At 39.6% G+C, this 72,089-nt stretch overlaps 1 pseudogene; it reads right to left on the bottom strand.

Annotated features, from left to right (window-relative positions):
- Positions 1–30,432: 30,432 nt before the first annotated feature.
- LOC108697195 lies at positions 30,433–56,242 on the bottom strand (annotated as a pseudogene).
- Positions 56,243–72,089: the final 15,847 nt, after the last annotated feature.

Genomic DNA, 72,089 nt, shown 5'->3' with positions numbered 1-72,089 from the left:
TCTGCTGTCAAAAACAAAAAAACTGTGACAAATACATTGTAACAAAAAATATCAAACAGAGAAGTAGCCAAAAAGCAAAGGCTGATCAGAAGCAAAATTAAAACAAGGTAGTAATTAGCTGCTTTACCCTGTCATCTCGTGGAGAGGAATCTGTGGTTTATTCAAAATCAATATTCTTCTCTGTAATTCAAAAGAGATACATGTAAAGGAAAGTATTACAATATGAAAACATACATAATTTACAGATAGCAGGACAGGTTAAATGAGGGACCCTAGTTTGAAGAGTCCAATTCCAGTAAGACCCACCCTGTAGTAATTATTTTTTCTTGTCCTGGCCAATTTTCATTTTTCCTTTTGCTAGTATCTGCCATCTTACTTTGGACACCCCATGGCTATTTTTTTGCCACGGTTGTTTCTTTTCATTTTTTTTATAATTACCGTCCACCCCTTGGTTCTTATTTAAAATCTCTTCCACTTGAGGTGGCTGATAAATGCGGAGGGTGGATTTATGTTCATTAAGCTGTGTCTTTATAGGCCAACTTGTTTGTCTAACGTACACCAACCCACATGGACACTTTATGCAATATATAACATCTGTGTTACAGTGTCACTTGTAACACACTCCTTACCAGTAGTTTGGACCCTTTCAAAGGGTGTGTTACATATTCTCTATGAATGATCCCGTTGGAGTGGGGGATTTGTTCCTACCAATTTGCCAGTGTGTCCGTCGAGTATTATCATTATTGTCTTTCCTTAAATTACTCATCGTTTTTGCTCTCCTGTAGGAATACAGGGGTAGTTAGAACTTACCATATTTGGGATCGGACTTAAGTAAACCCCAGTATTTTACAATAGTATTCCTAACCAATCTTGAATTAACATCATACACTGACACAAACTGAATTGTGTTCCTTTACTACTGGTATTAATGTTATGCCTCAATAGTTGTTCCGTTGGAACCTGCTTAGCCTCATCGATCGTACGATTAAATCCTTCGAACGATTCGAAGGTTTTCAATCCATAGATTGAACGATTTTTCTTCGACCAAAAAATTGTTAGGAAGCCTATGGGGACCTTCCCCATTGCACTTCAGTAGGTTTTAGGTGGCGAAGTAGGGGGGTCGAAGTTTTTTTTAAAGAGACAGTACTTCGACTATCGAATGGTCGAATAGTCGAACGATTTTTAGTTCGAATCATTCGATTCGAAGTCAAAGTCGTAGTCGAAGATCGAAGTAGCCAATTCGATGTTCGAAGTAGCCAAAAAAATCATTGAAATTCAAAATTTTTTATTCTATTCCTTCACTCGAGCTAAGTAAATGGGCCCCTAGATGTTTTATTCCTTGAAGACGTTTCACCAGTCATCCAACTGGCTTTCTCAATTCAGAACTCAGCCGTGTACCTACATCTAAAAGAAGAAGGACACACGTTTGAAGACTGCCAAGTCCAGATTCTAGACCAGGAGAGCGACTGGTTCAAAAGAAGTGTGAAAGAAGCCATATATATATATGTAAAAACTGAAAAACCAAGTTTGACTAGAGGCGGGGGGTGCAACAGCTATTGTCTGCCACATACAATGTTGTTTTGACATCTTTCCCTGGAAGGTTTAATAACACATCAAAACTCCAATCATGCTAATATAATCAACATCTAACTTCATGACATTCTTGCTGATTATGATAAACCGATTATGCTGATTGGAGCAACATTCCAAAGGATATATACCTGAAGGAAGATCCTATTTGCAAGTTATTCTGAACTGAGTAAGCCAGTTGGATGACTGGTGAAACGTCTTCAAAGAAAAAACACAGCAAGTCCAGTTGATTTGACTTATTTCTACAGACATACAATGTGTTTTCAACTTGAATTTAAAGGGCATGTAAAGGCAAAAAAATAACATCCCATTTTTACATTCTTTAATGAAAAAGAAACTTATTTCCAATATACTTTAATTAAAAAATGTGTACCGTTTTTATAAGAAACCTGACTGTATGCAGTGAAATTCTCCCTTCATTTACTGCTGTGGATAGGAATTGTCAGACGGTCCCTAACTGCTGAGCACGGAAACAATCATACTTATGAACAGCAGGGGGAGCCCCCGCCTTACTTCTCAGCCATGCAGACCTCAAGCAGCTTTGTTTATGATGATCCCTAAGCAGCCCAGACCACACTGAGCATGTGCACAGTCTTAGTCTTGCAAAGATGTTTAACAAAGTTACAAGATGGTGACCCCCTGTGGCCAACTTTGAAAGCATAAATTATTTGTTTGATTAGGCTTGTGGTGCAGTAAGTTCATGTTTATATTTAGTATACAAAATACAGCATTTCTAGCCTTATTCGATTTTAGACTTTACATGCACTTTAATAGTGGGATGTACGCCATTAAGGTAACTCAAAAATACTTTTCTTGCAACTTAGTGCTTATTCCTGTCCACAGGAAAAAAGTATCATCCACATAGCGCATCTATGCCTGGATGAAACACTCATATTCCCTATTTGAAAAAACGTGGGTAGATTTAAACCAAGGGAGTCAGAAAAGAAATTACCCTAGCACACCCTGGCCTTCCCAATCAAATCGAATCCCAGGTGCTCAGTGAAGGAGGCGTTTGGCTACCTCAAGATCCACATGAAAAGTAAGAAAACACTGGCACAGCATGGGTTGCTTCTAGCAGGGAAATCCCTTGCTCATTTATTGCGGATGCAACGTTTCGGGGCATAACCCCTTTGTCAAGCAATAAATGAGCAAGGGATTTCCCTGCTAGAAGCAACCCATGCTCTGCCAGTGTTTTCTTACTTTTCATGTAGATTTAAACCAATCCATAAACACATTGGCATATGCCGAAGCCATGTCTGCACCCATGGAGCAGCCTTGGAGTTGTAAATAAAATTCAATCTTATGACAGAAATAATTGTTGACCAACACAAATTCAAACAAACTGCAAACAAAGTGGATTTGATTGTTGGGTAAGTTAATGCGTGCTAAATACATAAATATGCAGTTAATTCCCTCCACATGGGGTATGGAAGTATACAAATCCTTAACATCTGAGCAAAGTAAAAATTCTCCACTAGGAGGTACTATTTTAGCCAATCTGTTTAAAAAGTTGGTGGTATTGTTCAGACAAAGCTGTAAACCCTGCAACAATTCTTGTAGGCCGGGCTGGTGGATTTTGTGAGGCTCTTATGAATCTTGCACAAAAAGTAAATATAAGGTGCCCTTGGGAGTTTACAAAATAATATATTGTATAGTTCTTCTGTAATCATCCCTTCCATGATTGCAGCATTTAGCATAATATTGATTTCAGCCTTTAATTGTTGAATCACTGTCCAATTTTTTATAATGCATTGAGTTAGAAAATTGTCTTATAGCCTCCATCTCACAGTCATTTTTATTTAACAGAACTGTTTCACCTCCGCCGCCTGTGTAATGATGATGGAAAAGTTTGCCTTTAAAGATTTTAGAGCCATTTTGTTCAGGGTAAGAAATATTATCCAATTTCAATGTTTGTTTGTTATTACTGAGCACACTTCTTTCCAAATCCATTGTTACAGATGCTTCAAAAACATCAATGGAAGAGAAATTACCGGAGGGAATAAAATAACTTTTAATTTTAAGTTTCTGTTTCAATGGAACAACCACCTTATCGACGGCCTTCGTGGAACCAGTACCCAAAAAATAAGCTTTCAGTTTTAGGAATCTGGTAAACTTGAATACATCAATAGTAAGATTAAATAAAAAAATACTTTGCACTGGTACAAAGGTAAGTCCCTTGTTTAAAATTGAAGGTTCTGCAGTTGTAGGTGAATAGGAGGACGGGTTAAAGGGAAATTAAAGTCTAAATTAGAATAAGGCTAGAAATGCTGTATTTTATATACTAAACATAAAAATGAACTTACTGCACCACAAGCCTAATCAAACAAATGATTTATGCTTTCAAAGTTGGCCACAGGGGGTCACCATCTTGTAACTTTGTTAAACGTCTTTGCAAGACCAAGGGGCAAATTCACTAAGCGCCGAAGTGCGTAACGCTAGCGTGAATTCGCTAGCGTTGGGCATTTTCGTTACTTCGCAGATTCACTAACGGCGATTGCGTAACTTCGCTAGTGTTACTTCGCACCCTTACGCCTGGCGAATTTGCGCAACGGACGTAACTACGCAAATTCACTAACGCGCGCATTGTTCGGAACGCTACCTTTTATGCCAAACTTCCTTCGCCACCTCAGACCAAGCGAAGCGCAATAGAGTAAATAGGGATTGCTTAAAAAAAAGTTCAAAATTTTTCTAAGTCCCAAAAAACGCTGGCGCTTTTTCTTTATTATGGGTGATAGGCTGAAAAAGATCGAAACATTTTTTGGGGCTCCCCTCCTTCCCCCCTACATTTCCTAACTCATGGCAACTTAACTATACAGTGGGCACATGTGTAGGGCAAAATAAAAATTTTATTTGCGGTTTTGAAGGTTTCCCAGGCTTTTGTAGTGCTGCTACGAATACTTCCATTGAAATTTGAATTTGGCGCCATATGCAAATTAACCATCGATAGAGTAACTTCGCTTTCGAATTTGCGTAACGCTGGCAAAACTACGCCTGGCGAAGTGCGGCGAAGCGCAACTATGAATCTTAGTGAATGTCCCACCAAGACACATGCTCAGTGTGGTCTGGGCTGCTTAGGGACTGTCATAAATTATCAAAACAGCACAAGTCAAAACAGAAGCGGATACAGCAAGACTGATTAATAATAAGAATATGCAGACTGCACTGGGTCCTGTGTTGTCATGTAATCTAATGTGGATTTTATAGTTTTTGTATTGTTTAATACAAACTTTCTCCAACTCTGCAGAACCAGTGGCTGCAGCAAAATAATCCTCCAACTAGAACCCAGTTTATCTGTTTAAATCTGGTTCCATGATCTTTGTCCCTGCAGCTGGAGTTGGAAACAGTAAAGGGGATGTAAAGGCAAAAATAAAATCCAATACAAATTTCTACACAGTCACCGACTGCTCTACAGGGAAACAAACAAAGCTGCTTGAGTTCTGCATGGCTGGGAAGTAAGGCAGGGGCAGAAGAATTTCACTGCATACAGTCAGGTTTTTTTATAAAAATGGTACACATTTCTTAATCACAATGCACACTTTCTTATGACAGAGCCAGTGGCCCAACTGAGCAAAGGGTTCCTCCAATCAGTATCAAGCCAGTTTCTTTGTTTCATATAAACATTTTTGAAGGCATTAAACACGTTTCTTTTCTGAACTCCCAAACAGCACTGTATCCACTTTTATATTAGTGTAATGTTAGTAAGCACAAGGAGAGTTGTATGGAATATTTATAGTCTCAGCAAAGGGGAAGTTCACTTTCAAACATTACAACATATCATTTAGCATGATCTCGACAGTGTTATTCTAAGCTAATTTGCAATCTGCCATTTTCGTGTATATTTTAAATTATTTATATTTTTGTCATGCAGCTGTTAGACTTGGAATTTTAGCTGCTATCTGTTTGCTAGGGCTTAATTACCCTAGTCTCTGAGCAGCAGTTTGGAAGTGAGAATGGAAGATGAATATTGGAAGAGTTCAGATGAAATACGAGCAAAAAAAAAATAAGAATAATGGTAACATTGAAACTTTAGCACAAAAAAATAGTGTATTATGGTAATTGCTCTAAACCACAAAAAATGTATTTATTAGGTGTAGTAAACACACAAAAAACTCTTACAAAACGTCACCATCTAAAAGCTGGAGAGATTGTGTAGAAGTCAATTGGAGCTGCCCTTTTAAAATTGTAACATCTTTTGTTGCCTTCAGCTTTTAGAGGTTTTGAGGAGTTTTCTTTTTGTAATTGCACAAAAACTCTTACAAAAAAGAGAATTTCAAGGTTTTTGTATCCTTATTTGGATGTGTTCTGTGTTTATATACATTTGTGCTTTTAATATATGGATTTTTAAATAATTTTAAGTTGACATTTGTATTTTAAATGTGAGTTTAATTTTAATGCAGATATGGGATTTCTTATCCAGAATGCTCAGATAATGGATCTTTCCATAATTTGGATCTTTATATCTTAAGTTTACTAGAAAATCATGTAAACATTATATAAACTCAATAAGCTGGTTTTGCTTCCAATAAGGATTAATTAAATCTTTGTTTGGATCAAGTACAAGCTACTGTTTTATCATTACAGAGAAAATGTGGATTATAGAAAATAATTTGGATTATTTGATTATAAATGAGCCTATGGAAGATATCCTTTCAATTCTGAGATTTCTGGATAACAGGTTTCCGGATAACGGATCGCATCCCATAACAAAAATTTGGCTTACTAGGAGTGACTTTTTTTCTATCCCTGGTAACTACTGGGGCACTGCTGCCTGAGGCGAGTTTCTTCTCTGGATAAGGGATCAAATACCTGCTTTTTGAAATACAAAATCAGGATGGCACAAAAAAAAGAAGTGACACTGACATTTCCTTGTACAGGAAATGCTACACAATATAAAAGTGTAGGTCTTCAAATACAAAAGCAAAGTTTGGGGTGGAAAATTGAGCTCTGCTATATAGGTCAATGTACAACTGCCATTATCTGGAAACCCATTATGCAGAAAACTCCAAATTACAGAAAGGTCATCTCCTATAGACTCCATTGTATCTAAATAATGAAAAATTTTGAAAAATGATTTTTTTGTGTAATAATAAAACAGTACCTTGTACTTGATCCAAACTAAGATATAATTAATCCTTATTGGAAGTAAAACTAGCCTATTGGTTATATTTAATATTTACATGATTTTCTAATTTAAGTTATGAGTATTTAAATTTACAGAATTATCTGTTATCTGGAAACCCCCAGGTCCCAAGCATTCTGGATAACAGGTCCCATACATGTATTGTGTTAGAACAAAGATTTATAAAAGGCAAACATGAGCCAGCCTTAAACCACTACATGATGGTGTATTGACAAGACAGTGCACAACATATGTATAATATATGGTATAGTTATATTATATTAACAATAAATTGATGATAATTAAAAGTTGCCCTAGGGATTCAAGCCATAATAAACACAAAGCCGTTGTGCCTTTCTCTATATCTAAGGGGAATTCTAATAAGCTTTATATATTTCAGTAATGAGTGGCATAGCAGTTAGTCAGTTAGAGTCAGTGATGGTAAAACTGTGTATAAAGCTTGTACTTTGTATAGTTATTCTGCTGCACTACCAAAACACATTAAGTGGCCATTGATAAAACGGATTGTGCGGTGCATTTGTGTGCTTCCCCATTCTCTTTAGTTATTATGTTCCAGGCAACACCTTACTCTCTCCTTCTCCTCCAGTGTCCTGCGCGGGTCCATTTTTTGGAACACATACCCGATCCGTACCTGCAACCTGCAATCGCAACCCGGACCCGCAACCTGCATTCTTACCTGCTTGGACCCGCTACCCAACCCGACCTGCAAGTACCATATCCGCAACCCGGACCCGGGACCCGCTGCCCATCAAGAATCAGGAAGTGCTGTCATTGTAAACCGGAAATGACATCATCGGAAATAGACGTGATCCGAAAAAAGGAGTAAATATCGCTATTGAGAAGACCCGCGGCCCGACCTGCAGAACCACCGACCCGCATCTATACCCGCACCTGGAACTTTTACCTGCAAACCGCAGCGTACTGCAGGTTTTTTGCGGGTAACATGCGTGTACCGACCCGCTGTAGGACTCTAGCACAGAGGGTAAGGAGTGCTCACTAAAATCTGCCATGGCAATACATTTATGCAGTATTATTAAAGAAAATCTCTTCCCCAAACAAATATACGTATTTAATTAACATATATTTAATGATGTTGATTTGATGTTGCTGTCAACACTTTGTTATATGCTTCTGCATGGATATGATAAACATATGACTTAGAATATTATGGTAGTAGAAAGGAAACACACAGAATATACAAGAACTGGTGACTTTACTGAGCACAGTTTCCCAGTTTCAAGGTCAGTGAAATAGTCAAACTACAACTATTACTCTTAGTGGATACATATGCCTGAAGAAAGACACAGTGTGCAGAGATGCTTGTATCCCAGCAGGCAATTAGGAACACAGCAATAAAGGAAGTTCTGAAGGGTTTTAGTGTAAAAACATAATAAAATGATGATTTTTTGCAAGCTGCTGTGTACTTTATATATTTATAGTAACTGAGAGTTCTAAGAACTAAGTAAAGTTAGTTCTGATAATGTACTTAAAGGGAAACTGTGGTTACCATAAGACTGTGTATTAATGATATAAGTGATCTATTATTACAATATACAGCAGCAATGTACTACAGGTACGGCATCCGTTATCCGCAAACCCAGAAAGATCTGAATTCAGGAAAGCCCATCTACCGTAGACTCCATTTTATTTAAATAATACACATTTTTAAAAATGATTTCCTTTTTCTCTGTAATAATAAAACAGTAGCTTGTACTTGATCCCAACTAAGATATAATTAATCCTTATTGGAAGCAAAACCAGGCTATTGGGTTTATTTAATGTTTAAATAATTTTCTGGTAGATTTAAAGATTACGGAAAGATCCATAATCCGGAAAGCCCCAGGTCCCAAGCATTCTGTATAACTCCGATACCTGAAGTTAAAGGAGATATAAATCCAACAAAAATAAACTTGATCAGAGTGCTCTATCGCAAAGACATTTTATTATCCTTCTATCTCAGCTAGATGCTGCTAGTTGGAGTTCTGTAACAAGTGTTACTTAAAATAATATCTTTTAACTACTCGCCTTGTACAAGAAAATACATGTAGGGAGTCAGTGTGTGGACCTGAGGATATTAGTGAGAATTTGTGACTCATCTGGAAAAGATCCAAGTTCAAAATAGTTTATATTTATATTTTTTTTCAAATTTTTTCTGTGGCTAACATGCCTTTAATACATTTGAAACAACATAAAATGACTAAATATTTAGCCTATCTTGCATAAAACTCCCCGGTTGCATCTCATAGTTAGCTCAGGTCTGATCTGAGAATATTATTCCACAGTTCTATAGCTAGAACCTAATGTAGGGGGATTACAGTACAGTTTTGGAGTCAGACCTTTGATAACCACAGTTTCCCTTTAAGTACATTATCAGAACTAAGTTTACTTACTTCTATGTTTAATGCCTTTGGCTCTAACTGATGGGTAGGGTTGCCACCTTTCAAAAAGATTTCCACCGGCCGTGGTGGGGGCGGGAAGAAAGGGGGCGTGCCGTGACGTCAAAGGTGGCGGAGCCATGACAAGCGATTGGACAGACGCCGGAAAAAAAGGTGAGTTTTCAGCAGATTGGGGGCAGGCCACGGGCTTTTGATAGGGGTATTACAGATTTACCGGCAGCTACATTGACGGTAAATTTAAAATACCGGCCCCGGCCTTGGCAGGTGCTTTACCGGCTAGGCCGGTAAACTACCGGCCGGGTGGCAACCCTATGTGGAAACCCTACTGATGGGTCAAATACAAAAGAGCTGAATGAATACTGAGCAGGCAGAACTCCACTTGGAGGATTCACTTGCAATGTCATGGGAAAAAATCAGGTAATAGTGCTACTCCAGCAGAATTCTGCACTGAAATCCGTTTCTCAAAAAAGCAAACAGATTTTTTTACATTTAATTTTGAAATCTGACATGGGGCTAGACATATTCAGTGGCGTAACTACCAGGGGTGCAGCATGTGCGATCGCACCTGGGCCCGCACCCAGCTGGGGCCCGCCGGAGCAGCGATAAATCTTATCGCAGCTGGCACAGCAGGTGGACTTTATGGCACGCAAGCTCGCAGCTCGCTAGTCGCTGATGCATACATTTGGAGAGGGGAGCCCGGGTGCACATCCTGCTGCAGCTGCCAGTGGCGTAACTACCAGGTGGGGCCCGCCGCCCTTGTCCTCATCCAAGGGTACAGCTGTAGTAGTTGTTGTTACCGCACCGGCATTACATAAATGAGTTCAGAGCCCTGCCGTCTATAGGACAGCGTGAGCCTCCCTCGCTCATGACCTACTGCGATCCCCGCCCACTCGTAGGCGGAAGCGGAAGAGTTGCTGTAAAGTGCCGTCTGAGACTGTAGGACAGCGCCGTCAGTCTCCCTCTCTCCTCACCTACTGCGATCCCCGCCCACTCGTAGGCGGAAGCATTGCAGTTGCAGCATGGCAGACCCTTTGCCCCCAGTACTGCAGCAGTTCAGATCTCACTCTGCAGCATCACTGAGGACTGGCCAGGAGCATGAGAAGAGGGACCCAGTGGTGACATATTACTGTGAATGCTCCTTATCTACTGTGACGCCTAGGTTACACAAAACACTCACACACCTCCTGTACCTCTTATTCACCTTCTGTACCCCTCTCTCACCTCCTATACCTGTCACTATCCTCCTGTACATTTCTCTTACCTCCTGTAGTTCTCACCCACCTCCTGTCACTCTCACTCGCCCGCCTGTCCCTCTCATTCACCTTCTGTACCCCTCTCTCACCTAGTGTACCTTTTACTATTCTCCTGTACATTTCTCTTACTCCCTGTACCACTCATCCACCCCCTGTAGCTCTTAATCTCCTCCTGTACCTTTCTCTCTCCTCCTGTAACTCTCATTCACCTCCTCACTCTCCCCCTGTCCCTCTAACTCGCCTCCTGTCCCTTTCACCTGAAAATTGTAATTTTAGTTGTACAGCACTTTGCCCTTAAAAAGTGTACCAGTTTCAGTAATTAAAATAACTTTTTAAATTCAGTTCTAGGACATTAGGTCAGTAAATGTTGGTAACTGCCCACAACATGGGCTGTTTAAAATTTTCGCACCAGGGCCCCTAGGTGTCTAGTTACGCCACTGGACATATTGTCAGTTTGCCAGCTACCCCCAGTCATGTGACTTCTGCTATGATAAACTTCAGTCACTCTTTACTGCTGTACTGCAAGTTGGAGTGATATCACCCTCCTCCCCCCCAGCAGCCTAACAACAGAACAATGGGAAGGTAACCAGATAACAGCTCCCTAACACAAGATAGCAGCTCCCTGGTAGATCTAAGAACAACACGCAATAGTCAAATCCAATAGTCAAAGCACATGACCAGGCAAAATGACCTGAGAGGACGCCTACACACCAATATTACAACTAAAAAAATACACTTGTTGTTTCAGGAATGAAATTTTATATTGTAGAGTGAATTAATTTAGAAATAAAAACTACATCATAAAAATCATAACAGAATCCCTTTAAAGGACTACAGCTCCTACATTGCTTTAACCCTTATAGTAATATATTGAAGTATACTGGAACTTGTGGTCTAGAACCATATTCCCTCCAAGCCATGTGCTTGTGTACCTGAACACAAGTTTTGAGGCCACTGCACAACAAATTGTGGTGCACACACAAAATTTGCTGGACCGGAAACATTTCAGTAAGACACATACAGACATAGTCAATATTTATATCTGTCACCTTGGGTTTACAGCTCCTTTACACTTGTATGGTAAAAAAAGTATGAAGAAACCGCTTGTATTATTATTGATACTACACGGGGACAGGGAATAGTTATTGATCATTTCATGTGTGCTTGCATATATTATCCTGGCAGAATTGGTGTTGTGCCGCTGGTGTGATTCCGGTGAGAAGAGAAATCAAGCTGAGAGGGTGCATTTTGTGCACTTTGATCACAAGGCATCAAAGAGAAGCAGAGAGAGTGGAGAGCGACGTGTTCTTGCTGGAGACTTTGTTTTGCACATGATAGATCCAAATGTCGGGGAATCAGTTATATGTCGGCATTGAAATGAAGTTTTGTAACACTTTCAAAGGATGCAGAGACTCTCCTCCCAGCCTGTGTATCTCCTCTCATCTTGTAGGTCACTTGCTATTTTGTAATGTTCTTTCATCTCTGACTTTAAGGATAAATCACTGTTAGATCGACATAAATCATGCTGAACAGCTCTCCCTGAAAATGCACAATTGTGCTTTTTTTTCCCCATTTTCCCCTTTTTTCCCATTGAATTTTTAGGACGATATCCTTCACTTGGAATGAATTTTTTGAATATTTACTGCATTGTTGTGCATGAATAATAAAAGAATTGTGCTCGGTTTACTGGCTGCAGAATCTTTCTATGGAAGACTAAGTTCTAGGAAAGGTGTAATTTTGCTCGATAGAAACAAAAGACTTTTCACATAATGGCAAATTCTTAGGGCTACTGTAAACTTCCCTGTGTCCTGCAGGCTTGTGCCAATAAGGTTATGGCAACCTCCTCACAAGGACAAATTATATTTCTTGCACAGCTTGCAGTCCAAATAGGTATTCTAGCCCTTGTTACCCTCACGCAGCACTGGAACATCCTTAAGAACCCTCTGGGAAAGAATAGAAATCACTACCATGGATGATATAAATGCTCCCTCTTACTTTCTTCCAGAACACAGCAACATAGAAGTAGACCAGTAGGACCTGAAACCACGTGCAATGGCAGATCAGCAGGTCCTGAATCACTTAATGCCCAAGGCCTGGGCCCATATTCCAACATATACAAAATTACCTCTTCACCTTTCCTCATGCTTCTTCATAGCAAATCCTTCCCTGTATTGGTGGACCTGCAAATGTTGTCAGGAAATTAGCTTTTCTTAAAACTGCCACCTTTTCTTCTTAGAGATACAAGGTTATGAGACAAGGACACAATAGAAAAATATAACGTGCTTCGTTGAGTGCTGCCTTTTACATAAGGGTACTATTCAAGGCCCCCAGCTTGAACCATGTTCCCCTTATGAAAATCCAGTCTCTTAAGACACAAAGCCTTATTTTCATCTCTCATTTTTGGTCTATTTGGTCACAAAACTCTCCATCCCTCTAATAGTGATGGGCGAATAAATTCACCAGGTGCGAATTTGCATCGAATTTCCACGTTTCAAAAATTCGCTGCCGTCAAAAACTTTTGGGTGTGCGTCAGAGAAGTCGCTTGTGTCAACACTATTCGGACACCCATTGACTTTAATGCCGGAGTCAAAAAAGGACACAGGCGTCAATTTTTGTGTTTCGCACATCTTTCGACGTTTTGCGAATTTCACAGGAAATTCATGAATTTTTCAGCAAAAACTTTGCCCATCACTACATGAAGCAGCAGTCAGTGTCAACCTGAGATGTGCCTGGACCTGTGCAAGTCATTACTTGCAGAATAAAAAGTAATATTGGTGACAAGGTCATTGACACTGTATCAGTAACAATAATTCTCTCTGGAAAATTCTCTTGCATCTCTAATTAAATTTAGGATGTCAACTTTAAAGCGCTAAGAGGCACAAGGGAGTTATTTTACAGTTTACATCCTTTTCCACTAAGTCTGGAATTATCCTGAAAGCAACATGTATTTTACTTTAACTTAGAGCTTTCTCTGCACATGTTCTGTTTTCATTTTTCTTGTCTAGAACTGGGTCTGTTTAGATCAGTGATCCCCAACCAGTAGCTCGTGAGCAACATGTTTCTTTCCAAACCCTTGGAGGTTGCTCTCAGGGTCCTCAAAGCTGGTGCTTATTTTTGAATTCCAGGCTTGGAGGCAAGTTTTAATTGCATAAATACTAAGTATAGTGGCAAGTAGAGCCTCCTGTAGGCTATGAGTCCACATAGGGGCTACCAAATAGCCAATCACAGCCCTTATTTGGCACCCTCAGGGACTTTTTCATGTTGCTCCCCAACTCTTTTTACATTTGAATGTGGCTCACAGATAAAAAAAAAAGGTTGGGGACCCCTGGTTTAGAGCATAGGGCTCAGGGTTACAACAAATCTCCTAGGATATTGCTGTGTCACTGGGAAAACAATTCACCCTGATTTGGAGTGCTGCTTATATTAGATATAGATGTGACAGTAGGGCACCTCTTGTAAATTGAAAGGGATTGTTCATCTTTAAATTACATTTTACTATGATGTAGAGATTGATATTCTGAGACAACTTGAAATTGGTTTCCATTTTTTATTTGTGTTTTTTTAGTTATTTAGCTTTTTATTCAATAGCTCTCCCATTTGCAATTTTAGCAATCTGGTTACTAGGGTCCAAGTTAATAGGTATGCTGCAGTTGGGGGGGGGCATCTGGAAGGTTGCCTTGGGGTGGCGCAGGGCTCAGAATTACTCCCAAATACCCAGTTTCTGCCAATATGACCCATGCAACCATGAAATGGTAGGTTAATCCCAGGCCAGCTGCTAAGCAACAAGGGTGTGTATAATTACAGGCGGTGAAACCAAGCAGTTTAGTTTAGTCGTTGCGAATGAGAAAACATTTAAAGAAGGGGGGGGGCAGATCTACAGTATCAAGGAAAGCTATGTACTGCATATAAAATTTGAGTAAAACTTTCAAAAAAAAAAAAAAAGCCTGTGCTTATTTCTCTCTCTTGCCCACACAATTTAAAAGCCAAGTATAAATAACTACAAATATATTCACAAAGTTTTGCTCCATATTTGTGTGCGTATTTTCTAATAGCATTATTAATTCATTTTCTTCTATAGAAAGGTCAGTCCAAGTTAGTGATTCTTATGCCCACTTTCTTCCTTACGCCATAGAGTCCTTTACATGTACATGATCAGTGTCGGACTGGGACACCAGGGGCCCACCAAAAAACCTTAGACCAGGGGCCACTTTCAGTATGTAGGGGACATGAGAAATCCTTCCCCTGTTTGTCTGCCTGTGACATCATCCAGCCCAGTTGCATGCTGGATAGCGACCCGATTGGCTGGGAACCCCAGTGCATCCTTGGGAGAAAGGGTGTGCCTGACTTTGGAGCCAAAAGTACAGGGTCTCCCAGAGAGAGAGAAGAGAGAGCTACCGTGAGTAGCTGTAAGACTGTAAGGTATAGAGAAGAAGCTGCTGAATCTGGGGAGATTGAGCCCAGCCTGTCCCCTGCCAAGTTGCTGCAAACTCAGAAGGAGAAAGGTGCCACTAGTGAGATTGATCCTGCTGCAGAGCTGTGTGTGACCTCCAGTGTGAATTCCTCTGAGAGCACCCCGGTGAGTGAGCCAAGGGAGGATACTGGCACAGATACAAGCGTGGGGCCCCATACTGAAGACAGCTTTTAACCATTTACCTGCTACGAGAGAGCTGCTGCCAACTTCAAAAGGGAGAGGTACTTTTGGGGAATAAGGTAGCGCTACCTGGGGTATAAGAGCTCTGGGGAAGGGACAATCATTTGAACTGTGTGGTTATTAACCCCTTCTGGAGGATTGGACTGTGATATTTACCAAGGACTGTGTAAAAGCAACAGTTAAGCACCTAATAGTGGTTTAGGTAGTGTTCCACGTGTCCCCAGTGTAGGAGTGAAGTCTGTATTAGTTTGCCCTAGTGTTAAACTGTTTATATAAAATTTATATTTGTTCATTTGCCAATTGTGTGTTTTATTATTCCTAGTGGAACCCCCTGAGGTGTTTTCCTCAGTGTTCACTAGGTGGAGGCACTGCGCAGTAATTCCCAGTTCCCAGTACTTTTCATATGCAAAAGGGACTCAGGGCCCCTGGATTGCCAAGGGTAAATTGCTATTTAAAAAGACAGTAACCAAATTAGTGTTATAAGTACTATTTTTCTTCCTCTCCTCACTCAATGTCTATTCTCCTAGTTTTTTTTTCTTTACATACTATAATCTATTATTCCATCTATTTAGCCTCTTTGTTCTCATAGAAATAGGGAATGGCCATGCAATAGACCAAATGTAAAGCAGCATGAGGGCCCACTCAGGGCCGGATTTACATAGCGGGCACCCATAGGCCCGCTAACGTTCATCCCCCGTCCCCTCCCTTTTATTTGCACAAATTTTTATCATCAGGACCGGAGCAATGCGGATTGGAGTACGGGAAATTTAAAAAACAATTGTATCTCCTGCGCATCCCCAGTGTTTCTGAACCAATGTGGGTGTGGTTGGGCAGCCCATGATTAAGTGCCCTGGGTGGGTGTGAAACGCGTAGGGTGGATGGAGATGCAGATATACATTTTTAACTTTGTATAAATAAAGTTATTTTTTAACTAATCTTTCCTGGTCCTATGGATCCGTTTGAGTGCTGGTCGGCCCTGCTTTTTCTACATATCCTTTGTGGTTGGGCAGCATGCCTTCCCCTAAAATTCTGTTGCCCTGCACCCAGGCCTTGGTGGCCTTTCTACAAATATGGGCCTGGGCCCACTGACACCTCGGCCTACTTGGAGTTTTCGTGGTATCCCAGTGGGCCAGTCCGACACTGAACATGCTGTACCCAGAGTACCTGTCACTAATGCTACAAACACAATGGACTACATGAACCTGTAACAAGAAGATAAAAAGGTGAATTATTTGCTGGAATTCAGACCAAAGAAACTCAACTTGATGCAAAATTTTAAGCCCACTTAACATTTTATTTGAGAACCAAAAACTGCACCTAATAAATACATTTAAATGTGCAACTCAAAGGAATTATTCTCACTCTTTTTTATTTGTCCAACAAACTGAAGTGCACTATAATGCGTGAGCCTGATTCAATTCTGTGCGGATCAATTATTTGGCCTTCTTTGATGTCACGGGTGAATGAGATATAAGCAAAGCAATTTAGCAACTTGTTTGCTCATCTGAATACCGATAACTCGCCGAACAAATCTGAGGGCCTCGTGTTAGTCTAAAGGAGTAAATCAGGAGTTGTTTGTATTCAGAGAACACATCCTTGCTCCCCATTAGCAAAACATACTATACAACTGTGTTTTTAAAAATTTCATTAACTTTCTCATTTGTTTAGCTTAATTTTCTACATGCACCAGGCATTCTACTCTATGAGGTCCTGCTTCATCTTAAGTTTCATTCATGTGAAACCAGTTCCAATCTCATATACTGGATATTGCATTCCTGCAACATTTGGGTATATCAATGCTATGGGGGTCATTTATTACAATCCAAAGATGTTTTACTATTTTCCTTCAAACCACTTCAACCAAACTCTCTTGCACATTTTTACCATATTTATCAATAAATGAACCCATGGCAAAATCTGCATCGCACAATTTTTCTGATTTCATGCCCGAAAACAAAAAAGTTGAAAATGCTTTGTTTCACTGTGGCGATGGTGTTTTTGGGGTGATGGGATGTGTTGGGTTTGCACCAGATGTAGCATTTTCCTTTGTGGCCGAAAAGTTTAATTTTAGTCTCATTTGACCAGAGCTCCTTCCTCCTTCCTCCATACATTTGGGGAGTCGACCACATGCCTTTTGGCAAACTCAAAACGTGCCTTCTTATTTTTTACTTTAAGTAATGGCTTTTTTTCTGGCCACTAGTCCATAAAGCCCAGCTCTATGGAGTGTACGGCTTATTGTGGTCCTATGGAAAGATACTCCAGTCTCTGCTGTGGAACTCTGCAACTCCTTCAGGGTTACCTTTGGTCTCTGTGCTGCCTCGCAGATTAATGCCTTCCTTGCCCGGTCTGAGAGTTTTGGTGGACGGCCCTCTCTTGGCAGGTTTGTTGTGGTACCATTGTTGGGTGCTATGCCAAAAAAGGTGTGATACTGACAGATCATGTGACACTTAGATTGCACACAGGTGGACTCCATTTCACTAATTATGTGACTTTTCAAGGTAATTGGTCTCGCCAGGATTTTTTAGGGACTTCATGGCAAAGGGGGCGAATACATATGCACATTTATTTGTTTTTTTAATTCTTGTTTTCATATATTCATATTAATTCACTTGACCAACGTAGACTATTTTGTGCAGATCCATCACATAAAATATGATTAAAAAACATTTAAATTACAGGTTGTAACAAAATAGGTAAAAAGCCAAGGGGGGTGAATACTTTTGCAAGGCACTATATATATATATATATATATATATATATATATATATATATATATATATATATATATATATATATATATATATATATATATATATACACACACATACAGTATATACTTGTCTACTCATCTATTATCTATCCACATATTAATCTCATATTTCATAAACCTATTTTTGATTTAAAATCTGATTTTTATTCTTGCCTGTCACTATAAATCACAGGCTAATATTGTGCTTTATTAACCTTTTCTTCCATAACTGCTAATTCTTGTCAAAAACATATTTCAGAAAATAACAAGATAAAAATGAAATAACACACGCTGTCATTCTAGGCAGCTTCTTGTTTATCTCCCACCCTCTTTTTTTCCTCTTCAAAAGCTGTGATAAGATTCAGGAAGACATATTATTTATAGGTATTATGATTTACCCTGTATGAATAAGATACAAAATTGGTTGCCTTTTCCATGCCTTGTAAACATTATTGTTAATTAGAAAATATACCACTGCCATCTTCTGGGCATTTTATGTAGTGCACTTATTAAGTGTTATGGTTCTCTGAAATTCAGATTAGCAATTTTTTTAGTGCTATTTGTTTGGTTTGTGAATATGGTCAAATAATGTGGACAAAAGACATTGTGACTGCTGAGAGCCCAGTAATACAGAGCATCAAGTGAGGGGCTAGACAGATGGGTATGTTTTACGGAAGGGCAGCATAATTATGGGAGAGCGGTAATAGGGTCGCATGTTTTACTGAGCCCCATTCTTTGGGGCTCTGCTGCCCCTGTAATTCTACCTCTGGTTTAGGGTTTATTTTATATTCATCTCCAGAATTTCTATGTAGGGCAGAAGATAAAGAACGTAGTCCACCACCCAATTACATTTCCAAATATTTAATGCATTGAACGTACTGTTTTTTCTAGCAATGTAAACATAGACAGCAGCACCTTCCCCCTCCTTTTATTTGAATAAAGTACAACAGCGGCAAGCTAAAATTACATGGCATTCTCCATATGTTAGATAACAACAAAAGACTGATGTAGTGCCTGTAGACAGGATTATCAATGGAGAACACTGATCTGCAGTTTTGTTTAGCAGCTCACAAGACTTAAAGGAACAGTAACACCAAAATATCAAAGTGTTTTAAAGGAATGCCATTATAATGTAGTGTTGCTCTGCACTGGTAAAACTGGTGTGTGTTTCAGAAACACAACTATGGTTTATATAAACAAGCTGGTGTGTAGCCATGGGGGCAGCCATTCATTCACAGGATACAAAGTAGATAACTGATACGTTCTGAAGAATCCCATTGTATACTACGGAGCCCCCATGGCTACACAGCAGCTTATTTTTATAAACTAGAGTAGAGTTTCTAAAGCAAATACACCAGTTTTACCAACACAGGGCAATAGTACATTACATTTTCATTCCTTTAAGACACTTTAATTTTTGGTGTTACTGTTTCTTTGAAGGGGACTGAAAATTACCATTGCAATTTTACAGTAAAAACTAGTAAAAAAAAAAAAAATTGCAAAGTGAAGTGCTCTTCTGAGAAGAGCACTTATTGATCCCCAGTAGGGCCGCTCCGGCCATGAGGCAAGGTGAGAATCTTACCTCAGGCAGCACGGAGCGGCCAGTTACCAAGGGCGGCAAAAAGCCGCCTCTGGTAAATTCAAGAGACAAATTTCTGTTTTTTAATAGCACTCACTGCACTAGAGATGCGGCCCCTCCTCCACCCGCTCCGACGCTGGAAGTTAGGGGCGGCATTGGGGCACTGAAACGTGCCTGATCCCCAGTCCATATCTACTGTATATCTATCTATCTATCTATCTATCTATCTATCTGTGTGTGTATATTTGCAGTGAAGCTGGGTCTAATATTACAGATTCATGCCGTCTGCTGTATTTCAGCTGCTTGCAAATCGATTATTCTTATTTTGTGTTTTTGGAATGTGTCTATTGGACAGCTTCCATTTAGATTCACATTTTCAGCACCTGATAAATATGCGATGAATTTCTATGTACCAATTTAGTAAATTTGCCCCAGTGAGGAATTGCCATTCGTCACACAATAATATCTCCAAATGAACGAGGCGCATTGGCATCAGGAACTGCAAATTTGCCTTTCTGTGTTTCCGTGCTGTTTAAACAATTCTCCAGAAATGGTAACTAAAGAGGATTATAAGCGGTTTAAAAGTGTCTTATGTTGTGCATTTAAAGAACATCTTGTACTTTCACTTTCGCATCCTGCTTTACTGCAACATTTCCAATTTATTTGCTTTAACAACATCTTTTACATTGTCCTACCCCGAAAGATTTTCTAACAGCTGAACTAGATGTCATTTTCTGCTATGAAAATGTTTCCCCTCTTAATATGTATCATTCTCAGCTTTACCTAATAAAATACATGTACTGAGTAGATTAAACACAATAATGAGATAAATGAAATATTATATTTTTTATGTAAAGGCTAGATGTATATTTGTGCTAAACACATGGTAAGTTGGATAGTTAATATAATCAAGTAAAGGACCTTAGAAAATGTCAAAACAGGGATGTCTAAACTGTAGCACATTTACAGAAAGTCAGATTCTGTAAAATAACAATACTTTTTGTGTAGAATCTGCACAGCTGCATAATCATGCTGTATCCAGTGTCAGGGTAGAACTAAAAGGGCAATTTTCGGTGCATGTCCAGCTGTTCTGCCACGACGCGAGGAAGCGCAGTAGTCACGTCAGATGCGCCAAATCTAATGTAAGTTATACAAATGTTGCTCATACAAGCTGATTGCATCCGACACGAATTGACTGTGAACGCTGCTTGTTGCGTCTTCATCCGACAGTTGTGTCTGTGTAGTTCTCCCCTCAGGCTAGCCCACCAGGGTACCCAGGGCAGATTTCCCTCTACGGCGACCCTAGGCCGCATGGTCCTATCGCCCACCAGTTTGCCGTCACGTGCTCCTCACCCCCACACACACAAGCACACGCAACTTTAGAAATTGCAGATAAGCTCAGAGGAATTGGAGAGGAAATTAAAGACAACAATTTAGCAGCTCTCCTTCTATGCAGCCTTCCTGAATCATATAGCCCTCTGATAAATGCCATTGAAGTTGAATATATGAATATAATCGCAGACAAAAGAGCTGTAAAACAGACTATAGCACAAGAAACAGCTTTTAAAGCTGAAAAATTGTGAAAACAGGAGCTCAGAGCAGAGTGTGTTTTCGATGTAGAAAGCCAGGATTCATGATGATTTGTTACTGAGAACATTCACCATTTATTGACCCTTCTGCCACTGTTTGGCTAAAAAGTTACAATGAAAAAACCAGCAGACGATTTCACTGGAAAGTTCAGAAAACTTATTGCAAAAAAGCAGACTGATCTGAAGAGTTTGCAATCAAATATTTATTAAGAATGAGCTCTACTACAGATTGGAAAAGAATGGGATACCTGATGTGCTGTTAAATGCATTACAGGGCTCCAAATGCTTTATGCAGCAGGGCCAATCTCTGCCCAAAGGATCAAGCCAAATGTTCTAGTGCCTCTTGTTGCCAAAGTGTCAGTCTGCACAGTTCACTGCCCAGAATCAGGAAATGGTTTCCACTTAATTAATCACTGTTTACATGTTTTTGCTAATTAGGCCCTCAACGGCAGAATACAAATTAGTTTACCTGATGTGCAACACGTATAAGTATCACCGGGAAATAATCTTGCAGATTAACAAATATGCAGCTAAAATCAATATGTTTCCAGAGTTTATCACACTAAATTGTATGTTAAAAAAAACTGTATGTAATCCACTTTGCTTCTGGATAGAATTGTATACACACCATGGAAACAAAATGGATTTTGGAACTTCAGATAGTTTGTTTATGCACATTAAAGCTTGTTTTATGAACACAAAAAAAAAAAATTATGTTTTTTACTCATAGTGCAAATCATACCCATAAATTTAGTACCTGCATCTTAGGCAGAAATTATGCTTTGATAAATCATGTCTATGTTGTTGTGAAAGTTCAGAAGTGAAGGTGTGACTTTCAGCAGGGTGATATGATAACTATGTATAAATATATAAGGGGGTCATATAATAATGCTTTATCTACAAGTAGGTCCTTCCAGCTGACATGTGGGTACCCATTCCAATTTTTAAAACTTATTATCTTACTACTTAAAGCAGTCCCCAGGAACAGGAACTGGCCACAGGAGTTTAGAGCAGGTCCAAGGAGCTTTGGGGAGAGAAGTGCCCAGTGCAGGCTCCCAGAAGCCTTAGGTAGAAAATCCAGCAGCCAAGACTCTTGCTTTGCATCAGGGGAAGCTCCTTTCTTGAAGTTCCGTGGTAGAGGAAACAGTCGCAGATTCCCAAGGCTGGGTCCCAGGAGTCTTGGGAGGCCAGGTTCCCAGGAGCCTTGGGGAGAAAAGCCATCACCCCAGACTCAGCCAGGGTCTACGCCGCCCCCCCTGCATGGGACTCCAATGCTATGGCTTTCATGCAAATGTGGGCAGAAGAGAGAAGTGCTCAGGGAAGATTGGTAGAGTCCTTACGGAGAGAAGCCAGTAGCCTGGACTATCACTTTGCATGAGGGGAAGGTCATCTCTTGAAGACCCCAGGGGAAAGGAATCAGACATGGAAGCCAAGGGTTGGGTCCCATGAGTCTTGGTGCGAGAAGTGCCGAGGGCAGGGTTGCAGGAGCCATGCCCTCGGCAGGATGGGTTAGAAGGGCATGGTAAGAGCAAGTTAAGGTAAGAAATTATTTGCATTGTCAGACCCAGTTGCAGTTCCAGGAACTTGAATATTAGCCTTGCCTCCCCACCCCACAGGTCTTGGAGCAGGAGACCAACAGCAAATTGTCTGTCTCAACTCTTTGGAAATCCCCAAGCACAAGATCTAGCCATGGGAGGCCAGGGCAGATTGCCAGGGCCCTCAGGGAGAGAAATGCACAGGGCAGGTTCCTGGAAGCCTTAGTGAAGAAAAGGCAACCGGCCAGAAGTCTCCAGGGGTAGGAACTAGCCAAAGAAGACCAGGGCAGGGTCACAAGAGTCATCAGAAGAGAATCCCAGGAGCCTTGGGTAGAGAAGCTCCCAGAAGTCTTGAGGAGAGAGGTGCCATGGGCAGGGTCTCGGGAGCCTTTGGCCATCAACCCAGACTCAGCCAGGGTCTATGCCTCCCCTGTACAGGACTCCCATACTATGGCTTTCATCAGTGTTGGACTGGGACACCAGGGGCCCACCCAAAAACCTTTGACCAGGGGCACACTCTAACTGCTATTATTCTTCCTCTTCTCACTTAACCTCTATTCTCCTAGTCTCTTTTCTTTACATACTAACCATACTGACCAAATATCTAGCAGCATGAAGGCCCACTGACACCTGGGCCCACCGGGACTTTTCGTGGTATCCTGGTGGGCCAGTCCGACACTGGCTTTCATGAATTTGAGGGCAGAGGCCCAGGGTGCCCCTTCTACCTGGGGCAAATAAGGGGATATAAGCCACCCAGGTTCCCCACCCCACTGCATGGGCCTTGAAATAGAAGACCAGCAGCAAATCAGTCACAACTTATACACTGCATTTAGGACAGGTGGTTGTGGGGATGTATTTCTCCAGCAGTCCCTAGATCCATGGGGGAGAGAAGTGCCCAAAGAAGATTCATAGAGGCCTTGGGGAAAGAAGACTGCGGCCCAGACAATCACTTTGCATCCGGTGATCTCTGGAACACTCCAGGGGGAGGAACCAGCCACAGAAACCCAGGGTAGGGCCCCATTTGTCTTGGGAAGAGAAGATAGAAGCCCAGCCTATTGCTTCACACAAGGGGACAAATGTTTCCGGTTTCCAGGGGGAATAAATGATAAAAAAAATAATAAAGACCAGGCCTGGACTTATGTTGAGGCCACAAAGGTCCAGGCCCAGGGGTTGTATTAGGGGCGGCATGCTGCCCAGCCACTTTCTGCGGAGCATTGGGGAGCCTTGAGGTTCCCCACCTGAGGGTGGATGGGGTGAGGGGATGAACTAGCATGATAAACACAAAAGATTGATTATAGAGATGAGATACATCATAGGCCCTGTTTCCAAAAGAAAAGAGAATTTGGTGTAACATCAAATGATCAATGGTGTCAAAGGTTGATGACAGAGTGGTGGCATCTGACATTTCTATTTTTTACCTTATTTTCATCGCCTGGCGTCGGATCGGACCTAAATCGCTAATGTAGTTCTACCCTTAATATAAAGGGATGTTAGATCCAGAGAAGGGGTTTTTGAGGATAGGTTTGAGGACCTCATGTTTAACAGTAAAATATCAATGTAAAAATGCCACTAGACTGTGATAAATGAAAGTATAAAGTGGGTTGGGTTGGATTTTTGCACACTTCTTACCAATTAAAAGGCAGTAAGTTACAGCCAATTAGTTCCTAGGATAATTACAGACGAGCGTTTTTACCTGCGCTCCCCTGCTTCAGTTTTTCTGCGTTCAGGCGCAGGGGAGCGTTAAATTTTTCCAATGGGGCTGTACTCACACAGGCACGTGTAGGCGCCGAACGCAGGAAAAATGCAGCATGTTATGTCTCAACCTGCGTTCGGCGCCTACACGCGCCTGTGTGAGTACAGCACCATTGGAAAAATGTGATGTGTCTATTCCTGCGCTCCCCTGCGGCTGAACGCAGAAAAACAGAACGCAGGGGAGCGCAGGTAAAAACGCTCGTCTGTAAGAGCCCTTAAACAGGTGAATTTTTTTCTTATCCCTACTACCGTCACTTTTGCACAGGTCCGGACTGAGAATTAAAACAGGCCCTGGCATTTCAGGTACACAGAATCCAATCAGCCCACATGTAGGCCCAAACAGCCCCCACCAGCCCATTAAATACTGACTTTCAATGGGACCTTATAGTAGCCCCTCTGGCATTTGCCAGAACCCACAGATTGCAGTCCGGGCCTGTTTTTGCACTGGAAAAAAATTGCTTTACAGAGGAAAAAATCCTTGGGCCCATTGAAAACAAATATGTTGGTTGTTTAGATTTGGACTGACAAGTCAAAACCTTTCCACAAATCTGGGCCTGATAATAAAGCAAGTATTCCTATTACCATAAGTAATCAAAATAACAAAAGAATCTTATGCTTTGTTGTTTTGTGGCATCTTCCATTCTGCATGGGCTAAACTACAATATAGGTTGAGTAGATCTGTAGAGCATACATGCAGCTATGGCCAAAAATATTGGCACATTTGTACTTTTATTTTTACTTTCCATATCACTCAAATAAAGTAATAAATAACTAAACAAATAACTAATATCTAAAATAAATACAGTACAGGTATGGGATCCGTTATCCGGAAACCAGTTATCCAACCAGTTAACCTACAGACTCCATTATAATCAAATAATTAAAATTTTTAAAAATTATTTCTCTGTAATAATAAAACAGTACCTTATACTTGATCCCAACTAAAATATAATTAATCCTTATTGGAATCAAAACCAGCCTATTGGGTTTATTTAGTGGCAGATTTACATAGGGTCGAATATCAAGGGTTAATTAAAGGAAAACTATACCCCCAAAATGAATACTTAAGCAACAGAAAGTTTATATCAAATTGAATGACATATTAAAGAATCTTACCAAACTGGAATATATATTTACATAAATATTGCCCTTTTACATCTCTTGCCTTGAACCACCATTTCGTGACTCTATCTGTGCTGCCTCAGAGATCACCTGACCAGAAATACTACAATACTAACTGTAACAGGAAGAAGTGAGGAAGCAAAAGGCAGAACTCTGTCTGTTAATTGGCTCATGTGACCTTACATGTGATTTGTATGTGTACACAGTGAATCTTACGATCTCAGGGGGCGGCCCTTATTTTTTAAAATGGCAATTTTCTATTTATGATTACCCAATGGCACATACTACTAAAAAAGTATATTATTATGATAATGGTTCATTTACATGAAGCAGGGTTTTACACATGAGCTGTTTTACTCAGTATCTTTTAATAGAGACCTACATTGTTTGGGGGGTATAGTTTTCCTTTAACCCTCGATATTCGACTGCCGAATGTAAATCCTTCGACTTCGGATATTTTTAGGTCGAAGAAAAATCGTTCAATCGATGGATTAAAATCCTTCGAAACGAACGTTTTGAAGGATTTAATCGAACGATCGAACGATTTTTCGTTCGATCGAACTATTTGAGGTAAATCCTTTGACTTAGAACTTAATATATAATTTTATATCCGAAAAAATGTCATTGATACAACTCAAATTTTGGTAGCACACCCTTTGATACAGAGTTAAGTGCTTCCTCTATCCATGAATGAGCTTTTTTCATCTCACTACTGCCAGTCCAGACCACTCCAGTTCTGTCAGTTCCCCCACTGCAGAAAACTGTTGGTCAAACGTCCCCCCACTCACCAAGCTGCGGGATCTGCTGGCTCCGTAGTTACATCACTGACATCAGATATCTCCTCAAGTGTGGCTGATGGTATAACACTATATCAATCACTGGGTGCTTTTATTATAGGTCAACGTAACTGCTTTGCATATGACAGTAACTATAGCAACACTTGGCTACATTGCGCATTAGTGACAGTTTGTGATAAAATAGAATATTGCTATGGTTACTATTAGGCACAAAATTGTGGAAACTTTCATATACTGAAATTGTTTTACAACATTTTAATCCCTGCCAGTTTCATTCATATTTTTCGTTTCAATTTCAGGTTAGGTTCAGTTCCCAGCTCATTTAATTCAGCATCATTTACAGAACATTGTGCATCCACAAGGTACAAAAAGAAATCTAAAATCCTACAGCATCGAGATCATACTTTCTAGGGCACCACATACAGCAGATGCAGAAATTTCCGTGCAATAGGTACAATGTATATTTCTTGTCCTTTATCTCAGTTTCCGGCATTTTGTAAGCATTCTTTGAATCAGTTTAGGATATCAGTTTCCAAGAAATGCCAGGTCCCCGCTTTTGTGATGTACCTTCCAATCACCATCTAGTGCAGTGATCCCCAACCAGTAGCTCGTGAGTAACATGTTGCTCTCCAACCCCTTGGATGTTGCTCCCAGTGGCCTCAAAATAGGAGCTTATTTTTGAATTTCAGGCTTGGAAGCAGGTTTTAGTTGCATAAAAACTAAGTATAGTGCCAAGCAGAGCCTCCTGTAGGCTGCCAGTCCACATAGGGGATACCAAATAGCCAATCACAACCATTATTTGGTACCCCTTTTTATGCTTGTGTTGCTCCTCAACTCCTTTTACATTTGAATGTGGCTCACAGGTAAAAAAGGTTGGGGACCCCCAGCGCCGTTTCTGACGAAGGAGCCACCTCAGGTGGCTCCTGCAATGCCGCCCCCCTCTCGCCGGCTTACCTGTCGGTAGGGGAGGCAGGAACACTATTGCGGAGAGCGCAATTGCGCCCTCTTGCAATAGTAAAGCAGAATTTCCGGTTTAAAAAACGGAAATTCGGCACTTAAAGGTGCAGGAGCCCCTGGAATCCTCTCTGGTGCTGTCGCCTGAGGCTCAGCTCTCCTCATTGGCGGAGCGCCCCTGGGGACCCCTGATGACCCCTGATCAAGTGTCTCATATCTGCCCTTTACTAAAGGGCGAAGTGGCCTTCACTAGCGAAAATTCACCAAAACTACCCTTCGCAGGTATTCCAGGATTCGGTTCGGGATTCTGCCAGGATTCAGCCTTTTTCAGCAGGATTCAGCCGAATCCTACTGCCCGGCCTGAAACCGAATCCTAATTTGCATATGCAAATTAGGGGCGGGGAGGGAAATTGCGTGATTTTTTGTCACAAATCAAGGAAGTAAACATTTTTTCCCATTTTCACTCAGGAGAACGATGGTTACTTAAAAAACTAATAAAAGTACAAATTTTCATTACATTGTACTTTTCATCAGGGTCTGCTTTGCCAGGTATAAGATGAAGCTGCATCCTTCTCAATCTTATCCTGACATCATATCTTGCATACCAAAAAGTCATAAAAAAGACAAAACACTGGCGTTCATATATTTTAAAGTGGGATTATTTATTTATTTATATAAAAAAAAAATTTAACCCATTTGCAGGTCATGCCACATTTGTTTTAGGGTGGGCTCATGTCTAGGACAAGATCTCTTGTGTCTTTATTTTGCTTCCTTGGACATTTTTCATAATAAGTGGCCACTTCAAGCACTTTGACTGACATCACTAATAAAGACATATATATATATGACCTATATGTACCTATTAAAATTGACCTAAGAGTAAGTGTGTTCACAAAGTTTTGCTAGGCAGAACATACCGCTGGCGTAAATTCGCTGTGAAATGCTCACGCAAACAAATTTTCTTTTGGATCTTACACACGAACATTTTGTTCTGCGATCGCTTGTGTTCAATTTTAAATAATACCAGAAAAACCCTAAAAAATCCATATTAAATTACCTGAACCAGGAACACAGGAACCAGTGCAGTCTGATTATTAATCAGTCTTACTGCATAAGCTTCTATGACAGATGTTGCTGTTTTGATCATTTATGACAATCCCTAAGCTTAGCCTCCCAACAGCAGCCCAGAGCACACTGGGCATGTGCATGGTCTTGCAAAGATGGTCTAACAAATTATAAAATGGCGGCTCCCTGTGGCCAACTTTGAAAGCATAAATTATTTGTTAAATTAGGGTGTTTCAACCTCGAGGCTGGTGCAGTAAGTTCAGAATGTTTATGTTCAGTATACAAAATACAGCATTTCTAGATATTCTATTTTAGGCTTTAGTTTCCCTTTAAGAATCGATGCTCTAAATTATAGAAAGACCCCTTTTCTGGAAAAACAATCTTTTCAGATAATAGATCTCATACCTGTTAATTTTACATATGGAAGGCTTTCTTACAGTAGCCTCTTTTTCCAGTTTGTGTACCATTTGTTCAAAATGAATGCAATGAACAGGGCTTGTGTTGAACATATTTTTATGCCTGTTGTTGTAATCACAAACAATATTTTTGTTTGAATTATTTTATTTCTTGAGCTAAACATGGCAGACAGGGAAATTTAAGGTACTCCGTATTTGTTCCTTGTGCAATAGATAACAGAGTATGATGGAAATCCCACTACATAATGGACTTCCGTAAGACAAAACAGTCACAACAATGGGTTAAGGGAGGGGGATGTTATACACAGAGCTCAGTATTGTTTGTTAAATGAACTCAGCTAATTAATGGTAAGATAGTTTAGAAGATAAATCATGTATTATTACTACTTACGAATAAAGATGAGAATATTAATTTTCTTTACAATAAACACCTAGAAAAGAATTTTCATACACTGTCCCTTTAGGTACATGTTGCATGTGTCTACTGTGGATAATGTTTGAAGTCAGATATCTGTGTGTGTTCCACTACAATATGAAAAGCTTCTTATTTAACAGAAACCTGTTGAATACTTGTCATGATTTAGGTAATGTTATGGGTTATGCTCAAAAATGTAGCCCTTATTTACAGTATTTGTATACAATATAGTCATTGGTATTCTGGTCCTCTGAGTTTATTTATTTATTTTGTTGTAGACAGTTTCATTCTAAATATCCATACAATTAATTGCTAGTATGTGGCACTTGCATATAATTCTCCTACAGCTAGAGGATAATTATATATCATGTTCTTGACACTCTAAACCTCCCACAACAGTAAGTGTGCTGTGTATTATTCATAAATACCAAGCTATACGCATGATATACTAACAGCTTATATAATGCATCAGCAAAAGCTAGAACAGAACTCCCATGTGCACAGTTGTGTAAAGGCTGATGTGCTATGAGAAGAATTTTCAGCAAATCAATTGCTCCATTTGTCTGTATCAATGCACAGTTATATCCATCCTAGTAGCTTTAACCCTTTAACCACTAGCAGTTAGCCCCACTAGGGTTCCACGTGTTCTCTTACAATGGTTTTCATGCCATAACATATGCTGAGTCAACTGTTAACTCAAAACCTCACCTTAAAGGGCATGTAAAGGCAAAAAAAATCAAAATCCCATTTTTACTTTCTTTAATGAAAAAGAAACCTATCGCCAATATACTTTAATTAAAAAATGTGTACCGTTTTTATAATAAACCTGACTGTATGCAGTGAAATTCTCCCTTCGTTTACTGCTGTGGATAGGAATTGTCAGACGGTCCCTAACTGCTCTGCAGGAAAACAATCATACTTATGAACAGCAGGGGGAACTTACTTCCCAGCCACGCAGAACTCAAGCAGCTTTGTTTGTTTCCCTGTAGAGCAGTCGGCGACTGTGTAGAGATTTGTATTGGATTTTATTTTTGCCTTTACATCCCCTTTACGGTTTCCAACTCCAGCTGCAGGGACAAAGATCATGGAGCCAGATTTAAACAGATAAACTGGGATTCTATTTAGAGGATTATTTTGCTGCAGCCACTGGTTCTGCTTTTGAAGAAAGTTTGTATCAAACAATACAAAAACTATAAAATCAACAGATTACATGAAAACAAAGGACCCAGTGCAGTCTGCACATTCTGATTATCAATCAGTCTTGCTGTATCGGCTTCTGGCAGATATTATTCGACTTGTGCGGTTTTGATAATTTATGATGATCCTTAAGCAGGCCCAATCTCACTGAGCATGTGCACAGTCTTGGTCTTGCAAAGATGTTTAACAAAGCATAAATCATTTGTTTAATTAGGCTTGTGGTACAGTAAGTTCATGTTTATGTTTAGTATACAAAATACAGCATTTCTAGCCGTATTTTAGACTTTACTTCCCCTTTAATATTCTTAAAACATTGGCTGATGAAGAAATGTTTTCATACATACATTTGACAGCAAGTACGACAGATACTAGGAAAACTGTCCCAGCACAAGAGACTTACTTTGAAACATTTGAGATTCAGCATAAAGTCATTTTACACTAAGAAGAAGGAGCTGTGCACTTAGCAGACATGTCACATAAGTAATTGGGCACAGAAGATTGACCTGCTGGTCTTTGTTTCTAAGGCAGCATCTCATTAGAAGAGTGGGAAGCCCTTTACTTGATTTAAATGGATATGTGGATGTTACACCACTACAATAAGCGCATCTCTTTATTTCCAAACCAGTTTTACTGGGCAAATGGGAATCAAAGAGTAGCTCAGGAATATATTTTATGCATTAGTGCCTTTGGAGTGATCTCTCTGTGTTTAGGTTTTTATTTCTTATACCCAGTGACCCTGTAATGAGGCAGTGTGAACACAAACAGCAAGAATTCGGGGGTAAAACCAACATGATATTAACGAGTGGCATAATTAGGAATATTTCTGTTTTGCCGTTTGCTTAGGTTTTTAAATAGCCAGTCTTTAAACCAGCAAAGATCAACATAGTTAAAAGTAGGAAAATATACAACGTAGGTGATTTGTATTTATTTATAAAGTTTGATCTGTCACCTTTCTATATGGGACCATAAGAAAACTTCAAAAACTGTGCATTTTTGCTTTTTCATTTAGGAACTTTCAGACTTTTCATTTATCTCACCCCAGTCTCTCTGGTTGCTCTGTACTGAAACGCTATATGCCATATGCCAAAGGTCCATTTCAAACTGGCATACCAGTGATCACCTGCCAAGTCTCCAGTTCATTTGAATGGTAATTGCTGGGTAGCACAGGTGTGAGCACAATATTTTCTGATGTGGGGTTTCATGAAAAAAAAATTCTCACACCTGCATTGCTCAGTTTCTGTAATTTTAATCCAGCAATTCTGGGCAAAATGCATGTTTCCACCCCATATAACAATAATAATTTAATATACTATAATCCTTAAATATGTTATAACTAATATGTTATAGAAAGACCAATCCTAGGCAACTTTTCAATTGGTCTTCATTATTTATTTTGTATAATTTTTGAACTATTTTCCGTCTTCTTCTGATTCTTTCCAGCTTTCAAATGGGGGTCACTGACCCAGAGGCACTCTAACAATGAGACGAGTTGAGACACTCGCCTCAGGTGGCAGCACCCCCTGGTTGCGAGGGGCGGCACAAATGGCGCTCCTGGAACTAAGAGCTGAATTTCCTTTTTTTCACCCCGTAAATTCGGCTCTTCTAGTGTCCTGGACCACCCCCGACCCCCTCCGGCGCGCCGTGTACCGCCCCAACCCCTTCCATCACTGAAAAGGTGAGTGCCATGGGGAGGGGTGGGGGTGGCAAAAGGAAGGCCGCCTCAGGCGGCAAAATGCCAAGGATCGCCCTGCACTGACCCCATCTAAAAACCAAGAGCTCTGTAAGGCTACAAATGTATTTTTGTTGCTACTTTTGTTTACTCCTCTTTCTATGCAAACCTTCTCCTATTCATATTCCAGTCTTTTTATTCAGATCGATGGCTGGTTGCTAAAAATTTCAAACTGAAGAGCTGCTGAATAAAAAGCGAAATAACTGAAAAACCAGAAATGCAAACCAATTGCAAATTGTCTCAGAATATCTCTCTCTGCATCATACTAACAGTTAAAAGTGGTTTGGTTTTGCATCTCGATAAAGGTTCTAGACCAAGAGAACCGAAACATTGATGCCTTTGTAATGCTGCTTTTTATCTAATAAACAGCAACTTCACTTGGAGAGCGTGCTATACCTGCTATTTTTAAATATCTATATACATATCTACACTCTCATAGTTCAGTACTGGGGCTCATTTATCAACACTGGGCAAATTTGCCCATGTTACCTATAGCAACCAATCAGTGATTAGCTTTTTAAAGCCAGTTGCAAGTAGAACAATGAATGCAGCAATTTGATTGGTTGCCATGGGTTACTGCCCATGGGCAAATCTGCCCAGTGTTGATAAATGACCAACAGTGTCTCTAAAAAGAACACTTAACAAAAAGATAGGGGGCAACCATCTCCCCCCCCCCCAAATTTATTCCTTAACTGCTGCTCTATACAACAGAACATTTCTAAGGTCCCAAGTGAGTCTTAAAGCTTCTGGTAGAAACGTCTTCATTTAGCAAATAACAGCATCACCTTTACCCGTTTTGCCTCCAAATATTGTTTTCTAAAGAAAAACATGAACATTTTCTAGCAGTCCATGCTGGTATGGCTTCAGAGTGCCACCTGTGAATTTACAAGAGCATAGTACGCCCCCTGTTTTGCCAGCAGTTGGCTATGAGTTCCTTGTTCAATAACTCTGCCATTCTGTATTACTGCAATAATGTCTGCGTTCTGGATTGTTGTGAGCCGGTGAGCAATTTCTACACATGTTCGGCCCTGCCTGGCATTATCCAGGGCTTTTTGTACAATCTGCCACAAAGGAGAGAAAATGCATTGTTTAGGATTTTGTATGGTAATTATCTGTTCATTTTGGGGTAATTTACAATTATTTCAGAATACAGAGGCATTACAAATATGAAATAGTCAATGGCAGGTGTTGGTTGGGATGCATGGGATACTGACCAAAGTCAAATTGGGCTTGAATGTCTTGGACAAGTGCCATGAGATTAATGTTCCAGAGACCCCAAAATAACTTTCAACCCACCTTTTCACTTTCTGTGTCAAGAGCTGAAGTAGCTTTGATTAGTAGCAACAGTTTTGGCTTTCGGATGAGTGCAAGGGCAATGGCAATTCTTTGCTTCTGTCACCAGAAAGCTGAGCTCCTTTATCTCCAACACGTTTGTTATATCTCTAAATAATGGCAAAATAAATGACTTGTTATATTTTATAACACAACATTCATGAATATCCTGTACATTATATCTTAGAAATGTCCACAATTATTATTGGTGCTTAGATGCCTACTATATCACCTCACCTTGGCGTCAATGATCTCTATAAAAGCACAAGGTTGAACATGGAACTCAGAGGTGACATACTATATCTATGTTTACAGTAGGTGATACTTTACTCCCTATATATTACACAAGTTATAAGAATTTAGATTGCATGCTTACATCAGGCAAACCTTCTATGAAACTGTGGATGGTGTCTGCCATTGCAGCTTCTTCAATTTCTTCCTGCGTGACTTTCCATTCCAGGCACCCATTGGATACTTTCAGCAATACTGCAGTCAAAAAGTATTGGTTCCTGTGATACAATTCCCAATTGTGATCTTAGCCATTGGATATTCAGTAATTTGGTGTCAATTCCATCTGCGAGCTGAAAAGAAGGCACAAGTTTATTTTAAAGAACTTGGACTACAAACCTGAAGTCCATATTGAAGGGATGCTGGCATTAATGTAATGTATGTATGATCCCCAGGATCTATTGACAAGCAAATGTTCCCCGGTGATCAGTTTGTTAGATAACAAGATTAATGATAAAGCACTAGTAGGGATGTTTTTTAATGAATAATTCTCTTGCATCCACAATTAAGCTTTTGACTTGGGAAAGTAGGGGGAGCAAATAAGTCAGTTGAATGGAAAGTATAAATCCACCTTAAGGGTGATGGTCAGCCATATTTACCCAAAGTTTTCTAGACTACAAGTTTCATCATGGGAGCTTTAGTCTACTTTACTCTACTTTAGTCTTCTTTAGTTTACTTTAGTCTACTTGCAGGCATGCTGTACTTTGGGCAGATGTGTCATTTTTCCCAGCATGCAATCCATACTGGGGTTATTCTAATTCATTGATACCAAAATAATTTACTGTGAGCAGCACTTGACACTTTGCACATCTGCTGTTCCATTTTGGCACGGAACAAGAAAACTGCCTCCATAGTCAGTGATTTGTCAGTGGTATCACATGACCAGCTAAACACTTACCACTGTTCCGTCCATTGGATCATAAAATCTCTCCAGTAACTGGATGGAGGTGCTTTTTCCACATCCACTGCTGCCCACTAGTGCCAGGGTCTGCCCTCTGGAGACTTTAACATTTAGTCCCTGTAGAACTAGAACTTTTGGTCTTGTAGGATAAACAAACATGAGATCTTTAAATTCAAGGTTTCCATCGAAGGAACTCTGTAGTGAAATATGGTATAATATAATAATCTGATTAAACAATGCCTTGGTTTAGCATTCTATTGAAATATCCTATTCCTGATTTTTAATATAATTTTATTATGCACTGATTTGAATACCAGATATTTGTATTAACAGTGTGTACACTGAATTTACACTGAATTGCATTTGTGTTTTAGGATTAGCATGTTAAAGGGACCTGATAAGTGAAATATCGAGGTTGGACTTTAATAAAGGGAAGGAAAGGGATTTTGTACTCCGTATATATACTAGCGCTGAGCTGTCCATTGGAGTCTGTAGGCCAGAGGCATCACAGTGATTATATGGACACTGTGCTCTCCAAGCGTTCCACAGATCTTTATTACCATTGTTACCTTTATTACTTTAGATGCGACTCCATAGCTATGGATATCATGCATCTTGAGGAAAGACTGTTGATAGCCTGAAACGTTGCTTATATCTGTCCGAGAAAAGCCCTTTTAATAAAGGCTTTTTAAGAAAAGTTTCATTGCCTGATGCTGTCTAATTGCAAAGTGTATTCCATATCTATGGGATCAAGCTTATAAATATATGGGTTTACAAGGTAACTGGCCCAGTACATGTAAGAAGTTGGTCAACATTATTCCAGTTATATAATAAATGTGCATTTTAGCTATCAATGTGAATTATTCACAGAGTTTTATACTTTATGTCAGTAATATAAGAAGCTAAGCTTGATATGATCATAGACCTGGTGGGAGATATTTTATACTTAGAGAATAAAAGTGCATCACTCGAAGAGTATGTACAAGGAACCGACTGCTCTAAGAAAAGCTAAATTCCAATGTCTTATATAAGATGTGTACTCTGAAAGAAGCATATAAAAGCTAGTCAGAATAGCTAAGCTTCTCTGTTGCTGAAACACTGCCAAGTCTACATCCCTGTTGGAAAATCTCTTGTGGCTCTTTATTCGCCTTTTAAAGGATTTTCAAGGTTCTTTGATGTAACTGTGAAGACAGACACTGCCAAGAGAGATATTTTTACATATTTAATAAACAACGCTTATAAATTTACCAATTTATCGCCATCCTTGTTGTAACTATCAATCTGTGGCTTCCTTTCCAATAGTTTCATAATGCGCTGGGCTGAAACTCTTGATTTTCCAAAGTCTGGTGCCTGAGACGTGGACTGTCCAACCTCCATAGCAGCAAATAAAATGGCAGAAAAGACTCTGGAAAAATGAATAAAGGTGGTGAGAGAGGAAGGTCTATAGTTAGAGTTTTTGTGTGTTTAACTCTGTTCTTTATTTTTAATTCATTTTCATTATCAGCACTGGACTAGATATTCAATTTATTTATTTATCCTGCTGTCGCTATGCCCAGGTATGGATTGGAAAATTCCAAAGATGCGGCTATAAGATGCCAAAGAAAGCAACTCTATATTGGTATTTTCAGGACTGTTTGGGCCTAAGTGTACTTTTAAGGGGGTTATATATTAAAGTCAGATTTTTCTGGTCCCCTTTAAAGGGGGAAAAAATTTTCATAGAAATAAAAAGTGACATTCGCAGTCGCAGTTTTCAGCAACAAATCTGAGAAATATTGTAAGATTCAAATATTTTCACGATTTTATCGATTCTTTTCCCCCCACCAGATTTTTTCCAGAATGTATTGATAAATATGGTAAAAAAGTGTGCGGGAGTTTGGTCGGAGTGGTTTTAAAGAAATACTGAGAAATTTTCGGAGTTTCCCGTTCTCAGCCTCAAAACTATAGGCCAGTTAGTCTGACGTCAGTGGTAGGAAAGCTTTTTGAAGGGTTAATAAAGGATAAGATACTGGACTTCATAGCAAATCATAATACTATGAGTTTGTGCCAGCATGGTTTTATGCGTAATAGATCTTGCCAGACTAACTTAATTTCTTTTTATGAGAATGTAAGTAGAGACCTCGATTCTGGAATGGCAGTGGATGTGATTTACTTAGACTTTGCTAAAGCATTTGATACAGTGCCACACAAAAGGTTACTGGTTAAATTAAGGAATGTTGGCCTGGAACATAGTATTTGTACCTGGATAGAGAACTGGCTAAAAGATGATAGACTACAAAGAGTGTGGTAAATGGAACATTTTCTAATTGGACCAGTGTTAGTTAGTGAGTACCGCAGGGCTCTGTACTAGGTCCCTTGCTTTTCAACTTGTTTATTAATGACCTGGAGGTGGGCATTGAAAGTACTGTTTCTATTTTTGCAGATGATACTAAATTGTGCAGAACTATAGGTTCCATGCAGGACGCTGCCACTTTGCAGAGTGATTTGTCTAAACTGGAAAACTGGGCAGCAAACTGGAAAATGAGGTTCAATGTTGATAAATGCAAGGTTATGCACTTTGGCAAAAATAATATAAATGCAAGTTATACACTAAATGGCAGTGTGTTGGGAGTTTCCTTAAATGAGAAGGATCTAGGGGTCTTTGTAGATAACACGTTGTCTAATTCTGGGCAGTGTCATTCTGTGGCTACTAAAGCAAATAAAGTTCTGTCTTGCATAAAAAAGGGCATTAACTCAAGGGATGAAAACATAATTATGCCTCTTTATAGGTCCCTGGTAAGGCCTCATCTGGAGTATGCAGTGCAGTTTTGGACTCCAGTCCTTAAGAGGGATATAAATGAGCTGGAGAGAGTGCAGAGACGTGCAACGAAATTGGTTAGAGGGATGGAAGACTTAAATTATGAGGGTAGACTGTCAAGGTTGGGGTTGTTTTCTCTGGAAAAAAGGCGCTTGTGAGGGGACATGATTACACTTTACAAGTACATCAGAGGACATTATAGACAAATGGCAGGGGACCTTTTTACCCATAAAGTGGATCACCGTACCAGAGGCCACCCCTTTAGACTAGAAGAAAAGAACTTTCATTTGAAGCAACGTAGGGGGTTCTTCACAGTGAGGACAGTGAGGTTGTGGAATGCACTGCCGGGTGATGTTGTGATGGCTGATTCAGTTAATGCCTTTAAGAGTGGCTTGGATGATTTTTTGGACAGACATAATATCAAAGGCTATTGTGATACTAAGCTCTATAGTTAGTATAGGTATGGGTAGATAGAATTTGATTAAAAGTAGGGAGGGGTGTATGTATGGATGCTGGATTTTCATTTGGAGGGGTTGAACTTGATGGACTTTGTCTTTTTTCAACCCAATTTAACTATGTAACTATGTAATTATGTTAGTAAATAACCCCTAAATGTCTGGGCTTATTTGAATCCCATTCTAGATCTGGCTGTATCAGTTGAAGACTTGCCTCATTGTTAATATGGACATGAGAGGGGTCATTTTCAAAATGCCAGGCAAAATTGACCTGTATATCTAATAAACTAATAACCTTTAAATTTCCAGAAAGTTGGACCCTTTACAACTTTTAATTCCATCCTGAACTGTGAGACCCTTGATCTAACAGAAGCAATTCCTACTTTTACCAAGGGCCCCATTAGGGTGATGGCACACATGAAGATTCGGGATATTATTCGCTCAGCGAATAATCTCCTCTACTGCAGGCGACATCTTCCCGAAATGCATTCTCACCGGCAATTCGCATACTTGCCGGTGGGAAGGCATTTTTGGGAAGATGGCATATGGATTGCTTCGGTTTTCTGAAGTCGCCTGAAGTTTCCTCGTGAGGCAACTTCGGGCGACCACGGAAAAATGAACCGATCTGCCGGTGGAAGGCATTTTGGGAAAATTAGTCGCCTGCAGTAGAGGAGATTTGTCGCTGGGCGACTAATCTCCCATTGTGCCAGCACCCTTATAAGGCTAAGGAACCAGACCAAGCATTCCCTCTGTCCTGGTAAGGTAAACAGAGGAATACAAAGGTATATTGAAGGTTCATATTCTAAAATAAAAAAAGTATGTTGATGTTTGGATAACTCTATAAAGGAGAGGATAGTAGATGGAAAGGAACACAACACCCACTGCTTTTTGCCTTTGTTATATACTCCGAAGTGGCAGTGTCATTAGACAGGATTTGTAAGTACTTATAATAGACTAAATGGAACACTTGCATCACTGCATGAGACATCACATTACAAATGATTAAAGGCATTATTTATAGCCAATAATATAAGTATTTCTCCATAGCAACAATGAAATCTCTACATGTGTGCTCTGTAAGGAGATGTTTTGTATTTATTTGTATTATTGTGGGTACGGTAAGACTTTCTCAAAGGGGAGTTACATAAACATATACCTGATTCCATTTATTAGCATACTTACATGAAAACATTCTCAAACTGCATGTAGCAATGAGCAGTCAGCCAAGCTCCAAAGCGAAACACAGCAGCATTGACAAAGTAGTTCATACACTGAGAAATCGCATAGGTGAAGCCGTAGAGAGGAGCTTTAACGATTGCCTCCCTGTTGCAGATAAAAGCAGCATAAAGCATACAAATGAATGGGAGCAGGTGTAAACATTTCATTTATAATGCAAATTCAGGGTGTAAAATAAGCCTGAGGCCTGGTATAGCCTCCATTTCCATATGTCTTTTCTTGTATTTTTATCACAAACTGGAAATAACTAATTTCAGAAACAGCTGCTGTTTCATTTGTTTGCAGAATAGACATCCCCTTCAGGAAGAGAAGAGTTGAATATCAGTCAATTCCATGTCTCTAAAGTGTGTAATAATCAGGCAATTGCAATTTCTTAAAAACTAACTTAGTGGGGTCACTTGGTAGCAAAGTTACAATCGCCACCAACTGCACTATAAGCCATTATATTCAATTATTATGTTATACCTTGTACACTAGCACTAACAATTGATGCAGTAATGACTATGCTGTTTCTTAATATTACATTGTCCTTTCAATTTGAGTGATAGGATGATCACAAGTAAAGCCTCAATCAGTTCAACAGAACACCAGTTTGCAAGTTTAACAGTCAGCAAAGATGGGCCCAGTATATTAGGTGATATCCATGCACATCAATTAAAAACCTATTGTTCCTAAAGCTACGCTAGAGAAAGTTAATGACTGGGCTGTGATCCAGTCTGATCAGCTTTTGATTATTATGAACAATTGTGTCAGGCAGGGCCTGATTTACATAGCAGAAGCCCCTAGGCCCGCTGCCATTCATCACCCCCGTCACCTCCCTCTCCTTTATGCACATGCGCAAATTTTCAGCAGGGGGTTCAGAGTATTGGGGATTGGTGCACAGGAAATTTAAAAAACTATTGTATCTGCTGCAAATCCCCAGAACTTCCAAACAAATGCAGGTGTGGTTTGATGGAATTCCACCCCCTTAAAATTTTGTCACCATAGGCCCGGGCCTTTGTGGCCTTTCCACAAATCTGGGCCAGGTGTCAGGTTCCATGGATGGTGTCATTATGCCTAAATAAACCCCGAGATCACCTTTTCTAATGTAATGCCCCTCTGCTTCCCCAGCACACCACTTACTAACCCATGTCAATCTCCAACACAGCTTGAAGGAGAGCAACTTTATTGGGAATATTTATCAATGAGTGATAGTAAAAGTCCCCCAATGATAAATACAATAACTCTTCCCTTAATAGACAGTGGCAGAATTTCCCTTTGTTTGTGATGAGCCGTGGCAAGCGAAATTCACTTTTTTACAAATATGCCCCTATGTCTTATAAGTCATGGAAAACAGTTTAGAGGGGGTTTTAACATGATGTCATTGTGTCAGGGCCCGAAGGCGCAGTTTGGAGTGCGGACCAAGGAGGAAGCAACTAGGCAAACACAGTTCGTGGTACAAAGGGTTTAGGCAGAAGAATCGTCAGTTCAGGCAAAGATCGGTCCAGGCAGCAAGATAACGTGGTCGATATTCCAGGCCGAGGTCGGTCCAGGCAGCAAGATATCAAAGTCGAGGTTTCAGGCAAGGTCAAAGATCAAGGAATCAATAATAGTGAACACCCAGGAACTCAGGATAGAAGAACCTATACTCGGGCACTGAGAGAACCTTCTGGCGACTTTAAATAGGTGGATTTTCGCGCCAAAATGCGCTAGATGACGTCACAGGATGTGCGTCAGAATATGCGCCAGAATATGCGCCAGTGTCTAAGGATGCGCCAGCGTTAATACGCTGCGTAAAAACGCCAGCGTAAATACGCTGCGTGAAAACGCCAGCGCTACGCTGGCGTCTGATGGCCGCATGGCCTCTCCTGGGCGCCGCCATCTTGGACGCACCGAGGACGCCTTACACATTGACATGTAACCAGCTCTCCATAGCAGAGGCATTTTCCTAGGTTTTTGCCCTTTAATGAGGACTCTTTAAAGGGATACTGTCATGGGAATTTTTTTTTTCCAAAATGAATCAGTTAATAGTGCTGCTCCAGCAGAATGCTGCACTGAAATTCATTTCTCAAAAGAGCAAACAGATTTTTTTATATTCAATTTTGACATGGGGCTAGACATATTGTCAATTTCCCAGCTGCCCCAAGTAATGTGACTTGTGCTCTGATAAACTTCAATCACTCTTTACTGCTGTACTGCAAGTTGAAGTGATATCACCCCCCCCCCCAGCAGCCAAACAAAAGAACAATGGGAAGGTAACCAGATAGCAGCTCCCTAACACAAGATAACAGCTGCCTGGTAGATCTAAGAACAACACTCAATAGTAAAAACCCATGTCCCACTGAGACTCCTTCAGTTACATTGAGAAGGAAAAACAGCAGCCTGCCAGAAAGCGTTTCTCTCCTAAAGTGTAGGCACAAGTCACATGACCAGGGGCAGCTGGGAAATTGACAAAATGTCTAGCCCCATCTCAGATTTCAAAACTGAATATAAAAAAATCTGTTTGCTCTTTTGAGAAATGGATTTCAGTGCAGAATTCTGCTGGAGTAGCACTATTAACTGAGGCGTTTTGAAAAAAACATGTGTTCCAATGACAGGATCCCTTTACGGTATACAACAGCTATACTTACTTCTAGGGTACACTTAAGCTTTCATTATATTTGTCATAAAATCCCTTGTTAGTGAGACCACAGTTCTGATATTTGCTACAGCTTCAGTTGAGATCTACATCCGATGAGAAATAATGCAGCTTTGTGAACCTTTTTTTTAAAAAAACATTTTTGCACTTTTGCTCTATATTGGTCTATGGGGAATGCAACTTCCACAAGGCAAGTACATTGATGAAATACAATACAAAACTCCAAGTAACATTATGTAAATGCTATAAGAGATGTCTTTTTTAGTTTACTAAAGGTAATGCTACAATTTCTCAAATCCAAATAATCAGATCCTGTTGTTGTCACTATTCAGTATGTATTATTCCTCCACTTCAGACTGTAGTAACATTATATTATTTTCGCAACTTACTTTTCCTGCTTGCTCTAAAGCTTTTTGATCTTTTGATGCATGTCCAACCATGGCTTTCATTCGAATAAAATTTGCTCCTATCATAAACGGTATACAGGCCAAGATAAGCAGTGTCAGCTGCCAACCATGCACAAAAGCAATTATGATAGCTGCCAAAAGGGTGCAGATTGACAGGGTGATCAACCCCATTCGACTGCCAGCAGCCTAGAAATAAAATACATTTGCCATCAAATAAATGCTAATTCAAAACAAGCATGTAGCTTGCCATGTTGCTCATGGAAAAACATGTTGGGCTGGCAATGTCATTACTTGAACACAAATATTATTGACATTTCTCTTATGGGTAATAAAAGGAAAATTTATGTGTAAAAATGCATTTTGTTTGAAAAATATATATAAGAAAGTGAGACTAAGAGGGTTATTTACTAAAATCTGAATATTTCTTAATATTTTCTTAAAACCACTTTGATCAAAGTAACATGCACATTTTTACCATATTTACCAATAAATTTACTCAAAAAAATTTGGTGTGGGAAAAGAATCCTGAGGGGCAGATGTATCAAGGGTCGAATTTCGAGGGGTTAAATCCCTTGAAATTCGACTGGGGAATAGAATCGAATAGGCAATTTGGGCGAATTTACGTGCTGGTGAATAGTCGAATGGGCGAATATTCGACAGGCGCACAATCGAATATTCGATCGAATGCCTTTGTATTCAATCAAAAACGTAGAAAACAAGCCTATGGGACTTTCCCATAGGCTTTTAAAGCAATTCGGTAGGTTTTAGGTGGCGAAGTAGGCGTCAAAGTATTTTTAAAAGAGACAGTACTTCGACTATCGAATGGGCGAATTGTCGCAGCGTTTTTGCACTCGATCTATTCGAATCATTCTACTCAGGCGAATTTACGCCAATTCGTTAGTCTAGGAGCACAAAAAAATACTCGAAATTGGAGCTTTTTTCCCTCTATTCATTCACCCAAGCTTAGTGAATGGGCCCCTTAGTGTGTTTTTGTCAGATTGGACACCTGACAACTCGCATTTCTCAGAATTATCGCCCGAAAACCACAAATTATTCGGATGATTGAACAAAACCGAGAGCAGATCATGATATCTTCCAATTGTGAACTCGACATCTGCCATTTAAGGTTTTGAGTACTTTTTTTATTCAGACTGAGGTTTTTTTAGATGGAGTACTTTTTTTATTCAGCTGTTGTAGATCCAATCTGAAAGCAAAATAATCTTTGGTTTTTGTAAAGTTCACATGTTTTTGTGTCTGATGCATGCAGATAATAGATCCCACAGTTTTAGATAGACGTTACAGAAGTTAATTAGAAAATAATGCATAAATATGCATATTTTTCTTTATTACATTGCTTCTAATGAATTTAATACCACTTAATCAGAAATAAAAATTCATACATACCCCTTTGACTTGAGAAGCATCTGTTGCAAGTCTGGTCAGCAATACTCCTTGGAATGGAATGATCATCAAAGTATCCTATCTCCTATAAAATGTAAAAAAGGATGAGGATGATACACTCAGAGGACTAAAGCATCATGTGTGTGTTAAAGGAACAGTTCAGTGTGAAAATAAAAACTGGGTAAATAGATAGGCTGTGCAAAATAAAAAATGTTTCTAATATGGTTAGTTAGCCAAAAATGTAATATATAAAGGCTGGAGTGAACAGATGTCTAATAAAACAGCCAGAATCCAACTTCCTGCTTTTCAGCTCTATAACTCTGAGTTAGTCAGCGACTTGAAGGGGGGCCACATGGTACATTTCTGTTCAGTGAGTTTGTAATTGATCCTCAGCATTCAGCTCAGTTTCAAAAGCAACAGATATGACCCATGTGGCCCCCCCTCAAGTCTCTGATTGGTTCCTGTCTGGTAGCCAGGGTAACCAGTCAGTGTAAACAAAGAGAGCTGAAAAGCAGGAAGTAGTGTTCTGACTGACATGTTATATATCAAATCACTCCAGTCTTTATACATTACATTTTTGCCTAACTAACTATATTAGAAACATTTTTTATTTTGCACAGCCTATCTATTTACCCAGTTTTTATTTTTACACTGAACAATTCCTTTAGTATACAGTATACACATGTACATACCTGTCTCATTAGAGCCTTAAAACACAGAGATCTAAGCCTCATAGTAAGATTTTCTCCAAATATTCCAAAAGAAAATCCCTAAAGAAATTGAAAACAATTTTAGTAAATAGTGTAGCATTTGAAGCATCTGGTTTCACATCAGTCCTCCAAAAGCATGCCATATTATAGGTTGTCTAACTTAAGAGGAGACTGGAAAGTGAGTTTGAGTGGCAAAAAGTTACATTTATATTACCTTTTACCTTACTTTAAGGTGGATGTAAAAGTGCAAAAAAGAGCAAGTACTGTACAGCAATTATAAATATGCCCAGGTTTGCAAAATAAGTTACCTTCTTATTATACATTGAAAATACACCAAAATAGAGTGAAATATAAATGAATTTGCACTATTATTTTGTGTTGATTAATGCATATTCTCATTTGGTTATTATTTTCAGGGTTTAGCTCTTAATCATGTCATAATACTTTCAAATGAGAATGTGCTTGCCATATCCTTCTCCAAGACAACTGGGTAAGTTGGAGCCAGTGATGCCTTAAAAGTGCCAAAATAATAAATTTTCAGAATCAGAATCACAATTCTGATTTTACCCCCAGTATAAAATATACGTCTGGATCTCACAGCAAAATCAGTGCCAATGAAAAATTAGAAATCAATAGGGCAGCACTATCATTAAAAAAAAAAGCATGTTTTTTTTTAATATGACTAAATGGATACCATTGAAGTTTCAGGTGACAAGCACATTTTCTGAAGTATTTATTAATTACCCATTTGATCCATTAAATAAACTGTGTGTAACTTTAATTTAATCAAAGTTTTACATATATAGTTGGTTGCACTCTTTTTCAAGTTGGTTCTGGTTTTTGCTTTAACATTTGTTCTGTAATCTTCCCTTTATTCTTATTGGATAGAGGTTGGCCTAACCCTGTGACCCTGTATTCTTATGTTCTCACTGGCTACAGGCTAATACATTTAATGAAAAACACTTGCATATTAACTGGCTCAACATTTTGGCTCCAAAACATGTTCAGTGGGTTAATTGATGGTCAAATTAGAATACATTATTAATCTTAAATATATAATAAATTTAAAGGGGAACTCCACAAAAACATAACAAGCTTTTTGAAAAGTAAACATAATTTCAAGCAACTTTGCAATATATACCAGTTAAAAAATATGCATACTTTTCATGATTTTTAATGATTTCTGACCGTTCCCTAAGCCTAGCCCTCTGCTCTCCTGCTGATGTCTCTGACAACTTTGCTGAGCTGGCTGACTACTGTTAATTTGTATCAACAGCCATTTCCTCAGCCTGTATCCTCCAAACCCCACAATTCCCTGCACAAGTGATTTCAATAAGGAAAGGAACATCATAGTTCAATGCATTGTGGGTTATGTAGTTCCTGCATGCTGTCAGTAAGCTGTGGAGTAGTTGTTACAATTTGTAACATCAGTGTTTAGTCCCTCCTTCCTTGCTAGGATTTCAAATGATGCAGAAAGAGAAGAACTGTTAAACAGCTGGATTTCAGCATAGAAAATGGCTTTTATTCATACTTTTTGAAGAAACAGGTAACTGTGATGGTTATATTAGGGCATTCTAGGTTATGAGGTCCCCTTTAATATGATTTTTGTGATTACATGAGTAACCCAAAGGTTCTTGCAATTAAATAAAAAAATGGGAGAAAGGTCACATGTTTCCATGGCAGGTCTAGAAACACTTCTCACTTGTGAGGAACCAATTCTGGGAGGCAAGCTCATGTAAATGGATTCGTTTCTAAGCAAAGCTCATTTAGATTTATTATAATTTATTTTAATGAGTTTAGTTCTCATAAATGTCACCCTAAGGCGATGATATAATCAGAAGTTTTGTATATGTAGATGCCTGCTCTTTACTAAATTAAATTAAATTAGTCTTCTGTTCTGGATAAACAAAATTGCTAAATGCATTGGAAAATGGAATGAAAAAGGGCTATGTATGCAAAGAAGCATTTGCAGGTATATTACGCGTTATGATATAACGTGAAGCCTATTGCTCATCTCCCAAATGCTTTGTTAGCTGCTAATTTATTCTTTGGAGAATTAATAACATTTTAATAAATGAAGAAAACATTTATTAGAGAAAAGTACAGCAGGGCTTAAATGCTTGTAGGGTAATAAAGTTTATTGGCAAAGCAGATTTTCTAAAATAGTCTACAATTCCAAGTTTGATTTTTACAGCATGCTAATTCTCCAAGCTATTCTCCAGCAGCATCATCCTATAACTCTGATAATAAAACTAACTTTTGCTTGATCCAAACTAAGATACTATTCATCCTTATTGGAGGATAAATAACCCTATTTGGCCTATTTAATATTTACATTATTTTTAAGTAGACTTAAGTGGATACTGTTATGGGAAAACATGTTTTTTTCAAAATGCATCAGTTAATAGTACTGCTCCAGCAGACTTCTGACCTAAAATCCATTTTTCAAAAGAACAAACAGATTTTTTAATATTTAATTTTGAAATCTGACATGAGGGCTAGACATATTGTCAGTTTCCCAGGTGCCCCCAGTCATGTGACTTGTGCTCTGATAAACCTCAGTCACTCGTCACTGCTTTGGGTTGCCACCCGGCCAGTATTTTACCGGCCTAGTCGGTAAAACACCTGCCAAGGCCAGGGTTACAAATTTACCGGCAATGTAGTTGCCAGTAAATTTGTAATACCCTTAATAAAAGCCCTTGGTCTGTCCCCAATCCACTCGAAACTTACTTTTCTCTGCCAGGATGGCTCCTCAACCTGCCTTCTGGCCATTGCGTGATAAGGCTCCACCCCCTTGAACGGCACAATTTGCCCCTTTTATGTCACTGTTGTTCCCACTCCCACCACCATCCAGTAGAAATTTTATCAAAAGGTGGCAACCCCATTACTGCTGCATTGCACGTTGAGGTAATATCACCCCCTCCCCCCCCCCAGCAGCCCTTAAGCAGAACAATGGGAAGGTAACCATAACAGCTCCCTGGTATAACAGCAGCACTCAATAGTAAAAATCCATGTCCCACTGTGGCTCCTACAGTTACATTAAGAGAATGTGTCAGAAAGCAGTTCTATAGTGCAGCACTAGCTCTTTCTGAAAAGCACATGACCAGGCAAAATGACCTGAAATGGCTGCCTACACACCAATATTACAACTAAAAATAATTATACTTGTTGGGTTAGGAATGAAATTTTACATGGTTAAAGGAAAACTATACCCCCAAAATGAACACTTAAGCAACAGATAGTTCATATCATATTAAGTGGCATATTAAAGAATCTCTCCAAACTGGAATATATATTTAAGTAAATACTGCCCTTTTACATCTCTTGCCTTGAGCCACCATTTCGTGATGGTCTGTGTGCTGCCTCAGAGATCACCTGACCAGAAATACTTAAACTCTAACTGTAACAGGAAGAAGTGTTGAAGCAAAAGACACAACTCTGTCTGTTAATTGGCTCATGTGACCTAACATGTATGGTTTGTTTGGTTTGTTTGTGAGTACAGTGAATCCTACGATCCCAGGGGGTGGCCCTTATTTTTTAAAATGGCAATTTTCTATTTATGATTACCCAATGGCACATACTACTAGAAAAGTGTATTATTATGAAAATGGTTTATTTACATGAAGCAGGGTTTTACATATGAGCTGTTTTATGCAATATCTTTTTATAGAGACCCACATTGTTTGGGAGGTATAGTTTTCCTTTAAGTTATGGTTATTTGTAGTGTAAACAGTGTAACTGAGAAATAAAAACTACACCACAAAAATCATGACAGAATCCCTTTAAGGTTTTAGAGAGAAACATTTCAGAAAGATCCGTTATCAGGAAAACCTCAGGTCCCAAGCATTCTGGATAACAGGTCCCATACACGTATTCTTAAAGCAATATTGCTTGATAAAACGTTTACCCTGGCCTCCAAGGTCACAGATGTCATTATAATGTAAAAGGACAATCCCACCTGATCGATGTAAGTATGGTCTAATGCACTTTGTTCCTGCAAACAGTTTTTCTATTGCAGAGCAATCATAAATTGTTGATCATAAAGCCTAGGAGGAAAAAGATATCCAAATAATTTGTACATACCATGATGATTTTCACAACAAGACTGATCCCTCCCAAGACAAGAAACATCAGAGAAAGTAGGATGGTTTGTGAATTCCTTTTGTCTGGATCCGGTTTTTGGAAAGCCTAATACAAGCAATGATAACAGTAAGTAAAATCAACTATTTTATATATTAGCAGGGATATAACATAGGAATATAAGTATGTTAAATGATTTGCACATGAAATATGTCAGGGTCTTCCTGCTATGAAATAGAGGTCCAGTCACATGATGTACCCCTAAATTTTAAATTTCCCACTATCAATTTTTTGGAGTTTAGAATATCTAATTTATGGGGGCATCTAGGCTTTAAAATATAGCTGGAATCAGAATGCAGTTTTTAAAAACAAAATTTTAAACCCCCTCACTTAAATAGTGCCACTTTACAGTAATGTAGACATGGAAGTAAAACTAACATGTTTAAAAAACCTTAAATTTAGTGCAGAGCGGTGGTTATTTATACACTGTAGAATAAACAGTAATGCAGCAGTATATGACCTAAATAAATAACTATTTTCACCCTTGCAACCAGGAGTGCTGCAGTATTGCTTCTTGTGCTCTATTTCAGCAGCTGATAGTTACATAGTTACATAGTTACATAGTTAAATTGGGTTGAAAAAAGACAAAGTCCATCAAGTTCAACCCCTCCAAATGAAAACCCAGCATCCATACACACACCCCTCCCTACTTTTAATTAAAATTATATATACCCATACCTATACTAGCTATAGAGTTTAGTATCACAATAGCCTTTGATATTATGTCTGTCCAAAAAATCATCCAAGCCATTCTTAAAGGCATTAACTGAATCAGCCATCACAACATCACCCGGCAGTGCATTCCACAACCTCACTGTCCTGACTGTGAAGAACCCTCTACGTTGCTTCAAATGAAAGTTATTTTCTTCTAGTCTAAAGGGGTGGCCTCTGGTACGGTGATCCACTTTATGGGTAAAAAGGTCCCCTGCCATTTGTCTATAATGTCCTCTAATGTACTTGTAAAGTGTAATCATGTCCCCTCGCAAGCGCCTTTTTTCCAGAGAAAACAACCCCAACCTTGACAGTCTACCCTCATAATTTAAGTCTTCCGTCCCTCTAACCAATTTAGTTGCACGTCTCTGCACTCTCTCCAGCTCATTTATATCCCTCTTAAGGACTGGAGTCCAAAACTGAACTGCATACTCCAGATGAGGCCTTACCAGGGACCTATAAAGAGGCATAATTATGTTTTCATCCCTTGAGTTAATGCCCTTTTTTATGCAAGACAGAACTTTATTTGCTTTGGTAGTCACAGAATGACACTGCCCAGAATTAGACAACGTGTTATCTACAAAGACCCCTAGATCCTTTTCATTTAAGGAAACTCCCAACACACTGCCATTTAGTGTATAACTTGCATTTATATTATTTTTGCCAAAGTGCATAACCTTGCATTTATCAACATTGAACCTCATTTTCCAGTTTGCTGCCCAGTTTTCCAGTTTAGACAGATCACTTTGCAAAGTGGCAGCATCCTGCATGGAACCTATAGTTCTGCACAATTTAGTATCATCTGCAAAAATAGAAACAGTACTTTCAATGCCCACCTCCAGGTCATTAATAAACAAGTTGAAAAGCAAGGGACTTAGTACAGAGCCCTGCGGTACTCCACTAACAACACTAGTCCAATTAGAAAATGTTCCATTTACCACCACTCTTTGTAGTCTATCTTTTAGCCAGTTCTCTATCCAGGTACAAATACTATGTTCCAGGCCAACATTCCTTAATTTAACCAGTAACCTTTTGTGTGGCACTGTATCAAATGCTTTAGCAAAGTCTAAGTAAATCACATCCACTGCCATCCCAGAATCGAGGTCTCTACTTACATTCTCGTAAAAAGAAATTAAGTTAGTCTGGCAAGATCTATTATGCATAAAACCATGCTGGCACAAACTCATAGTATTATGATTTGCTATGAAGTCCAGTATCTTATCCTTTATTAACCCTTCGAAAAGCTTTCCTAATACTGACGTCAGACTAACTGGCCTATAGTTTTGAGGCTGAGAACGGGATCCTTTTTTGAATAGAGGCACCACATTAGCAATTCGCCAGTCTCTCGGCACTATGCCAGATCTCAATGAATCCTGAAAAATTAAGTAAAGAGGTTTGGCAATCACAGAGCTAAGCTCGCTAATTACCCTGGGATGAATACCATCTGGCCCTGGACCTTTGTTAATCTTAACATGTTCAAGTCTCTTTTGAATTTCTTCATGTGTGAACCATGCATCATTAGTTGTATTACTAGAATTGGGAGTGTTAAGAAGGAAACCTTCACTTACTGGTTCCTCATTTGTGTAGACAGATGAAAAATACGAGTTCAGAATCTGCGCTTTTATTTTGTTTTCATCAACCAGCTGACCCCCCTCTGATAGTAAGGGTCCCACCCCTTCATACGATGGCTGATGTTTCTAGAACCCTCCTTAGGCTATGGTCACACGTGTGGTTTTAAGTCATTATTACGCTGCGCTTTTTTTTTTTAAAAAAAAAAACAGACAGCTGCGTCAATATGCACGCGTAAACCCACAGCACATATCAGCCAATGTGTGCAGTATCTTGTGTAAGCTGCAGGATCCACGACAGACACTTCTCTTCTCTTTAAGGCAGTTTATTTACACACAGGGGTGACCATTTCAGGATACAAAACAAATAATAAAAATAAATCCTGCCCACTGGGCGCTACCTTTACACATGGAGAGTTCCCTTACTAAACTGGGCCCCTTGTGGACTACCAGTAAGCAAACACATAAGTAGGGGTCACCCCTGTAATCACAAATCTTCTGGGGGATTGCTCAGCCTCCTGGCTTTCCTCAGTCAGACAGACCCTCTGTCACTTGGCCTCCTCTCTCTGCACCTTGCAGTAGCAAATAGCACCCCCAGCCCCTCTGGGAGTTCCTTACACAGGCAGGAGTCCTTCCTGCTCTGAGTCCTTTTCCCACATTGTTTTGGTCACTCTACCACACTTGCTTATTCCATACAGTTCAATAGGTGACTGTTCTTGCTGAGTATTGGTGGTTCAGCCAAAAACTACATTCCCTCGCAGACGTCTGCTGATTTACGCCTAGTGGGATTAGAAGATTGTGGTTTCCATTTTACTCAATGGGGTAGCATTTGATGCGTATTCACACAGCTGCTGGCTTTTTTAAAAAGAGCAACGTAAAAATGACTCAAAACGCACGTGTGATCATAGCCTTAGACAACAAATAAAGTCTGAGAGGTGCAACACACAAAAAATGAGAAGCAGTACTATATAAACAATTAAATGAAAGTGGTGTGTGTTCTATGTTTGCATGTTTAAATGAATAGATGCCTTGCAAGCTATGGTAAGTTTACACCAGGCACCACTCCATTCTTGGATACTGTCAGGCACGGATTTCTGATGAGGGCGCCCGGAGGCCAGCATCCTTCCCTCCCGTAAGTTTGCGTCATGCACATATTTTCTTAGTGGAGCACTAAGCGTCTATCGTGTTTAGTGCTCTGGGATCACTGCAAATACACCTGCAGCTGGGCGGCATGCCGCCCCTTAATTTTTGCCTCCCTAGGCCCGGGCCTTTGCGGCCTTGTCGCAAATCCAGGCCTGGATACCGTAACTTAAAGCAGGCCCTGGTGTGGAAATCACAGTGTAAAAAGCACAACTTTCTTCTCATTAAACAATGCCAACTAAAATGTTAACTGACATGAGGTTCTCCCATTACACCATGGTAGAAAGGCCACTGCTAAACTAGTGGTTTTACATCCCCTCTTATGATTACTACCATTGGCACAGTGAGAATTCCTAGAAGGTATCAACACTAGAATAGCCCCAGAAATATTGTTTTAACTCTGTTGAGTCTAAATAATACACTTTCTACCTGCTTCAGCTGATAGGGATAAGGGATTTTGCCTTGTTTCGCCAAGAAAAAAAGCCCATAGACTCTAATAAATAGTAAAAAATATGTTGCATACAGTTTAAAAAATGTTGCACGATTTTGATGCGAAATAGGTCAGATTCGCCCATCAGTAACGCCAACACCTCTGTGTATATTCAAACTATTAAGGGATCATAGGAATCAAGCACATAAACTGTATAAGCGTGCTCACCATACTTTTTAAAGAGATAAAAATATCAGTGCTGCTAATGGGAAAAGTTATATGTTTTAAAACTCTCCAAATTCTCTCTACTCTGTGTGAAATTGCTCTAAGTGACTGCACATGTCTGCATAATTTGGCTTGCCACATTCAGTGCACGTCAATGGCGATTTTGGCTTTTCATTGAGCAAATAAGACTGCTGGAAGCAAAGTAATCCTTAAAAACCTATATAGAGATTAATCTTCAAATATTAATGATTCTAGGTTTGTTGTCTGGGTTTTATCCAAAATAATTTCTAATGTTTTAGTAGATTCAGTAAGCGCACAGGATTTCAGCAATAAATATTGAATTACATTTCCCCATGCTGCAATCAGCCATTACTTACATGCATTTCGCTTGCAAAATCATACAGCTCGGTAGATGGTAGAGAACACAGAGACATGTAATACCTTCAAAATTGTATTAGTATTTAAGAACAGGCATAGGATTTATTATCCAGACTTCTAAGGAACAGGGGTTTTCTGGATAAGAGATCTTTCAGTGATGTGGATCTCCATACCTGAAGTCTGCTTTAATCATTTAAATGTTAAATAAACCCAATAGGATTGTTTTGCCACCTTTATGGATTAATTATATCTTAGTTGGGATCAAGTATAAGGTACTGTTTTATTATTACAGAGAAAAAGAAAACTTTTTGAAAATGTAATTTATTTGATTAAAATGGAGTCTATGGGAGATGACCCATACCTATACTAATATACATTTGTGTACTGTAGCAACCTGGGATATGCAAATACTGTATCTTTCTAAAATACAAAGATCAGAGTAGGGAAGATCATTTGTATGTTATTTAAAGCAGTAAGTTTCTCAAGCAAGGAAAGCTAAATTGTATATCTGACATCTATGAAGCTCACATTGGGGGCTCAGTCACTACTCCTAAATTGCTTATGAGTTTTGGTCCGTAATAAATTTCCTAAAAGTTTAGCCTTCGAACATAAAATAAGGCCTGGAGTGTAGAAACAAACATTTATATACTAGCACTTCAGTTGTCTAAAATCCTTTGCGTGGGATCCATTATACGTTTTAATCAAATAATTCACATTTTTAAAACATATTTCCTTTTTCTCTATAATAATCATAATAAAACAGTACGTTGTACTTGATTCTAATTATGATAACATTATTCGAATCCGAATCCTGCTGAAAAAGGCAGAATCATGGCTGAATCCCGAACCAAATCCTGGATTGGTGCATCCCTAAAAATTATTCCAAATAATGGGCCAGATTCAAATCCATGAGAAAATATTATATTGTTTATCACCTGAAAACGTATGGGCAAGATTTAGGGGGTTATTTATCAAAATCCAACAATACATCAGAATTTTCTGAAAACTATTCTGACCAAATCTGCACAGATTTTCCCCTTATTTATCAAGACATTATTTATCAAGACATTTGTTCAGGAAAAAACTTGATAAAATTGTAAAAAAAAATCAGAATACTGCATCTTTTTCAGATTTGAGATTAAGAAAAAACATTTCTCCTAATTCAGTACCAGTTTTTTCCCATAATATATGTATACATATAGGGGCACATTTACTATTGCTCGAATATCGAGGGTTAATTAACCCTCGATATTCGACCCTCAAAGTTAAATCCTCGATCAAAGGAAAACGATTAAATCCTTCGAATCGAACGATTAGAAGGATTTTAATCCATCGATCGAACAATTTTCCTTCGATCCCAAATTACTTAGAAAGCCTATGGGTACCTTCCCCATAGGCTAACATAGGTGCTCGGCTGGTTTTAGGTGGCGAAGTAGGTGGTCAAAGTTTTTTTTAAAGAGACAGTACTTTGACTATTGAATGGTCGAATAGTCGAACGATTTTAAGTTCGAATCGTTCGATTTAAAGTCGTAGTCGAAGGTCGAAGTAGCCAATTGATGGTCGAAGTAGCCAAAAAAATTCTTCGAAATTCGAAGTATTTTTTATTCTAATCCTTCACTCGAGCTAAGTAAATGTGCCCCATAGTATTCATGTTATAAACAGTGAGATGCATATTTCTTATTGATTTGCATCTGGCACTATGGGAAACTCTGGAATTGAATAAGATATCAAATTAAATCTGGCCCCAAATGTACTTTCTGGCATATATTAAATCCTTTAATTCATTTTATTAAAAAAAAAACAATAGATCGGTCATGGCATAGTGTGAATTACCTAGCCATATCGTGGCAAACACTAGCATTATACGAGATAGTTATAATGAGAGCTAGTGGAAAATAGAGTTATCATGCACTATATATCTACAACCTAAATACTAAAATGATTAAACTTACATCAAATGCAAAAATGTCATAAATAGACTGGTTGCTATTCTACTAAAATACACATACCTATTTTGGCAGTCCATTACAATTACCTGTAACATAGTGAATAGTAAACTCCCTTTTGATCCATAAGCTCCTTGTGACTCCCTTGCTCCACCACAACTCCATTATGAAATCCAGCAATTACATCTGCAGTCCTGATGGTAGACAGCCGGTGAGCAATCACAATGGTGGTACGGCCAGTTCTTGCCTTTAGGGAGTAGACAGCAAATATCATGTTATAAAGTACACTCAGTATTTTGGAGCATATTGTTAATTCAAAAAAACAGAGTACCGACTGAGGCCAGACAATTGTACATACCTTATCCAATGCAGACTGAACAACAGCTCCACTTTGTGTATCCAAAGCAGAAGTAGCTTCATCCAGCAACAGAATTTTTGGATTGCGTACTAATGCACGTGCTATTGCAATTCTCTGTTTCTGGCCACCACTCAGCTGGGCTCCTCTTTCCCCAACCATTGTTTGAAATCTCTAAAGATATAATTTTACATACATAAATAAATACATTAAACCGATGGACCGGAAATGAGAATCTGCGATTGACAGTTGAGGAGATATTTTAATAGTGTTCTCAAAACAAAAGCAAACCAAAAGGGTGCAATGAATTCTAACCAATTTATACAATAATGCATATATTGATACTACAAGCACAAGTGTTGCTTCAAAGATTTGCACAGAGTATTGTATAAATATTTCCCATTACCATTCCCACACCATCATCTAGGATCCAGTATCTAGTATATTGGAAATCTTGTTCATATTGTAAGTTCCTGATTGCGGATTCTCATTATTCAGGCTAAATAATGCAGATGAAGTTATTTCCAGAACAGGGCACATACTCTGCCTTCGTAAACCTTGAGTGGCATTTTGTGGAAGTTGTAAAAATATATCCTTTAAAGTAGTGGATAGAAAGTAGGCATAATGACAAGCCGTGATCATTTTACAGAATGAATATTAGTAAGGGGTAACAGTAGCCATCCATACAAACTGACTTGGGTAAAAAAAAAATATTTTTCTTACATTTCTTACATTTCTTGGGAGTTTTGATATAAAGTCATTTGCAAGGCATTTGCTTCTTTAGCTGCTTGTTCGATCTCTGCATCAGTTACGTCTTCTCTTACATACTGAATATTTTCTTTTATTGATACCCCAAACAAAACAGGTTCTTGGCTAACAACTCCTATATTTTCTCGTAACCATTTGACATTGAGTGAGCGTATATTATGTCCATCTACAGTGATCTAAAAATATAACTTTTCATTATAATCATCACAATGTATTTATATAGTGCTAACATATTCCGCAGATGTATATAAAGAAAATTAATTTAGTCCCTATCACATGCACACACACTTTGATCACTACCCCAGCACAGCAAGGCAGAGTTTAATATCACTTTATACCTCTATCGCTCTTTATAAATACCTCACCCGTAGGTGGATCATAGAATCTTTGCAGTAACTGAATGGTTGTGCTTTTGCCACAGCCACTGGCCCCAACAAGGGCTATTGTCTTTCCAGCTTCAACCTTGAGGTTTAGATCTTTCAAGATCTTTAAAAAGAACATAGGAGATACAAAGACCAGCTCATTACTAAGAAGTCATACATGCAAAAAACGGAAAGAAAAAAAGAACCCCGCATATAACCAAAAAGATTCCTTCATTTCTAAGGGGCCGTGGATTTGTGGCTTTTTAGGGTTACTCAGCTCTTTCTTTCAAGTTTAGGGTAAGCTAATACAACAAGGCCACAGTCGCGATTACCCAGTCCTGCCTACTACTTTGTGGTGTCCGTGGCCTTGAAAACGATCAGGCAGTTAGTTTTTGGGACAACTCCACGCATACAATTTTTTCATTTTTCCTATTAACTCTTTTTTATGGATTTGAGCCATGATCTGTTTTTAACAATTCGCCCCCACTTTTGGTCATTAGAAATATAATTTTTTTTTAGATATTTCATAAACTTTTAAGTAATCCTTACTATTTGTTGCACTATCACTTTATTCACTTATGAACTGCAACATAGTAATTTATTTTTATAGTTCGACTATTAAATGCTTGGAGCATTATTTTTTAACTAACTTATTGGATCCTACTTTATTTATTGATAGAGATGTCGCGAACTGTTCGCCGGCGAACTTGTTCGCGCGAACATCGGGTGTTCGCGCTCGCCGGAAGTTCGCGAACGTCGCGCGACGTTCGCCATTTTGGGTTCGCCATTGTTGGCGCTTTTTTTTGCCCTCTCACCCCAGACCAGCAGGTACATGGCAGCCAATCAGGAAGCTCTCCCCTGGACCACTCCCCTTCCCTATAAAAACCGAAGCCCTGCAGCGTTTTTTCACTCTGCCTGTGTGTGCTGAAGAGATAGTGTAGGGAGAGAGCTGCTGCCTGTTAGTGATTTCAGGGACAGTTGAAAGTTTGCTGGCTAGTAATCGTTTTGATACTGCTCTGTTATTGGAGGGACAGAAGTCTGCAGGGGTTTGAGGGACATTTTAGCTTAGGTAGCTTTGCTGGCTAGTAATCTACCTTCTACTGCAGTGCTCTGTATGTAGCTGCAGTGGGCAGCTGTCCTGCTTCTGATCTCATCTGCTGACTGCTGCAATAACAGTAGTCCTTGTAAGGACTGCTTTTATTTATTTTTTTGTTGTTTTACTACTACTACTACTACTACTACTATAAGAGCCCAGTGCTATTAGTCTAGCAGTGTTGGGGAGTGGGACTGGTGTGCTAATCTGCTGCTCCTAGTAGTTCAGCAGCACCAACTTTAATTTTTTTTTTTAATATTCATTTTTTTTTTATTTTACTTTTTTTTATTTTACTACCGCTGTAGTAGTGTATAAGTTGACCTTTTAGGCATTATTTGCCCTGTAGGCATTATTTGCACACTGTTTTCTTCAACCCGCCATCGAGCTGTGTGACCTTGTTCACATTCTGTCTAAATATCCATAATATTACCGTCTCCAGAAAAAACACCGGAGTCACTTTTTTCAAGCAGCCATAATATATTTTACGTAATCCGTATCCACCGCTGTAGTAGTGTATACGTTGGCCTTGTAGGCATTATTTGCACACTGTTTTCTTCAACCCGCCATCGAGCTGTGTGACCTTGTTCCCATTCTGTCTAAATATCCATAATATTACCGTCTCCAGAAAAAACACCGGAGTCACTTTTTTCAAGCAGCATTCATATATTTTACGTAATCCGTATCCACCGCTGTAGTAGTGTATACGTTGGCCTTGTAGGCATTATTTGCACACTGTTTTCTTCAACCCGCCATCGAGCTGTGTGACCTTGTTCCCATTCTGTCTAAATATCCATAATATTACCGTCTCCAGAAAAAACACCGGAGTCACTTTTTTCAAGCAGCATTCATATATTTTACGTAATCCGTATCCACCGCTGTAGTAGTGTATACGTTGGCCTTGTAGGCATTATTTGCACACTGTTTTCTTCAACCCGCCATCGAGCTGTGTGACCTTGTTCACATTCTGTCTAAATATCCATAATATTACCGTCTCCAGAAAAAACACCGGAGTCACTTTTTTCAAGCAGCATTCATATATTTTACGTAATCCGTATCCACCGCTGTAGTAGTGTATACGTTGGCCTTGTAGGCATTATTTGCACACTGTTTTCTTCAACCCGCCATCGAGCTGTGTGACCTTGTTCCCATTCTGTCTAAATATCCATAATATTACCGTCTCCAGAAAAAACACCGGAGTGACTTTTTTCAAGCAGCCATAATATATTTTACGTAATCCGTATCCACCGCTGTAGTAGTGTATACGTTGGCCTTGTAGGCATTATTTGCACACTGTTTTCTTCAACCCGCCATCGAGCTGTGTGACCTTGTTCCCATTCTGTCTAAATATCCATAATATTACCGTCTCCAGAAAAAACACCGGAGTCACTTTTTTCAAGCAGCATTCATATATTTTACGTAATCCGTATCCACCGCTGTAGTAGTGTATACGTTGGCCTTGTAGGCATTATTTGCACACTGTTTTCTTCAACCCGCCATCGAGCTGTGTGACCTTGTTCCCATTCTGTCTAAATATCCATAATATTACCGTCTCCAGAAAAAACACCGGAGTCACTTTTTTCAAGCAGCATTCATATATTTTACGTAATCCGTATCCACCGCTGTAGTAGTGTATACGTTGGCCTTGTAGGCATTATTTGCACACTGTTTTCTTCAACCCGCCATCGAGCTGTGTGACCTTGTTCCCATTCTGTCTAAATATCCATAATATTACCGTCTCCAGAAAAAACACCGGAGTCACTTTTTTCAAGCAGCATTCATATATTTTACGTAATCCGTATCCACCGCTGTAGTAGTGTATACGTTGGCCTTGTAGGCATTATTTGCACACTGTTTTCTTCAACCCGCCATCGAGCTGTGTGACCTTGTTCACATTTTGTCTAAATATTGATAATATTATCGTCTCTAGAAAAACCACTTGAGTTACTTTTTTTCAAGCAGCATTCATATATTTTACGTAATCCGTATCCACCGCTGTAGTAGTGTATACGTTGACCTTGTAGGCATTATTTGCACACTGTTTTCTTCAACCCGCCATCGAGCTGTGTGACCTTGTTCACATTTTGTCTAAATATTGATAATATTATCGTCTCTAGAAAAACCACTTGAGTTACTTTTTTTCAAGCAGCATTCATATATTTTACGTAATCCGTATCCACCGCTGTAGTAGTGTATACGTTGACCTTGTAGGCATTATTTGCACACTGTTTTCTTCAACCCGCCATCGAGCTGTGTGACCTTGTTCACATTTTGTCTAAATATTGATAATATTATCGTCTCTAGAAAAACCACTTGAGTTACTTTTTTTCAAGCAGCATTCATATATTTTACGTAATCCGTATCCACCGCTGTAGTAGTGTATACGTTGACTTTGTAGGCATTATTTGCACAGTGTTTTCTTCAACCCGCCATCTAGCTGTGTGTATTATCGTTTCCAGAAAAACCAACTGAGTTTTTGTTGTTGTTGTTGTTTTTTTAAAAATAATGCCAGGCAAAGGCAGGCCTCCACGCAGAGGCCGTGCTAGGGGCCGTGCTGCTATGCAATCCTGTGGCCCTAGCAAATTGCCCAGTTTTAAAAAGCCAATGACCCTGAACTCCCAAAATGCTGAAGAGGTAGTTGACTGGCTTACACAGCACACCCCATCCTCTACCGTTTCTAACTTTACCACAACATCCTCCTCATCCTCCACTGCTATGGCCACCCCACGTAACACTTCCTCCACCACCGGTGCCCCTTCTTCACTGGGGTCAGAGGAGTTATTTTCCAATGAGTTTCTTGAACTGAGTAATGCGCAACCATTATTGCCAGAAGAAGATGAAGGAGATGAGGACCTTACACCAGATTTAATTCTGGCAGAGAACACGATAGAGATGGACATAATGAGTGATGAGGAGGAGGTCCCCGCTGCTGCTTCCTTCTGTGATGTGTCAGAAGAAATTGATGCATCTGAGGAGAATGATGATGAGGAGATTGATGTTTTGTGGGTGCCTAGTAGAAGAGAGCAAGAGGAGGGTAGTTCAGATGGAGAGACGGAGAGTCAGAGAGGCAGTAGGAGAATAAGACTTAGAAGAAGCAGGGAGGACAGCCCGCAGGGATCAGTAGGGCAACAACATGTATCGGCACCTGTGTTCAGCCGGCCAACGCACCCGCCATTGCCGCCAATACCGCCAACTCCGCCAACTTCTACTGTTACCGCCAGATCGCACACTTCCAAAAAGTCAGCAGTGTGGGATTTTTTTAATGTGTGTGCCTCTGACAAAAGCATTGTAATTTGCAATGAGTGCAGTCAGAAACTGAGCCTTGGTAAGCCCAACAGCCACATAGGTACAACTTCTATGCGAAGGCACATGAGCGGCAAGCACAAAGCACTTTGGGAGCAACACCTCAAAGGCAACAGGCAAACTAAAAGCCACACTCCTTCTGGTCCAGCATCTTACTGCTCTACCTCTGCTCTCCTTGACCCGTCTGAACCACCCTCCACTCCGCCTTCCACCTTGACCACCTGTTCCCATTCCCAGTCATCCACCAGCCAAGTTTCTGTGAAGGCCATGTTTGAGCGTAAGAAGCCAATGTCTGACTGTCACCCCCTTGCCCGGCGTCTGACAGCTGGCTTGTCTGCACTCTTAGCCCGCCAGCTTTTACCATACCAGCTGGTGGACTCTGAGGCCTTCCGCAAATTTGTAGCAATTGGGACACCGCAGTGGAAGGTACCCAGCCGCAATTTTTTTTCTAAAAAGGGAATACCACACCTGTACCAACATGTGCAGAGCCAAGTTACCGCATCTCTGTCACTTAGTGTTGGGCCAAAGGTCCATATGACTACTGACGCATGGTCCTCCAAGCATGGTCAGGGCAGGTATGTCACCTACACTGCCCACTGGGTGAACTTGGTAATGGCTGGGAAGCAGGGAATGGGTAGCTCAACAACAACAGTGGAGTTGGTGTCACCGCCACGGATTGCACGCGGTTCTGCCACCACCTCTACTCCTCCATCGCTCTCTACCTCGTCTTCTTCTTCTTCTTACTCTGCTGCTGGGTCCTCCTTCTCCTCCTCCACACCTGTGCACCCCCAGCTCCCCTAGGCTATTCGACGTGCCAGGTACGCCGTTGTCACGCTGTCTTGGGGATGACGTGCCTGGAAAGCAAAAACCATACCGGATCTGTACTCCTGTCATCTCTGCAGTCACAGGCCGATCGGTGGCTGACCCACACCAACTGCAGATCGGAAAAGTGGTGTGTGACAATGGAAGCAATCTGTTGGCAGCGTTGAGACTAGGCAATTTAACACATGTGCCCTGCATGGCACATGTGTTAAATTTAATAGTCCAACGTTTTGTCTCCAAGTACCCAGGATTCCAGGACGTTCTCACCCAGTCCAGAAAGGTGTCGGCCCATTTCAGACGTTCCTACACAGCCATGGCACGCCTTGCTGACATTCAGCAGCGCTACAACATGCCAGTCAGGCGTTTGATTTCTGACAGCCAGACTCGCTGGAATTCAACGCTCCTTATGTTGGAACGTCTGCTGCAACAACAAAGGGCCGTCAACGAGTACCTTTTTGAACTGGGTGGTAGGACTGGATCTGCACAGCTGGGGATTTTTTTCCCCCGTTACTGGGTGCTTATGCGCGATGCCTGCAGGCTCATGCGACCTTTTGAAGAGGTGACAAATATGGTCAGTCGCACCGAAGGCACCATCAGCGACCTAATACCCTTCGCTTTCTTCCTGGAGCGTGCCGTGCGACGAGTGACAGATGAGGCTGTAGACCAGCGTGACGAGGAGCTGGAAGCGCACGATTTCTGGTCGGAATCACCAGAACGAACCCAGGCACCTGCTGCAACGCAGGGAGAGGTGCCAGAAGTGGAGTCAGAGGAGGAAGGTGGCTTTGTGGAGGAGGAGGAGGAGGACCAACAGGAGCAGGCTTCCCAGGGGGCTAGTGGTGACCTTTTGGGGACCCCTGGTCTTGTACGTGGCTGGGGGGAGGAGACCGTGGATGATGCAGTCCTTGATAATGAGGAAGCGGAGATGGATAGCTCTGCATCCAACCTTGTGAGAATGGGGTCTTTCATGCTGTCATGCCTGTTGAAGGACCCCGTATCAAGAGGCTTAAGGAGAAGGACCTGTACTGGGTCGCAACGCTACTAGACCCTCGGTACAAGCATAAAGTGTCAGAAATGTTACCAACATACCACAAGTCCGAAAAGATGCGGCATTTACAAACCAGCCTGCAAAACATGTTGTACAATGCTTTTAAGGGTGATGTCACTTCAGGAACTCATCAACATTCCAGGGGCAGAGGTGCCAGTAATCCTGCCACGAGCACACCTGCAAGGACAAAGCCCTTTGGCCAGTCTGTAACGTCAGACATGCAAATGTTTTTCTGTCCAAGGCAGCGCCACAACCCTTCTGGATCCACCCTCAAAGAACGCCTCGACCGGCAGGTAGCGGACTACCTGGCATTAACTGCAGATATCGACACTCTGAGGAGCGATGAACCCCTGGACTACTGGGTGCGCAGGCTTGATCTGTGGCCAGAGCTGTCACAATTTGCCATGAACCTCTTGTCTTGCCCAGCCTCAAGTGTGCTCTCAGAAAGGACCTTCAGTGCAGCAGGAGGGATTGTAACTGAGAAGAGAACTCGCCTAGGTCACAAAAGTGTCGATTACCTGACCTTTATTAAAATGAATGAGGGGTGGATCTCGGAGGGTTACTGCACGCCGGAAGACTTGTTCTGACTTCTATGCAGCTGTCCTTCTCTTCAAGCCTCATGACTCCACACACAGCTGTCCTTTAGCGTCCTCCTCCTCCCTCCGCCACCGTTACAAACTAGGGTGCAAACCCTACTGGTTTAATTTTTTCTGGCCTCTGTGCTTCAGTGGCTGCGACCAAAAAAATGCCTATTTTCTGCATTTATATGACATAATTTTTCTGGCCTCTGTGCTTCAGTGGCTGCAACCAAAAAAATTTATATTTTCAGCATTTATATGGCATAATTTTTCTGTCAACTGTGCTTCAGTGGCTGCGACCAAACAAATGCATATTTTCTGCATTTATATGGCATAATTTTTCTGGCCTCTGTGCTTCAGTGGCTGCAACCAAAAAAATTACTATTTTCAGCATTTATATGGCATAATTTTCTGGCAACTGTGCTTCAGTGGCTGCGACCAAAAAAATGCATATTTTCTGCATTTATATGGCATAATTTTTCTGGCCTCTGTGCTTCAGTGGCTGCAACCAAAAAAATTTATATTTTCAGCATTTATATGGCATAATTTTTCTGTCAACTGTGCTTCAGTGGCTGCGACCAAAAAAATGCATATTTTCTGCATTTATATGGCATAATTTTTCTGGCCTCTGTGCTTCAGTGGCTGCAACCAAAAAAATTTATATTTTCAGCATTTATATGGCATAATTTTTCTGGCAACTGTGCTTCAGTGGCTGCGACCAAAAAAATGACTATTTTCAGCATTTATATGGCATATTTTTTCTGGCCTCTGTGCTTCAGTGGCTGTGGCCAAAAAAACTGGGCAAACAATGCCTACAAGGTCAACGACGTTGACCTTGTAGGCATTGTTTGCCCAGTTTTTTTGGCCACAGCCACTGAAGCACAGAGGCCAGAAAAAATATGCCATATAAATGCTGAAAATAGTCATTTTTTGCCATACGTTGACTCAACGTATATGGCAAAAAATGACTATTTTCAGCATTTATGTGGCATATTTTTTCTGGCAACTGTGCTTCAGTGGCTGCAACCAAAAAAACTGGGCAAACAATGTCTACAAGGTCAACGTATGGCGAAAAATTACTATTTCAGCATTTATATGGCATATTTTTTCTGGCAACTGTGCTTCAGTGGCTGCGTCCAAAAAAACTGGGCAAACAATGTCTACAAGGTCAACGTATGGCGAAAAATGACTATTTTCAGCATTTATATGGCATATTTTTTCTGGCAACTGTGCTTCAGTGGCTGCGTCCAAAAAACTGGGCAAACAATGCCTACAAGGTCAACGTATGGCAGTTGTTTAAAGAGAACAGTAGATTACTAGCCAGCAAAGCTACCTAAGCTAAAATGTCCCTCAAATCCCTGCAGACTTCTGTCCCTCCAATACAGAGCAGTATCAAGCAGATTACTAGCCAGCAAACTTACTATCATCTGTCCCTGAAATCACTAACAGCTCTCCCCCTACACTATCTCTTCCAAGCACACACAGGCAGATTTTTCAGATACATTTTTGCCCTTGATCCCCCTCTGGCATGCCACTGTCCAGGTCGTTGCACCCTTTAAACAACTTTAAAATCATTTTTCTGGCCAGAAATGTCTTTTCTAGATGTTAAAGTTCGCCTTCCCATTGAAGTCTATGGGGTTCGCGAACCGCTCGCATTTTTGCGCAAGTTCGCGAATATGTTCGCGAACTTTTTTTCCGACGTTCGCTACATCCCTATTTATTGATTAGCACACATGTTAAATCAATTGACTCTTTAGCTGATTCATTTATTTAAATATATGTTTGTTAGGATAAGGAATTGATACATGCCCTAATTGGCACTCACTTTCCTTTAATTAATTTATCCAACTAGGAGGGATAGCAAGAAGGTAGCTCCCCCCTCAGGCAAGACTGGCCTGTTGTATAGGGACACAGCTTAATAGGGAATTAGGGCTAGTGAGTTCCCTGATCCCCTGTGTGAGGATCCAGGTCACGGTGCTGAGATACTGAGGTTGTATCTATCTCGGTGTGATGCTATTGCCTCAGGGAATTCCAATGTGCTGTCTCTGAGGGACATGTTGTAGCCATGTCATCTGGGCCTCTGTGGCTTTGTTAGTACAACCCTGTGGATGATTTGTCTCTGACAAATAAGTTAATTCTGTTTGACTGCAAGAACCTCCTGGCACCCATTATTTTCCTGTTTTACTGCACAGTAGCCTGTGGGAGTTGTAATTAAACTACACCACACCTTTAAGCTTCCATTTAGCGAAGGCTCTAGCCTGAAGTGTTAGAGTCACGTGTAACCCATGCTCTAGTGCACTAGCTGGTAATTAACCCCTGTTGATCTGTATAGACCAAAATAGTGTTAAATACATATATATGTGTTTTCATATGTTATATTAATGTCTCAACTAAACAAATGTATAAAATTGTAATAGCCGATATTTTTCTAATACACAAAAATCGGAATATTTAACGCATTTTTATAGCCAGTAGCAATGTCCTTGTGTACACAGCAACTCAACAATCTGAGCATTTGTGATGACTACTATACAAGTGAAAAAAGGAATTCTCCAAATAGATCTACTCATCTAAATCTAAATACTTCTCTGATTATATAACCTCATAAGTGAGAACTTCAGTTCAGCTTTATTTACAGTTTTTTATCATGGTAATCTTGGGAACTTTTTTGGTTTGCAGGTGACGAGTTTTTCTCCTTCCATGTATGGGAATCGCCTGCAGCTGCTGTTTGGCATATGCAAGATCTGTAAACGTAATTGCTCTCTGTGAAATCCAGGTTGTAGGTGACTCCAGTTTTTCCCCTTCTACTGTATATATACAATCACAAACCGTTAATGTATCGTCAATAAACCAATATACAGTATATACCCCCAATAAATGTATGTATCACACATATCCAAAATCTCCAAAATGTGTAAATGCAGATTAATCCAAACTGTAGACTCCTTGTGAAGTGTGCAAGTGAGGGCTGTCATATAATTTATATCGGATGGTATAAATAATGGATCTGTTGGAGGTAACTAAAATGACAATTACAAATTATATTTTGCAGGTGAGTTATATTAGTTTGATTGCCAATTATCAGGATGTGTCATTTCAAAAGAAGGTCAATGTTAAGCACAGTGGATAGATAGTTCTAAATAGTCCATGCTCAAACTGAATCAGTCATAAAAACTGCAAACAATTCCCACTGACATTTAACAGGACAGATGCTGCACACCAAAACATAACGTCCTCAGAAATTAACACAGTATAAATCAGCATTTTCACGACCGACGCTCAACAAAATCCTTTGCTATGCGATTTACAAAGCGGGAATTTATGGCAAGGATATCATCAACATTGTGGCCTGTTCAATCACCAGATATAAACATCACTAAATCTTTATGGGAAGTTCTGCAATACTGAGAGTAAAGTAGATTTCTATCACCTTCATCCTTCATTGGGTTTTTGCAGAAACCAATATCCAACCACACACAGTTAAAGGTCTAGTATCCCACTACACAAAATTCAGGACATATTCTTGGGTGTTAACCCCTGTATACTCCATTGTTTATATAGAGGGATTGGATTATATAGAGAGGAAGGGATTATATAGAGAGAGATGACATGAAGACAAAGCCAAATTTATAAAAACACCTTAAATTAGCTTAAATATAATGTAGAGAGTGATATTCTAAGATAATTTGCTATTGGTTTTATTTTTTTTTTTTTTTTTGGTTTTTGAGTTAATGCTTTGAAACAGAGACTGGGATATAAATAGAGGGCTTTAATAGAAAGACAAGCAATAAAATATAGCAATAACAAAAGATTAGCCTTACAAAGCATTTGTTTTTTTTAGATAGGGTCAATGATCCCCATTGGAAAGCTGGAAAGTGTGAGAAAAAAAAGGCAAATTATTACAAAAAACTTTAAATAAAGAAGACCAACTGAAAAGTTGCTATTGGCCATTCTATAATATGATAATAGTGAGCCACTCCTTTAATGTACTTCATCTAAGGGCTGTGGTACACATGGTGCTTTTAGGGATAACCATAACCATTGCCTGTTACCACTTTTGCCTGCAAACCCTAGATTGCCGGTATATTTAATTATTTGCGTTTTTATTTTCCCTCTCCCTAACCAAAAAACATAATTGCTATTTGGTTTCTGAGGTCATAGAGATGCAGCCAACCAGATTGGTTCAGAGGTTAGTTACTCTGTTATTCATCTCTCAACCTGCAATTCAAACCCCACTTAAAAGACCCAAGCAAAGAGAATTCCAAACTGGAAAAGTATGGAATGGGAATGTAGTCTTTCAACGTATTTGAGATACCTACTTAATAAGTGTCATTAGGAATGCTCAGGCCAGGATTTGTGGAAAGGCCACCAAGGCCTAGGGCGGCATCCCCAGTGGTTCAAAAACACTGGGGATGCATAGGAGATACAATCATTTTTTAAATTTCCCCAATTGATGATGAAAATTTGCATGAATAAAGGGGAGAGGACAGGAGGCGACGAATGACAGTAGGCCTAGGGGTGCCCTCTATGTAAATCCGGCCCTGGGAATGCTACTTGCCCAGTATTTCACCAGTATCAGTTAAGGCAGGGGCTGGTATTAAAATTACTGACAATTAGTGATGTGTGGGTCTGGAAAAACCCAACCCACACATCACTAATTGTCGGAACCGCCCACAGCAAAGGGGGTACGGCACGAACCTGACCGACCCGGGTAAACCGGCCCGCACATCACTACCAACAATGTATTTGCCAGTTGTTCTGCCCCCATCCTCAATCCCCACTTCCATTCCAGCCTCTTCTCCACTACACATAATGTTGCTCCCAGATCAGCCCTGCTCCACTGTCAAAACGTGGCAAAAAAAAGTGGCAGTTTTAGATGTTATACAAAGAAGTCTGTGGAGTGATTAAGCAGGTTGGGGGTAAGGTTTCAACCTGTCCAGCCCTTCTGAAAACCTGGCTGTCCAGGTAAAAACTGCATGTCCAGATTTCCAAATTTGGAAAAACTGGCATATTTTTTCCAAAGTTTATTGTTCTAATTTACTTTATACACCACTTTTTTTTACTTTGTACTTTTGCACTTTCAGCAATGTTTTTACAAACTACTTTGGCAAATATTTTTCCCCCCATGAGGGTTTCTGATTTCTGATTAGGAATGCTTGGGATCTGAGATTTTCACTGACTCCTTTTGTAATTTGGGGCACAACATTTTGTCATCAGCATGGATTAATGACAGTTTTATATTGATAATTGGAGTGCAAAGTACCTCTTTTTTGTCTTTGTTTGTATGAATTTTATGGTCACAGCCTCATTATACCCCCACCTAATGGTTTAAGATTTAGTAGTGAGCACTTTCCTTGTTTGCCAATTTTCATATGCAAATTATCTAAAATAAAGAAAGACAGTATATATATCTTTTATTAAATTGTATTCGATATCAATAGTCTGAGTGCTTTGCTATGGGCATGCACTTTTATAACGGATGTATGATGCAAGACCTGGAAAAGCTGGATTTCTTTCTCCTCATTAATTTAATATAGCATTTTTTGCCTTTTACTTTGTCAAGTCAAGCGAGTTTGCCTGTTGCCATATATGGAACGAAGGGTGGGGCCTTCATCTGTTTTCATATGATAAAATAATATGAAGATGTATTTTAGTGCTTTATTTTGTTAACACAAGTGTTATTGTCCGGAGCTAAGTGTTTCTGGTATTGAAGGCATCATGATGTTCTTAATTTTCTATATATGTGTATATGTGTATTGGTGTATTGTACATTTGTTTTGTAAAAAGTTTTAGAGATTAACTCGAGTTGAATATACTACAATAAATAATAAAAATAATAAATCCAGTATTTGAAAATAAATGAGTGGACCTTATATACTTTATACAAGTATAGGATCTCTTATGCAGAATTCCGTTATTCAAAAAGCTATAAATTACAACAACGCTATCTCCAATAAAGTCCATATCACATCCCATACACATTGAAGTTTATATATGCAAATGACAAGATCCCTTATCCAGAAAACCCTATGTCACAAATATATTTTTAGATAAATTGATATGTATGCATTTGATTGCAAGGTTTACATTTTTATTGATGTTTCTATTTGGGCTTTTCAGCTTTCATCTTCTCTTTTGACTTCTGAATTACAATATGGTTTCTCAGATTAGTAAACCATATAAACAAATTCCAAACCTACAAAACAACACAGATTTAGTCAAAATCCATACAAATAAGAAAATCACACTGAAGATCATTTTAAGGTGACCTATGTAAACTTTGTACCCGACATTTAAACATATGGAACAAACATTACTTGTGTTTCCAGAATAATTATATGATTATATAATTATATGTTTGAATGATGTACAACACAATCAGGGAATGCTGGGTGCTGTAGTTTTGTCCTGTGTAAATCCATGTAGCCACATGTTCCTTCAAATTTCAGCTTAGCAAAACCCACTGGTTTCCCATAACTGACCCGTCCCCTCTCCAGAAGTCTATAAAGACTGGACATATCATCAGTAGTGGGGCAGAATAGACACGGGGCACTAGAAGTGATGTCAGTATTTGGTTGGGACACTGGAGGTGACCCAATCAAATACCAGGGACCTCAAATGTTTTTTTTAACAATGCTTTACAAGTTATACTTCGCTTTTTACTGGAAAAATATACTTAATTATATGCATATATATCCTGTAAAGTATATCTTTATAAACGGTGCTTAGTGGTGTCACATGACATGTCTGAAACTTGTATATTGCATAATGTAAAATATATATATTAGAAGTCACCTTGGCGTTCCATGAGCTTTATAAAAGTACTTGGCCTTTGGCCTTGTGCTTTTATATGGTCATGAAACACCTTGGTGACATAATATTCTTATCAACAGTTTAAGCAGCGCACTCAGGAACCACTTCGAAGAAGCGCACAATCACTGGTCACAGGTAAAAGTAGATAATCTTTATTTCCACATATGATTCACAAACATAGCGTCCGAGGTCTGACGTGTTTCGTGGCTATGCACTTCCTCAGTGATTGTGCGGTTCTTCAAACTGTTGATGCGCTGATTACGTTCTTCTTAGTGACGCACTCGGGCGGCAGCTCCCGGGTCACAGCGGTGTTGGGGTAAGACCGGTTTTTATACCCTTTATGTATCTGGTGTGTGGGGAGACCGGGTTGACTCTACCGGCTCCAAGGTTTAAACGAGGGATCCGGGGCATGTAGCACCAGGACCAAAAAGTGCTTAACGGTGAGAAACACGTGGACCTTAATGACTATTTAAAATTATAGACTTATCCCATCCTATTTTAACAAATAATATGAAGCCCGGGAGTAGCGCTAGACATATATATTTGGTGGCACATGTGTTTGACATAATATCCTTAGTTTACAATAGCAGGAACATTATTCACTGTGTATACTTACAACTTGCATGCATTTATTCATTTTAATTAATGTGTGATGAGGTGAATTTGTTTTTTTTTGTTAATGTTAATTAATTTTGCTGGCCAGTAATCAGTAAGGGCTCTTACAGACGAGCGTTTAAAGCTGCACTGCCCTGCATTCCGTTTTTATGCGTTCAGCAGCAGGGAAGCGCATGACGCATTCAGTTTTTTTTCAATGGGGCTGTACTCACACAGGCGCATGTAGACACCATGACACAAGATAATAGCTCCCTGGTAGATCTAAGAACAACACTCAGTAGTAAAAGTCAAGTCCCACCGAGACTGATTCAGTTACATTAAATAGTAGAGATAACAGCCTGCCAGAAAGCAGGCACAAGTCACATGACTGGGGGCAGCTGGGAAACTGACAATATGTCTAGCCCCATGTCAGATTTCGAATATAAAAAAATCTGTTTGCTCTTTTGAGATTTGGATTTCAGTGCAGGAGTCTGATGTAGTAGCACTAATGCGTTTTGAAAAAAACATCTTTTCCCATGACAGTATCCCTTTAAAGGACAACAAAAGACCTCTAAACTAAATGTAATATATTGTAGAAAATTCAAAGTTTGTTGTCTATGCCTGCATGCCAGGCTTCATCAGCTCTATTGGAGTGAACTTGTACTACAAGTATGGGACCTGTTAGAATGCTCAGGACCTGGGGTTATCCTGGATAAGGTGTGTTTCCATAATTTGGATCTCTATACCTTAAGTCTACTAAAAAAAATAATTTAAACAAGAAATATACCCAATAGGATTGTTTTTCCTCCAATAAGGACTAACTCTTTCTTTGCTGGGATCAAGTACAAGGTACTGTTTTAAAATCACAAAAGGAAATCATTTTTAAAAATCTGATTAGAATTGAGTCTATGGGAGATGCCCATCATGTAATTCAGAGCTTTCTGGATAATGTGTTTCTGGATAACTGATCACATACTTGTACATGGAAATGCACTTGGAACAGAAGGGAAGATCTGCCAAATGCCAATTCCTTACCATCTCAAGCTGCACTCGCTGACATTTATGATTCCAATGACACTCTACAAAATGTTTTTAGAAACTTTTTAGAAACTTTGAGTATCCTCCTGCAGCAATAAATCAAATTATTACACACAGGGAGGAAAGGTACAGACTATATTTATACCACCTGCTGTAATGGTAAGATTTTGTTTCTGGTCTTTCCTTGTCTTTAGGGATACTAAAAACACTTAGGGGTTTATTTATTAAAGTCCGAAACAAAAAACCCAAAAAATTCGAGTTTTTCGTGATTTATTATACCCTAAGAAGCTAAAAGTCTGAATCCGAAAATAATCCATCTCCAAGCTGTCGGGGTCCTGTAGAAGTCAATGGCAAAGGTCCCATTTGATGATGATATCATGGTCAAGTTTCAGCCAAAAATCCCCCAAGAAAAAAAATCAGGGGTTTCGAGTGATTTCACAAAAAATTTGCATAAAACTCGAAAAATTCTGGGGGGTTTTCGCAAAAACCCGAATTTTTTTAGTTTTTTTCTGAACCGATTTTATCTTGTTTTTTCAATGATAAATCATGGATTCTTGGTCTGACTTTTTACTTAAAGAATCAGAAATAATCGGATTTTGATAAATAACCCCCTTAAACATGAAATAAACCCAATAGAATTATTTTGCCATCAATTCGAATCATTCAGCTTGGTTACAATCAATTATAAGGTTAAGTTTTATGATTACAGAGAA

This window comes from Xenopus laevis, chromosome 7S, assembly GCF_017654675.1.
Source record: "Xenopus laevis strain J_2021 chromosome 7S, Xenopus_laevis_v10.1, whole genome shotgun sequence".
Lineage (NCBI taxonomy): Eukaryota > Metazoa > Chordata > Amphibia > Anura > Pipidae > Xenopus > Xenopus laevis.
Note: the sequence above shows the minus strand (reverse complement) of the source record. Positions and strands in the feature narration are given on the sequence as shown.